This window comes from Corapipo altera, unplaced genomic scaffold, assembly GCF_003945725.1.
Source record: "Corapipo altera isolate COAL_440 unplaced genomic scaffold, ASM394572v1 55, whole genome shotgun sequence".
Taxonomy (NCBI): Eukaryota; Metazoa; Chordata; class Aves; order Passeriformes; family Pipridae; genus Corapipo; species Corapipo altera.
In genome coordinates, this window is record NW_020884882.1 from 2,481,499 (window position 1) to 2,553,587 (window position 72,089).

Here is a 72,089-nt window from a genome sequence, read left to right on the forward strand (position 1 = left end):
TGGCTTCCTAATCCACAGGTTACTAACTATGGGGAAAAAACCGTGTTTGTTACAACCTTAGCAACTGCTTAAAAGTGTCACACTTTTGTATTTATTTATTAGCAAGTGAATGTGTAAACACATTGTTACTGCCCTGAGTATCTGGAGTGCAATACCCACGCAGCTGCTCTTGAAGGACAAAACCCTCACATCTTCAGGAGAAAAGAAACCCTATGCCAAGGCGGGGGGGCTGTGCAGGGGATGACCCCAACTCCTTTTGTGCGTGGACAACATGGGGGGTTTAGTGGTGCCTCACCGATAAATGTTATTGCCCCTGGCAAGTTTTTTCAGATTCCTAGGAAGTAAAAGAGAAAGAAATAAGTTATTTCGATAGTGGATCAGGTATCAAAGGAGTAAAAATAACCAGGTACTTTTGCAACCTGCAGGCTGAGCCCTCTGCCATGAAGCCAGGTGTATGTTCCTGCCTGGGGTGAAACTCCCCCTGGTTCAAAGAGGCAGCACAACAGCACTGGGGCTCTGATCTCCACAGATGCACGAGGCCCAGCAGGTCTGGATTTCATACTTCAGAGAACCATTTTCATTTTATTTCTCCTCTCCAACCAGGCAGGTGAGGCAGTTCCTAAGGGGAAATCCCGTGCAGACCAAGGAACACTTTCCTCATCTTGTCTTTGCAGCACAGGATGAGGAACCAAATGACCTCCTAGATAAGCAATGAACAAGACAGCAAGTGTCTTCCACCAGGACTGCAAGTCCTGCAGGGACACTCCTCTCCTCTGCACACACAGAGCAATGGGGTTCTGCACCCTCAGAGGGAGGATGTGCTGGCCAGCATTCTGTTGACCAGTGAATAAAGATGAACTAGGCCTAGAAAAATACCCAACCTGGTCTCTGCTCCACTGAACAAACTTGCCTTTGAATACCTCTCACACTGAGAAGATGCCTGGGTTCAGCCTCTGCTGCTCCTTCTGTCCCAGCATACAGTGGGGCACCAGCCACCCACTCCTAATTAACTTGATGGGTAACTCAGCAGCACAAATCACCTCAAGTTACCTTGGCCACGGAACACAGCGGATCCTTCCACAATGAAACAGCATGGCAGGAATTATCCCAATCCATAATTGCTCTGAGCAGACAATAAACCAGCTTGTGCTGGTGGAAGTAGCCACTCGGAGGTAATAACCCAGTGAGTAACAATAATGGCAGCAGATACTTGATAAAAAGCAGGGAACAAAAGAGAAAGCTTTCTCCATTATACAAACAACGGATGTTTTCTGTTTGCTTCCTTGGGCTCGGGGATGCACTTGGCTGTTTGGAGAGCGACAGAGCACAGCTCACACGCAAGCACAGCAAGGAGGGTTTCGGGCTGGGGGAGGAAGGGATTGTTTTCCACCAGTGAGATCACGGGCAGGAAAATTAGTTTTCTCCTTTTAATCTTTCTTGGATTTCTACCCAGCATTTTGTTTTCTTCAAGAGAAATGTTTGCATATCAGTGGGGAAGAAAAAATGCAAACCTCTTCTGGGCTGGTTAAAAAAGGGCATTGAAATACAGACGTGCTTGTTCCCCCCATCTACGCCCTGTGAGTGCCCAAAATTGGGCAACAGGAAGGTTGAGCCATGCTTATCTGAGGAAAATCCCTAAAACCAGGGACTTGCCTGTGCCTGGTTGCATGTGCCTCCTGCTCCTGCTGTGAGCCCTCGTTGCCCAAGCTGCTCACACTGGGGGTCTGGCTGCTTGCCCTGTAACTGCTGGCCCACAGCTCTGCTCCCCTGGGCCAAGCCTGGAGCTCACACAGGGGCTATCACCCACCTGCCTCCGATGAATTGGTCTCTGAGAGCAGGACACCAGGCAGAGAAAAAAAAGAAATCCCCCCAAGCTCCTCAAGTGCCACAAAGGCACTGGTGTGGTGGGGGCAGGTGGATGGTGACACAGCCCTAAGGATGTTTATGCTCATGGCCCTGGCTCAGCACCAAGTGCCTGGCACCAGCACTCCAATGATGCCCATTTCACACTTGGCTCCCTCCTGCTTGCCCAGCGATGCCACCTGCCACCTCCTGCCACCTCTTGCCAAGTCACCCCCTGCCCCCAGGGGGGCTACCACGGACACAGGCATCAGCACCAGGACCAGCTCCCACAGAGAGGACAGGACCTGGATGAGATGGGAATCACAGCAGAGATAAATCACCAAGATGTGAAAGATGGAATAGGAAAAACCTGGTGGGGGAATTGCAGGGGGGTTAAAAGATCCAGGTGCCAGCTGGGCACAACGCAGCCCCACTGCAGCCACGCCGAGCTTTGCCCTGCCACATAAACGAGCCTGCAGCCATCTGCAGCACAGAGCGTACCGGGGGAAGGCTCTGCAGGCTGCAGGGGCTAAGCACTGCTCATTAAAGTGCCGGGGAAATGTGAATGGAGCAGATGAATGGATGAAGAAATGAATGAAGGAGGGAAGAGGAAGTGAATGAATATTGCATTGACTTGGTGCCTTTCATCCTGGGATGGCAGAGCTGTGCAGCGCAGCTGACGGGCGGGAACGGCATCGGTACTCCCTGGAGAAACCCCCGGTCAACACAAATCAGATGATTTCCTGTTGACAGAGCCCTTCAGGGGAAGGCAAACAGGGAGATGTGGCATATGGATTCATATTAGTTGAAGCACAAGGCTTTCCCCAAACAAAATCCCTCCAACTCCTCCTTAATCAATGTGACAGATCATTACTTTTTGAGTTGCTCTTGTTCTTGCTATTCCAGACACTGGGTGATTTCCATGGCAACAGTATCCCAGCCATCCCAGGCCTTATCCTAACCTCTGTCATCTGCTGTCGAATCATACCAGTGCATAACCTGGGGACAGGAGCAGCAGGGCCACAAAGGTGCCTTTTGGCACTGGGGGGAGTTAAAGACCCCTCTTTCTGCCCTATGCAGCCCAACCCTGTGAGCCCCGGGGAACCTCTTGCAGCCAAGCACAGCACAGGGCTTGCAGGCAGCTGTGGGGAAGAATGAGGAAAAGAAAAAATTATTTTCTGGATGTTTTATTGTGCTGTTCTGGAGCACAAGCAGCTGAATCCACTGGTCAGCTTGACTGCAACAGGGATCCACGGTGGTGGATGATGGGAGGGAGCTGAGAGATGCTTGGTAATGCAGAGCAGTTTAGGGACCAAAACTGGGTGCTTTGGGGAGGAAAGGGAGTCCAGCTTTACTTCTGGTTTGGAGGAGAAATTGTGCTCTCTTCTTTTTTACCTTTTGAAGGAAAATGAGTCTGCGACATGATGCTTCTCTTCAAGTGCTGCAGGTTTACAGGCAACCTGGTACAAGCACCACAAGCAGCACACACTGCTCAGAGGAGCATCCAGCCCCACTTGAATGTGGTGCCACTGATCACCCCTCAGTGCCAGTTTGATCTACTCTATGGAATTGGGGTGTCATCATCCCCCAACATCACCGAGCTGCTCCTCCAGCAGCTCACAGCTGCCATGCTGCCCAGTGTGGCCCCACGAGCCATTTTGCAAGTGTTTAGCAGAGTATCTGAGGCCGGATGCAAAGCTCAGGGACCATCCATGGGCTTTGAGCAGCTTTTTGAGCTGACCTCAAGAGCACAGAGCCCGCTGTGCCCGGGATCTGGGCACACAGACACTGCTGTGCTGAATGAGCCGGCGCTGCAAGCCTTGCTCACACAGTAACTGCCTCTGCTGCTGGCTTGAGCGGGGAGAAAATCATTTGTTTTTTTCCTCTTGCACTTACCCTGCTCCCTCCAGGAAGCAGCTTCCCCTCTGAAAGGCCAGGGAGGATTGAAAGCAACTAAGTGCCACTGCAGGAACTGGAGCCCCTGCCACTGTGAATGGGCTATGGCAGAGCAGGCAGGGACAGTTCGTCATCACACCTCACCTGAGCTGGCAGGTAAAGCACCTTTGTCTGTCCCCTCTTCACTCATATCATCCTTGTGATTCAAAGTTTCACTCCAGTACAACAGGATGTTTTCCTGCCAAGGGTTTGCTGCCCTGTCTCTGCCATCAGCCTACATTCCACACAGGCTGTGTTGAATTTCATGGTAACTCTGCAGAGTTATTGCCCTATAACAAACACAATTGCTGCACTAGATTCAGCACATCACTTACCTCATCCAAATACTAACAAGCACCAAAAGCAGAGCAGTGGGCCCCATCTTCCCACGGGGGTCTGGCCACTGGGTTTGGCAGTTGCAGGACTGGATCCCGACAAGAAGATCCATTTGCAGACTGGGCCAGCAGCTTCCTTGAGTGAGGCCAGCTGCTCAGAAACTCACTGCTGGTGTTTTTACAGTGAATTAAAGCATTTATTTAGCCTCCCTTCGCAGCAGGACAAAAAAAGATGACCTGTCCTGCCATAATATGAGCTAAATTGCTTTACCTGACTGTCAATGGCCTGGACTTGGGGGCCAACAGCTCTTGGTTGAATTCTGGACCAGCTCCTTGGCCCTACACAGTGAAGCAGCTGGTTGGGTTTCAGGCAGCATCTGTGCTCATGCCATGGTGTCCTCCCCAAGTACTTCAACACAAATTGCTCCTTGGAGGACCCCAACCAGAGCCGGGACAGCTTTGGTGCTTGTGAGTCCAAGAAGGAACAGAGCTTTAGGAGCGGAAGGAACATATTTCTACAATCCTTCAGGAACCACTAACGAAGAACCTAAATATATTCAGATAACTTAATCAAAAACAGAGGTATAAAATACATAACATGGTAAAAGCTGGATTGAACAAGCTATCAATATCCCCTTTATAATTAAAATAGAGGAAAGAACTGTAACTCCTGGGGTTTATAGGGAGTATAGCCCTTACAGTATAACCCAGGCCAGGGGTTAACTCCTTTGCCAGCTCTGCAAAAGGATGGGTGACCCTGGTGCCATCCAACCTGGAGAGCTTTCCAGAACTGGACCAGCTGCAGGAAGAGCTGAGTGATGCTCTAGGGCTGTGTAGGCAGGACCAGAGCAGAGCTGCTCCTTTTCAGCTTAACATCCCCCGAGTGCTCAGGCAGAGCCAGCCGAGGCTGTGCAGAGCTGGAGCGCTGCTCCCTCCACCCACACAGACACCGTTTGGGAGAGAGGAAGAGGGGGGAAAAAAAATCAGAAGACAAATTGACACTTACCTCTGTGTTGTCGCCTGCCACTCCCACCATTCCCCTTCAGCCTAATCATTCTCTTCCTCTTCAATCAAGGCCAATTTGCAAGAGGATCAGCTCCCAGTGCCTCAGTGCAAAAGCCTTTAATTACTGTCATTTGGGAGGCTGTGCCAGGCTCCCCTCCAGGGCCTTTTCATACTTTTCTTTGGAAGACACTGCTCCAGGACTTGACGCCCCCAGGATGCCATTTGTCAGGCTTTATTTTAAACAAGCACTCACTGCCTATTAGCAGGCTGGGGAGAAAGTTCCTGACAGTCCATCTGCACTGCTGCTGCACGGACATGGCAATCACATCTGGGCAGTGGGCTGATTCTGTCTGCTCCCTGGGGTACCAGCCTGGCACGGTACCAGTCTCCTGCATGCTGGTCACTACACACAAGCCCTGAGAACTGCATTGCTCTGTCTCTTCACTCTCTCTCCTCTTGTTTCTTGACTGGGCATGTGGACGAGACTATAAACAGGGTCAGAAATGGGCAAGGAAAATTCAGAGAGAGCAGGTTGTTAAACGAAGTGGCCCCAAAGCATCCTCTCCCACACAAGTCCCCGAGCCTGTGTCCCCAGGAGCACACTCCCAATTGGAATGCATGCTCCCTACGTACAGCATGGGTTTTGGTATCAGCCAGGGGTTTGTAATTTATCCAGCACAGGAAAACATGAATGCATAAACCAATTTGGCAGACCCAGCAAGCAGGGCTGGGAAACCATCTTGTTGCTGCCTCCTGCCCCTCCACGCTGCAGGCAGGACACAGGGCTGGACAGCCTGTTGGGATGACACAGTGTGAGCTGCCTTAAACATAATCACAGCCTGAACTGAGACGTGGGACTCTGCCAACCCAGTGACCTTGCAGCTTGGGCTCAGCATACACTGAGATATGAAAAAAAGGATGCCAGAAAGTCTCCAGATGTCTGAGACCAGCACCTGTGGGATGCACTCTATGAATTGCACCCACCAGAGCCATCCTTCTTATATTTTATCTTTGAAGCGTCACCTGTGGCAGTGAAAAGCTGCAGAGGAGGATTTCTGTGGAGCCTCTGCCAGTGGGTGGCACTGCAAAACCAGCAGTGTGTAAGAAGCAGCAGTGCAAGGGCCTGGGGGTGGAACAGCAGCACAGACACTGCACAGACACGAGTGCTGTGCATCTTCAGCTGGATGGGGTATGAGCATCGTGGGGATACCACATCATGGGGATAGTGCAGCCTGGCTGGTGGGAGGAGGGAAGCTGCTGGAGTGGGAGAGGGAGGAGGCATCACCAAGAGGTTTGAGGTGCTGCAGTGATGTGGGCTCAGAATGGCGAGCAGGAGTGCAAATCCATCCACATGGGACAGAGCCAATTCAGGTACACATGGATAACCTTCTCAAAGGTAGGAGTAGTTCATCAGCTTCCTCTGCTGTCCTACCGTGTTCTCTCTGCAGCTAAAAAATCATGTGACATGTCACCCTAAAATGTAAGGTCTCACCTCTGGGGAAGTAGAAAGGCTCCTGCCCTGCACTCTGCAACCACAGTGGTGTGGGAGGTGTAAAAGCTTTTTGACCACCTTGGCTGTAGGCATAAGACCCCTGGAAGCACCATGGCCACCTTAGATGTGCACCAGCCAGCACCACTAGGGAACCAGGAGTCTGGAGGGAAAGTGGGCTGCACTACAGTTACATCACCTCCTGCCTGGGTGGGAATTAAGGATCCTGAAGCAGCTGGGTAAACCTGGTGAGCGGTAAAACAGTCTCCGAACTGAAGGCTGGCCTGGTTTTGAGGGTCCAAGTTCAGGTCTAGAGTCCTGCTCTGGTTCCAAAGTGGCTGTGCCCCTGTGCCACACACCCCTCCTGGCACAGATTTTATCTCCTGTTGCACCACATCCAGTGTTTCGGTGTTGCCTTGACCACTTAATTCCCAGGAGGTCTCCAATCAGATTTCATGTCCCCATCCAGCCAAAAATGCTCTGACCTTTCACTAACAGACAACAAATGAAGGAGCATCTTCTTCCCCCATGATGTCCCAACGGCAGCTGGGAGCCACAAAGCTTTAGAGGAATGGGCTTGTGTAGCCCCAGTCTGACTCCAGGACCATGAGGCTTCGTGCTGAGAGTGGGACACCTTTGAAGAGGAAGCCAGAGGGATGGGCAGGGAGCCGTGAGAGAACTACCTCTCTTGGGTTGTGCAAAGGGAATTTGGCTCTGAAGGGCTGTACTCTTTGCCTGGTGGGGGGCAGCACCATCTGACAGCCTCTGCCTCCATAGGAACAGGCACTGTTTCCCTCCACGGCATCCACAGAGCCTTCCCTGCTAATGGGTATTTTCTCTGGAGGGAGCAAATCCTTCATCCATCAGATTGTGGACTAGCAGGAGGCATGAGTGCAACCTCAAAAGGAGGATGCTCTTGTTATCAGTGGGGCTTCCTCCAGCATCTTCCTTCTGCAGGGAACATGCTGACTGGCATGGCGGGGGTGGCTGCAAAATCCCATCTCCTGCTGCCCACATTCATGCTTACAGAAATGCCTTGGTACAGCCCACCCCAGACTGGGGAAGAGCTTCAATCCGGCCCTTCTGCTGCAAATGGATCTGATTTGCTCCTAGTGCTGAGCGCTCTGTAATTACAGTACATCCCACTTAATCGGGATGTGCTTAATTGGGAAATCCACTTACCAGGATGTCACCTAGGGAACCGATTTAAGCTTGATAACACTTAAGAGCAATGCCTGCTGCTTTATAGGGAAGGTAATTCTCCTACAGGGAGATGCCTTCAGGTGGCTGAATCATACTCCTTCTTCCAGCAGCATCCAATGCTCCTGGCTGCTTGCTCCTGCAACAGATTTCAGCCTTCCCCTTAAGTAGGTTACAGGCAGGAAATACACCAACTGCTACTGCCAGCTCACTGCTGTCCTCTGCTCCAGCTGAACAGGCTGCCACTGCCACGTGGGCCAGCACTCGGCTGTCCCCTTGGCTGGACCCACACACCAGCACACCTGACCCCCTTCCCCATTTGAGGATGGCTTTCCTTCCACAGATGGGACCATTTCTGAAGTGCACGACATACTCAGGCTTGGCCAAGCTGTTCTTTGCAGCAGAAAAGGGGCCAGGATGACCTGAATCAGGGCAGAGCAAGACATTTGGAGATAACCAGCACCCCTTATTATTAACCCCCACCCTTGTCTTCCTCCCTCCAGCAGCCAAAACCAGCAAATGCCCAAGTGACAAGAGAAAGGGGACCTGGGATCAGTCCTTAGACTGAATGTTGAGTCAAATATGTGGAGAGGTCAGTTTTCTATCTGGTTTTCTGTGGGCTGAGGGTTTCTGTGACCATCCTGAGTATCTGGGCATGAAAATATGCATCTTATATATCTTATATATGCATCACAAATAACTGCTGAACCTCTTGATCCATCTAGGCAGAAAAGCAGCTTTTCCAAAAATAACAGATTCCCACAGATTTTGTAGTAGTAAGAGCCAGAGGAGAGAAAACTTATGAATATCCTGCTCTCCACCAGCTCTCAGAGACAGAAGAGCACTTTGCCACCCAAACCCCCCATGAGACAGATTTTCCTGTTAGAGGGAGGCCAGTTACTCCAGGACCATTACTCCTCCAACCTTTTGGCATCACCTTGCACCCCTTCTAAAGGTGAGCCCTTGGATGGAGGCTGCCTTTGCTACCAAAACATCTGCTCTGTATGGCAACAACACAACTTTTCAAGATGCTGTGCTGATCTTTTTGTTCTCACCAACCACGAGGAGCTGGGGTGAGTCAAGGCAAACTCCTTGGATGCGTAATAGTGATTGCCTTTCAGATGCTTGAAAATGCAATAGCTTGACATCAAATGAGGGATTTTTATGGCTGCACATGTTTTGTACTTCTCTGAACAAGCCAACTTCCAGATTAGCTACATTGGCTTTTTAAAGTGCTATAAAATATGCAAAGGCACTTGTAATGTATAGTGATTTCTGTAAAAAACAGGAGGTAAGTGCTGAAATGCCTCCTGATTTATAGTTTTGCTTCTGCTAACCCATGCTGGGAGAAGGGGTAAATGCAATCCTCTATTCCCTTTTTGGCTTCTTCAAGCCCAGAGGCAGATGGAAGACAAAATGCCGGGTACTACAGAGCTTGTGCCTTTCAGCCACTCTGGTAACTGCAGAAGAGAAAACCTTCTCAATTCCTGGGTATCACAGCCAAAGCCACACACAGCAAACACCTTTCCAAGGTGCAGCACAACGTGAATGGCAAAGCTTGACCTTTGCAGCAGCACCTGGCTGGGGCAAGGCAAGCCAGGCAGCAGCTCCCACCAAAGTGCTGGACCTAATGCTGGATGGAGGGTCCAAAAGAGCAAATCACCATGATGGATCACGTTAGCAAGGTCAGGCCTTTGCTGTCCTGACAGCAGGGTCACCTTGTCTCCACCTCTTGTTCCTGCCCCTCTGTTCCTTCACACTGCTGTGACACAGCCAGAAACCCACAAGGCTGTGCAATGGGGTTGCTCCCCCTGTCACTTGCTTGTGTTGGCTTAAGTATACATGCTGAACCATTACCAAACATCACGTCTCCCACAGATGTCTCAGGGGCTGGGCTTACTTTTTGCTAAAACTGAGCCGTACAGAGGCTTGGCAAACGAAAACATCCCCGCGACTGAGGCTCCCATTTTCTGAGTCTGGATGGGAGGAATAAAGTATCACTTCAAGCTCCATTTTAGCTTGAGGAGAACAGCATAATTTATGGGAGCCAAGCAGGTTCTTCCCCTCCCCTGCTCCAGAGCCAAGCTGTCCCCTCACCATGCCAGGGTCAAGGCAGCTCTGCCACCACCGAGGGCTCTGTGGTCAGTGCCACAGCCACTGCTGGCACTCAGTGCCACAATCACCACCAGCCAACACAAAGGCAAGTTTTACAGCCCTTATCTGGCGTGGCTCAGACAGTGCCTCTGGAGCAGAGGATGAGTCTTTATGAGCTGGAAGTTTTTAAGCGCGTGCCTTAGTGCCAGGCGTGTTCAAACCCATCCATCCCTGCAGAGCAACTGCACCTCTCTGCTGCCAGCATGAACAGGTAGACCCACCTGGGCTGCCTCTCGCATCCATTTTTACACAACCTGGAGGGTCGGCAGACCTCAAATCTTTAAATTAGCCCTGTGCATTTTTATATAAAAGCGACACTTACCTTTAGTGGAGTTTATACAACATGGATTTCGTGTGCTTTGTTACTGCAAATTAAACATAATTGTTTAACAACTGCCAGTAGTGCTCTGTGTAACCAGCAAACGCATGACTGCATCCTGAAAGCTGTTTAACATGACCAAGGTTAAAATGCAGATTGTTTTTAAGGTTTTGCGTACATTTGCTGTCAGATAAGAAGTGCCAAGTCTAGTGCTTGCAAGTGTGAGCTGGCTGGACTGGGCACCTCCATGCCACCATCAGAATGATGGAGGCTTGTTTGAAAACACCTCAGTTCCCTGGCTGTCATCATGTTGCTGAGAGATATATGAGGGGAGGAGATGTGGAAAGGGGAACATGTCATCAAATGTAAAAACCACACAGCAAAGACAGAATCAAGTCTTAAATGTTAAATGATCCTTCATTTATATTAGCAGCTCCTGCTGCTTGGTCCCTGCTCCATCCTCAGGGTGCCAGAAGCCTCTCCTCCTCTCATTTCTTTTTGGGGGTGACACTGAGCCAGCACACAGCAGAGAAGCTGGATGAGCAGTGCTGGCTCTCCTGCTGAAGTCCTGGGACATGAGCATCCACCCTTTTGTTTTTGAAAAGACTGGGGATACAAACCTGTGTTTTCCAGCTAATTGCAGAGAGCTGGAACGGCAAAACACAGCAGTATTTGCTAACTGCAAATATTTGGAGACCTCAGTCCAAACTGGATTGATGCACCGAGTGTAAACATGGGCAGGGAGAGTGCTTTGGGCACTCCAGCATCTCATGGCTAATTAAAGCTGGGAGAAATTTGTCTCAGCAAGTTGTGAGCCGTGTACTTCTCCGGTGTGACTAAGCCACTGTGCGATATCTAATTTACCAGGAGGGGTGATGTGCTGCCAGCTAACCATGTTCCTGCAGGCAAGGTGGGCTAATTGAATGCAGTTTGATGCTTCAAGGCAATCCTGCCTGCCAGCTTACCTGCACCATCCCAATCCCAATCAGCCTAGCAAACAGCAAGACAGCTCAGTGGGAATTGTAATTGTGAAGGAGTATTCAAAAAATCCTGACAAAATCCAAGGGCCTGACCAGAACGACGGGTTCTTGTGGTTTATGAGTGGCTGTTTTTCCAGTGAGGCAAATTGGGTTCTCCTCTTGCAACCAAGCAATGCTGGAACATGCTCCTACCACTCACAGGACCTCAAGGCTCTCAATCTCCTCTGAGTGCTGTCCTCAACCACAGTAAGAAAGTTGTGGTGCTGCCTTGCCTTGTATTAGTGATGCAAGTATCAAAATTAATTTCTCTATAAATAGCTTACTACCGGTGATTCTTTCCTTTGTCTCCAGTTCCAGACGGAGAGAAGGAAGTCACTCCAGCAGCAACAGCACATTTAAAAGCAAAAAGACATTTCTCAGAGAGTACAATTGAGTTACAACAGATGTTGGAATTTGGGGACTGCCCTCTGCACCCCACAGGTCCTCCCTGGGGAAAGGCAGAGGAGCTCAGAGGTCCTAGTTTCCATTTCATATCTCTATTGTTTCCCTGGGGTGAAAATGCTTTTTTCCTTACCTTTCCAGCCCAACCTGATTCACAGGCCAGGCTCATCCCAGTTGACATCTGGCCCCATTTTGCAGATGTGCCAGTTTTGGCCCATTTGCCAAGGAGTCAGTGTGGCACAAGGAGCTCTGCCCTGGGCAAGGGTAAGAAAACAGCCGCCCTCCAGGGTTTTTGGTGGTCTCCACACACTGGCAAGCCTCCAAAGGTCTCCTTCTGAGCACCTGGGAATCCTCACCTGCCCCCATTCACCTGGTACAACCTGCCCTGGGGGGAGGTGATCTTGCTGGCTGGATTAATGCTGTCGCTTCCATATTTTGTGGGGTCGGTGGCACTTCTCCTCAGCCAGCATTAGAGTCAGTCAGCCACCATCTCCACAGCAGAGAGGCTCCCAGAGGACAGGCTGAAACTGCTCATCTGGAGACAGAGATCATTTTTAGAGGGAAATCCTGTTCACTTCCCAAAGTGAGGTAGGTTTTTACTGACGCACAGCCCCAGCCAAACACACTTGTGGCACCAAGTGCATCACTAAAAGAAAAGGGCTTGCTCTGTCAAAATGGAGCTGTGGTTTCCAAAGCTAACAGGGAGAAAAGGCACTGTAAATACCTGGAGGAAGCGTGGGCATGGCTTATTAATAGACACTTGCTGTGAGACTTTAGGCTTTATGACAAGGCTTTCAGTGTCCTCCTGATGTCCTCAGATGCCCCGTTCCTGTACTGAGCTCTGGGCTCTGTAACCATGCAGCACATCCATCAGACCTGTCAAATTAGATGGGGCACAGAAGATGGGTTAATGCAGCTCATACCAATTCTTTAATTACCTGAGCATCCACCATCCATGTTCAGCTGGTCGGGAGAAGCTCCTGTCCCTGTCTCCTACAAAGGATCAGATCTGGATGGGTACAGAGTAGGGCTTGAGGAAGGCAAGCAAGGATGCTAAGTAGAGTCATTCCTCAAAAACCTGAATTTCAGGGGTTTAACATTGCCTGAGCTGCCTGAAGGAGTTAATTGTGTTATCTTTACACCCTGATTCATCCACTCATTCCCCAAAAGGCTGCACAAAGTACTTGTTCTCTGGTTTCTCTCCTGTGCTGCTGTCAAGACAGCTCCTGAGTTTTGCATCAAAAGCCACTCCCTGACATTTAAGGCTATTACAGCCTGGACCAAGTTTATGCATTCCTGCTTAGCAAAGCCTAGTCTAACATAGGGTGCCTATATCCTTTGACTTCTTTCCCAAAGAAAGCCATAACACCCCATGTAAATGCTGGAGCAGTACCCAGTCCCCACGCTGACACACTACAGGCATCTCAGCACAGTCACACAGGCTGTGTTGCCTTTTTTTCAAATACAGGCTTTTCCATCAGGCAGAGTATTGGATAGATGGACTGGTTTTGGAGAAAATTGGCTATTTGCCTAGGGAGGAAAAACAGTTCTCAAACAGCCCTCCTGCCCCAGGTGATGCTGGTGAAAGCATCCATGGGCAGTAAGGAACCTTCTCAGAGTATCTTCAAACTCCTGAGCTATTTCAGCATTTCTCTTCTCAGCTTGTGGATTGCTCAGGGCCCAAAGATGCACAGACTCATGTCATTAAATGGCTCTTTCTGTTGACATTTTTATTTTTAGGAAACATTACCGAAACATTCACCATTTCTGCTTAGAGGTAATGGAAAAAGAGGTAAGCTCCAAATTCTGGGTGATGGGGACCTCAAGCCAGGCAGCCAAGCTGGGCTGGGATATGGCCTGGATTCTCTACTGTGTTTACAGTCTGTGCCCTGAGCAGGGACATGGCTGAATTGTGGCAGTGTCCTCAGCAGTTGCTGGCCACTCAGACCCCTCCTCAGGAGGTTAAAAGCATCTGTGTGCTGAAGACAGGCTGGGATCAGCAGCAGCCAACCTAAGCAAAACCTCCCTCAAAGAGACTGCTGAGCACTCAGGGATGCTGCCTTGCCCAGGATTCTGACCCAAAGGGACATCCACGGACAGCCTTGGGTCTGCAGGGGTGGAGGACGGGAGGCAAGCTGTGTTTCTTCCTCAGGATCAGTTCTGTGGCTTCACCCTGGATCCCTCCCCACTCTCTGTCAGGCAGGTCTGCAGAGGAGAATATCCTGGAAGAGAGAGAACAGGAGTTACTCCAGACTGAATAAAGCCATTGCAAAATACATTCCTCTGACATCTGCTCACCAGTGGGATAGTGCTGGAAGGATGTGAGTCGGACTGTTTACACTCTTGCCTTTCTGTCCTTCCCAGACACAGGGCTGGGCTGGCTCCATCACACCCCGACACACTCTAGTGCTGCTGAAAGGACTGGTGGATGCATTCCTTGCCTGATTTCAGTGATGTGGCCATGGTAACCCATTGGACCTAGAACCAACTGCCCCAAGAAAGCCACAGGACTCAACCCAGCAGCCACCTATCAGAAGCCATAATGTACCTGGCAGTAAAAGAAACCCCCCTGAGCAGCAGCATCAGGGGCACAGAGGCTCAGCTAACTTCTTTCTGCCTTCTTTCTGTCCCAGATTGTGATGGAAGCATGGGATACTGGAACAAGTGCTTGCAGTGGGTGGTGACTGCAGTGCTGTCATACTCAGGCTTTGTCCTCACCTGGGGACCTTGCCTGTGCTCTCTGCCCTGCCCATTATGCCTGGCACAGGCAGCAAGGGCTACCCACCACCCCAGGACTCAACCACTCAGGAGGAGCCACCAGGTGATAGCTGACTAGAGAGGGAAAGCACATCTTTTGGAGGGGTTTTGAATTTGAGAAGCTTTGGCAAATTTTAAGTCACTCCAGTTTTGCCCCTTGCAGTAATCAGTGGAATATTTTGGAAGTATCTGTCAGAAAACCAAGTGTGCCACCAAAACACAAATGTGAGGTGGGGGGGGTGTGTGTGTGTGTGTAAATTAAAAATTGAGGTCAAAGTCATCATATTCTCTCCCTGATTTTCACGTAGATGCTATCGTAAGCCGAGACACCATCACACGCTGTACACGTGTGGGATCATGTACTAATTGATAGCTAATGTGTCCCTTTTCCTGGCCGTTACCAACATCAAAACACTCCTATTCTCTGCAAAACCCTTTTCCAAAGCACTGGCTTCGCCCTGTGGGGTTGCTGAGGAGCCCATCCTGTGCAGCCCACGGTGGGTACTCGCAGGGTGCTGATGCCAAAGCGGCGCGGCCACAATCGCCCCGTTGTGTAAAACGTGGAGCGCCGGGTGCAGGAGGGAACACTTGACCACAAAGACCTGAGCTGTGCTTAATAGGGCTCTTGTAATGTTCACCCGCTAAGAGCCTTAACTTCTTACTGCATTTTGCCAGGGTTTAGGCAAAGCAGGGCTCCCAGCAGGGCGCTGGATTGATTTCCTTTCCCATGAAAAGAGACTTATGACTCTGTATTTGTTCCTTGTCCCCAAATCCTGTTTTTTCCAGGTAGAGGAAAGAGGAATTTGATGGATTATAATTAAGAAGGTGTTGTTCTGAACAAGAAGGGTACAGGAAGGTCAGTGCAGGATGTGTCTGCGTTGCCTAAGGAAAAGATGTTTTAGTGGGAAAAGCCCCATGAGAGAAGGGCTTTAGGGTACTTCTTCCCCAAAGAGAGCAGGTGAGTATTTACAGGCACACACTGGTTGAGTTTATTTTGGCTGTAGGTGGACACTGGACTTTCTAGGTCTCCCTCATACTCTACAGTGATGCTCAGCAGTGGTAACAGTGACAGGAGGTGGATATTTGTACTGCTTGAGTTAGGAAGCCCCACTGCAGCTTAGGCATCAGGAAGGAGACCACAGAGACAAGACCATAGAGCTCAGATATATAATAAAACATAAGTAACTGCTAATATATAATATAACCCTTCCCAGGCCTCCAGCACCATTCACCCCAGAGCCCCAGAGCACTGCACAAACAGTAATTAAAACTTCCCAGCCCCCAGCTTTGCCAATGGTGCTGAATTCATTTTCCAGTGTGGGAAAATAAGCCTTTCATGATTAAGAGAGACAACGCAATTTCAACAGCAGGAGAGTTACTGATGACACATAAGCTGGGGTGTGAGCCCTGGTGCTTCCCTGGCAACAGGAGGCTTTTCAAGATGAGAACAAGTGGCTTGTCTCTTCTCCATCATGCACACTATGCATATCTATTGCTGCAGTGGGCAACACAAGACTACCAGGTACATCCATTCAGTCCCAGTAGCTACAATCTAATTCTGCTTTGCAGAATTAGAGGCTGCAGGGAAGCAAGGAGCACAGGAGGAAGATGCCTGTGATGAGCCCCTTGTCCAGTTGCTCCTCCTGAAGCATCAATCTGCCTTTATCAAGCACTGGCAGGTTCAGTGTGCCCCCCTGCTGACCATACAGCTGATTTCCTTCCCCAGAAACATGATGCCAGAAACATCCTTCAAGAAGGAAAGGGATACTGGAACAAGCAAGAGCTTGGCTTAGTTCAAAGTTTGCATGCAGACTAGAAACGCTGACCCTTTGCTTTCTGGTTTACTTTACACAGTAACAACAGTCCAACATTAAAAAGCCTGTCTCTCTCCTGGTTCTGGCCTGCTCCATGCTCTCTGGAAACCCTGGGAGAAAAATCTTACATTGTTGGATGTGGACACAGCCCTTGGGTTCAATATGAGCCTGTAGGAGCTACTTGACAACATCTGCTGCTTTGGGGTTTCGCTGGAGCCCTTGGCTAACATTCCCTTCCCATGGTTAAGGTGCTGGTCGCCAGTGCCAACCCAGGCAGAGCCTGGTTCCTTCCCCTCTTACCCACCCCTGCCTTGCAGGCAGGCCAGCCAGATCCCCCTCTGCCTCTTAATAGCTTAGGGAATGCTTAAGGACCTTCTGGGAGGAAAAAGCAATTTTAACACAAAATTACATTTCTGCTTCAAGGAAACAGGGTTATCTCCCTGCTCTGCCACCACTGCCTCACCTGGGGCTGACATCGGGCTGTCTGGAAACACAGGGCTTGATGAGACATCCCATGGCAGAGGAGAAGGGTCCAGAACACCAGACATTCAGGCTCCCCCCACCTTTGGGCTGTTTCCAGACACATGCCAGCACCACCTGTGTCTGCTTGCTCCAGGGAGTGCTCCTGTGGTCTCCCTGCAGCTGGGGAAGCGCTCATGGAGCCGGCAGTGCTGCGCAGAGCATTATTAGTTATTTGTAATGGATTTTCCATACCTGTCATTATTTCCAGCCCTGATTCTAGAGAAAGGGACAGTCACTCTGCTGGGAGGTGGGCTGGCTCAAAGGGCTTTGCTGAAGCCTGTGGTTTTGCAGTTCAGCTCTAGAGAGGGCTGGGGACTCACTCTGCTTCTCTCGTCATCCCAGCAGGCTGATCTCCATGGAGAAAGGGGATCCGGTTTGGGCTCACTGTGCTTCGTGTGTGAAAGGGATGGCCCTCTGTAAAGGAAAAAGAGAGACCTGGAAATCTGCTGCTTTCATTATGCTTTCTTTGGGGCTAACTTGGTTGTTGGAAATCGATGCAACCATGAAGAAAGTAGCCCAAGGGACTCTGCTCAGAGTGCCTAATGCCTATTAAATATATAGAGAGAGCTGGGAGAGAAGTAGCAGCACTGCAACAGGGAAATATTCCCTGTGGATGATGTGATTTCCAATTAATTTCTCATGGAGGGGGTTTCCCACTTGCCCAGCAGGCCTGGGGGAGGCCAGGAAAGTGCAGCAGAGAGCAGACTACCCCGCACAACAGTTTCACAGTCCTCACTCCACCACCCTTCTAGAACACAAAATTTATGTTTTTCACTCCAAGCCAAAATGATGCCAAGCTACAGCTATCAAAATCCTTCAGGCCAAAGCCATGTTCTTTCTCTATCCCTGCTGTGATCTGAAAGGTGATTTCCCAGCTCAGAAGAACTATCAGAGCAATTACTGTGAGGGAGCCATTGTGGGGCTCACAGTGAGCCCCCACTGCCTGGCATAGCTGTGCCAGCACAGCCCCACCACCCACTGCAGCTCATTTACAGCAGCAGAGCTGGGGCAGAGACTGGGCCGAGCTGGAAGGGCACAAGGTTTCTGCTCAGATGGCACCCTCTGTTTCTAACCTGCTAGAACTGTAACAAAGCCACAGGTAAACAGGAATGGCACTTCAGTTAAGCTGGATCAATCAGAAACGATTTCCCAGATGGCAGCAGCAGATGGAGGAGAGCCCACCCTCACCCAGTAACACGTGGCCGAGGGTCACTTCTGCAGGGAGAGAGGCATGGGGCTGAAAACAGCATTTGTCTGAACTGATGGCCGTGAAGACATTAGAAGGAAAGTTTCCTTTGGAGCAAAGGGGGTAGGTCTCTGCTTTCACTTACCATCTATCTGTGGCAGCTCTTTCCTCCTCTTGGCACCCGGTTCTCATCCCTCAGCTGACATCCCATGGCACAAAACACTAATCACATCCTCCTCCTAAGACGAGATAACAGGGAAAGAGGCTTGGCAGGACAAGGGACCTCCCAGCAGCCCCTGCAAAGCCAACCTCGTGGCCTGGGGTCCCCTCATGCAAATCCCTGTGGTTCTTGTTTGCTGAGCTGGGACAAAGCGGGCACTGGGGCTTTAGCAGATGTTGGTCAGAAAATAACTGTGAGAAAGGAATAAACCAATTAATTGCTGACCCACTGACAGCCAACACCTCTCCCCCACCACCTCCTGCACAATAAAACCTGTCTCAACAGCTCAAGCAGATTTAGGGTGGCTGCAAAGAACCTAGAGGAGAAAAAAACCCCTTTCCCACTCCAGCTAATAATATTTCCAGATAATCTGTTTGAGGCAGTACCCTCTGTGAACCAGGAAAGCCTTTAAGAGCCGTTAACACCTTTATTCAGACTTCCTCATCCTCCCCCAGACAAGCTGTGATTAATTACCCAATCCACCCCGATCCCCCTGGGAAATAGCTCTTGGTCTGGGCGTTCATCCCAGGATTTGCAGGGTCCCTCTGTGAGACCAGCTCCTGCTCTTGCCGCTGGCTCCAGATAAGCAGGAAAGGGCTGATAGGGAATAAACTGCTTCCAGCCATGCACTTACATCAGCAAGGGTGGTGGATGAGGGGAGGAGAGTTTAATGAGGGGTCTTGGCAATGTTCATGCCTTTTTTTTTTGGCTGGTGTCCACGGGCATCACCAGATGGACTGTCCCTGGAAGCCCATCTCTGGGAAGTTGCCACTGGAAGCAGAGCCTGTTTGGTTCCCACCTGGATTTTCAAAGCCCTCTTTCCAACTTCATAGCTCTCTGACTTGGCTTGCTCTGAGGATACTTGCTTTCCTACCATTTTCCAGCACTACCAGAGGTGTTGGGGATGGCAGAGAGGAAACGGAATTACTGCCTCTCAGGTTGCTGGAGTATCTGGGGTGCTGTGCCTGGGAGGTGCCCCTGTGTAGGGTATTGCCAGACCAAGGCAGCTCATAAAACTCACTCTGTACATGCACTCTCCTGCCTGTGCCGCCTTTGTCCATCAAACCCCAGGGTAACCCTCCCATCCCTAAGGCTGCACACAGCCCTTCCTGGCCACACAGAGGGAGCATCTGAGTTGCCACAAGGTCACGGCATTGCCAAGCAATCAACTGCACCCAAGAGGGGCAAATTCTCCTTGTACCAAACAGCAGTCTCCACTGCATTACAGATGACAGACACTAAGCCCATGTCTGTCCACCACAGCCCTTCATCCATGGTAACCGTAGTCCTCAGGTTGTGTAAGGATTTACATGTTAATGCCCATCCTGCCCCAATCCCCTCTGCTATGGCAGGGTGGAGGCACAGGTCTTCTGGGGGGACTATGGTAGTGTCACACACATGGTTTATGATTTCTCTCTCTATACAAAGGCCCCACAAATCCCCCTTCTTCAAGGGAGACCTGTGTCTCCCCATCACACCCACAAGACCTGCCCACATTCTTGCTGGGGGGGTGTGAGAGAGGGGTGCACTGTGGGACTGGCATGTCCACATTGTGCAGCCATGGAAAACCTATAATTGAGGAGACAACTGCCACAGCAGCCTTCCTTACAGGTTCCATGGTTTCATGACACTTGGAGGAGCTCCTTTCTGTTGAACCTTCCCCCTTTGGCACCCAGTGCTGTCCAAGAAATCACCCCTGTGCACTGCATATCATCTGCTGGCCTATTTACACCTCAGAGATATCCTGGCCCACCACCACAAAGCAGCACCTGCCATCACCGTTTTCTACCAGCCACCTCTAGAAACCTTCAGCCAGGAAATAAAATCAGACAGCACAGCAGCAGCTCAGGGGTCTCAGACAGTTTTGCAAATGAAAACTGTTGTCCTCTCCTTGTTCTCTTCTCCTCATAACCAGAACAACATGTGTAGGTTATTTTTACACAAGATTACTTTAGGTTCAGCATCTCCTGTGCTCTTTGACAAGGTGCCAAAGAAAGAATGAGGGGAAAGAGAGAATACGTCTGCCAGATGGGTGCCAGCTCCCCCAGGACGCTTCACAGCCCCAGGTGCTGGTTTGCATCACACCTACACACTCTGCATTCTAGGCTGGGCTTGGTTTCAATACCCTATTTTTAGCCACACTTTCAAGAAAAGAAAACAGAAAAATCTCAGAATCTCTGCAGTTTCTTGAAGCCTTTGAGAAAGAGAAAGCTGAGGAGTGAGCAGGCAGGTGAGAGGGCCACAGTCCTCCTCCCTGCTGAAGGCTTCAGCCAGTACAAGAGATGTCTCTGCCTGTCTTCCAGTCCACATCCAGGAACAACAGCCATCGATTAGGGTAGGCCAAGTGCTGGAGAGGTGCATTCCAGGGTGGAACATGCTCCTGTTCTGCCCACAGTGTTGTCACAGGTGTAACTCCTTCTGTGTGTTAGTCCTCCTGCATCTGTCCCGATGGCAATGTGTGGTGCAGATCCAGCAATGCCCAGCCCAGCAGATCCAGTATTATTCACATGGGTCTAGTCACTATTTGGATAGGAGATGCAAGGAAAAACCAGGTGCTGCAGGAAGTGGTTTGGGTGATTTAGTAGGTGGCATCTTCCCTCTAAGTCAGCAGCACGATGAAACTCCTCGGCAGGGAGTTCAGGGCTCTGTGCTGCCGCAGGTGTTGCTATTTTAATGACATCCCAAGCTTACCACTTGTGGTCACCCAAGGTTCCACCTCTTGTAAGGGTGGAGGTGTTGGCTCTAGTGTCCTGAGCAGGCTCCAGTCTCCAATTATGGTCTGCTGAGCCAAGAGCTGCAGGAATTTCCGCTGGATGCATTATTCTTCACTCTCTTTTCCTGCTATGACTGAGTAAAACTACTGAGTAGTTTTCCCAGGTGCCAGAAAACAGGATTTACAGAGGCATTTCAAATTAAAATGCTTCCCATTGTCTTGAAAGAGTTTTTCTTGTTTTGCCTCACTGCCTCTCTGCTTAGGGTCCACCCCAATCCTAGTGTCTGCTTCACCTGGTTTGTTTAATTACTCAGCTCTTGGCTTTGCTCTCCTCCAACTCACCCTCAGCTGTGAATGTCACAGACATTCCCAGCTTTGGTTGAATTAGTGCATCACCCCAGCTCTGCTCTCCATCACCAACTAGGAGGGTATCAACTGCACCTTGGTCCTTGACAGGAGTTGCCAGCTGCCACCAGAAAAGAAATAATCAATTATGAGACTGACATTAACGAAATATGAGACTGGGACTTAGGAAAGACTAAGGCCATAGAAAGCATTTTAAATAATTCACCATCCTGAAAGTAAAGCATATTAGTGGGAAAGACATTCGGGTCCTTTCACAGTGACTTCTATGTAACCAGAGCTGATACTGTGAGCTGACAGCAAAATGAGACTAGTGCTGGGTAGGGAATCCTGGCATTGCAAAATGTATTTGTAAATCTTAGTCTCCTCCCTCCCTCCCCCCCCCAAAAAAAAATAAATATTTGCAAACATTAAAATATTTTGTTTTGGTAGCATTGTGTACAAGAAAACAAAATCCCAAATAAAATAAAAACACAAAATGCTGAAACAAATTGCAAACCCCAGAGACATGTGCTGGCAAAACATTCAGCCAAATCACTGCCTTCTGCAGAAATGCTTCTATTTTGGCAAGCCCACAGTTTTCCGGGGGTAGACTGATCCACCAGAGACTTCTGAACTCGCGGCAAGTGGGAACGGAGGCTGAAGAGAGACACTGCGTGGGAGGCGACGTTTAATATGTCGCCATTTCGCTTTTCTCTTGAAACCACTCCAAGGGCCGCAGGGAAGGCGTTCGAGAGCAGGAGCTGTGCTTTGGCTGTCTGGGAGAGCTGCTGCCAGAGGATGGGCAGAGCGTGGGTTTACCCAGAAAACCCCTGCTCAGTCACAAAAACCCCTGGAAGGGTGAACATCATCTGGGCAATTGTTGTGAATTTATCTCAGCAATTAAATGCAGTTCTGTTCACACAGCAGATTTATCTGTATTGGTTAAGCTAAGCTTAGACCAAGAGGTTGTTGAGAACGTTGTCCTGGTGGCACCCACCTCAGCTGCTTGTGGTGCTGGGGTAGCAGCAGGAAGGGACTGTCACAGCCAGGCAAGGGGCACCGTCATTATCTTCATTATTTTTGGCAGAGGTTGCTCTTCATAGGGCAAAACTCTTTCACTGTGGCTGGGGGACAGGAGTGAATGAACAATGCACAAAAGGCATAGGTTTGCTCACTCTCACCCTACACAACTCACCTGCACATAAACTGCAGGGCTGGATTACAGTCCTGGGTCAGCCCCAGACATGTCTTCTTCGGGATGGCAGAATGTTCCCAGCTTCCTTTGGAGGCTGTGTTGGCTTCTGGGCATCTATGGACACCTTGCAACAACAATGTCATGCAAAATTCAGACTCAGTTCCTTCCCTTGCCGTTGAAAGTGCCGCAGAAATCCCGGTGGGAAATTCCTCTGAGATGTGACAACACCTGTGGGACAACACTCCTGCCCACTTCCACCAGGCAAGGAGGTTCTGCTACTTGTAGGGGTGCTGTAGCCAAGTCAAGTGAGGAAAGACCTGTGAAAGAAACACCTTTTGTGGTTTCACCTTAAAAGGTCAGCTGTGTGACCTGTCATGCAACGTGCTCAGAACCTACCACAGGTGGTTAAACAGCCCGGAGTTATTAGATCACACATCGTATAATCCTCCCTGTACCTGGCAACGTGAGTAGTTATGACTCATAAATTCCAGTGGCGTTATGACTACCAAGTGGATGCAGTACACCAAAAACTCTCTTCCACAGCTTTCGCAACAGAAAACCACAAGGAACTGACACAGGCAGCAAAGGAGGCCCTCCTTAGGCTGATACCCATGTTTGGGGGCAGCAGTGAGAAGGTGGGTCCTACCTCCTTATTTTTAAGGACACAACAGGATTCCTCACACCCTTTTCCACCAGGATGCTGTGAGATGCACAAGCCACCTGGGAGGTGGCTTGGAACAGAGCAGTGACACTTCAAGGAGGGGAGGCAGCTTAGAAGGGTGTACATAGGAAGGAGATGCTATTAGCTGATTAGGAAGAGAGAAAGGGCAGAGAGAAGTGAGGCCTGTCTCCTTTATCTTGGCTCTGGGCTAGGGTGAGTCACAACAGGAGAGTTTGATTAGAGAGAGCTTGATTTGTGAAGTGGATGCAGTTAAAACCTTGGATCCTCAGGGTCAGTTTTAGCAGCTGCGTTAAACTGAATCAACTCCTGCCTCACTGTGTGCAAGTGAGGGGATGTTTTGGCTCCTCCACTGTCTTGGAAATGCTCTTGCGGCAGCTCTCCAGGCCAAGGCAAAATCCAGCTGAGCTGCTGAGGGTGAGCAGGAGCAATGTCTGTCTCCCTGAGCATAAAAACGGGAGCGCAAAACTGGCCTGAGAAGAGGTGAACTAATCCAGGGAAGAAAAATCCTTCAAAGACTATTCAATTCAAAGGCAAAAATGATGCCTCAGGAAAATCTGAAGTAAAAACTAGTGTGAGTCGGTAGCAGTATGCAGGAGACCTCCTGAAGGAGCTCCTGTGTTGTCTTCTTCCAGAGGTATCTGCTCTGGTCACTTTGCAAGAGAAGGAACGGGGCTAACTGGACTCTGGATCTGATTCCAAGTGGTTCTTACCTTAGATGAGATGAACAGTTGCCTATGGACACAGCTGGATCTCTGGAGAACATTGCAGTCACGTGCTACTGACAAGTGAGAAACATCAGCTTTGCCCCAGGCAGCACTACTGGGTCTTCAGGAGGAAGAGCTGGAAACTCTGGTGCCAGGAGCAGCCACTGCTTCCCAAAGCTCACCTGCCACCAACTCACACACCCCCCAGACCAGATCCAACACCTACCCCAAAAGAGAAGCACCATCGAAGCTGGGGAGGTGATTGGCCTCATGACCATCCATCCTGATGTCGTCACAGTTTTGCTCTTGAGATGCACCAGTGTTGCCAAGTCCACAGGTACAAACCCCCATTAAATATTTCATTTTCATCAATTGCTTGCAGTAAGTGCCTGTTGAGGAATTCATGGGAACATTTTCTATTTGACACAGAGATACTTTCAATCATGAAAGATGGCTAAAAATAAAAGGAAATTATACTGTTCAGACATCTCTGGAGGTGGAGACAGGAGGGGGAACCGTCAAGGAGAGCCAGGGAAGAGATTTTTGTTAGAAGTGGAGAAAGGTTACTTATTTTTACAGGCAGAAAATGCTGGGAGGCAGCCTGACTTGAGGGTCTGGAATCTGTCACTCACCTTCTCTATTAATAATTTGACCTCAACTATTTAGGGTCTGAGCCAGAGTACCAGAGTTAGGAGTCATGACAGTCTCTTTCTCTGGCTGCAGGGGGTTGGATCACTCCTAAAATTCTCAGCTGTATATTTTTTTTTTTTTAATGTGTGTTTTCCTTTTTTCTTTTTTTTTTCTTTAAAGTAAGACCCCAGACTGTGACACAAAGGAGACTCATTTTTTGTGGGATGCCACTGCTGAGTGTTGCCAAACCAGGGATCCCATCTATAAGATGGCAAGAGGTGACAATACACAGCCATTACCAATTGCTCTGTCACTTGGGCTGTGCAGGGAAGAAAACCTTACTCTGCCATCCTCCTCATTGAACTGCAACCTAATTTAAGTTCCTAACTGAACATATATATAACATATTGAGTGTTTTTTATCTGCTCTGGCCTCGAGTAAAATGTACGTCTTGCACTCCATACAGGTGATCAATGAAAAGGGGAGAGCTGGAAAGTAGGACACTGAAGCTGTAAAAGATTTTGTGTTTGTTATCTCTTGTTTCTTCTCTGTAGCAAATCAAAGACACTAGAAAAATACCAAAATTAACACAAAAAAGGCACAGTTTTGTTCTGTAGATGGGAGGTGAAAAGTCTCGAGACCTTTCTTCCCCTCTGTAGCACCTGTTTTTAGACTGGTAGGGGCTATGTTCCCTGAGCCACATACACTAATTTTAAATGATCAGGGGCTTAATTAGCTTGTATTTTGAGCAGCCATTTTAAGTTAAAAATATCGTTCATGTTCAGTGTTTTAGGAGAGCTAACCCAAATGGGAAAACATCTTCAGTACAGAGCATTTTCTGCAAAATCACCACTAAACACTGAAATGGTCCAATCAGTCCCTGTACTACTTCTTCTGTCTGCAGATGTGTTGAGCCCCAGGAGCTTAAGGTGTTCTTGCACACATTTTGGCCCTGTAGATTCAGTGTGAAATGCCTTGCACTTTTGCTTGTTCTCAGTTTCCTGAGATAGCAGGTAGTTGGTGCTTTCCTTCTAAACAGCTGGACCCAACAATTTTTTAGGGGGAAAAAGCCGTTCTCTGTTAACCAGCAGGATTTACCTGCCTGCTGCCACATTTAGAATGGAGCATAGAGGAAGACAGCAGGGTGATTTCGAGCTAGGCATCTTCTCACTGCACATAAACAGCTTTTTATCAGGACTATTCCCTGCCCCAGGAGGTTTGCTTGTGAGGGCTCCCTTCCCTCATGAGCAGCCAAGTGCAGCACAATGTTGTCCTGGGAGGCAAGAGACAACAGGAACCATAATGAAGCTGGATAGCAAGGGAGAGATGTTCTGCTGGAGCTGTGATGCAGCTGGCTTGTGATAGACCCTGACCTTCAAAGAAAGAGAGGGAAGAATTCAGACCTCCTGTGAAGAGCAGATTATTTCCCATTAGTCTTTCTGGTTTTTTCCCTAAAAATTTGTCATCTCTCTGCCAAATCTGAAGAATAATATTTCAAGTGAACATGCTCCATCCATAGCCTTGCCTGGCAAGTCACAAAATGACAGGTAAAAAGTACAATTACAAAGTAATCACGGAAAAAGCCTCTGCCACAGGAAATGACCCAGCACGGCACACAATCGCCTGGGAGCTCTGCATACCCTAAGCGTGGCTTTTCTGGGTACAATAAGCTGGCAAAGCTGCAGCTGTTCGATACGTGTGTGCTCAATTTAGCTCCTTCACAACCAGCAGCAATCTGTGGGGTTGCTCTGGAAATCACTTCCTGGTCCTGCAGCCTCTGGACTATCTCTTTGCTTTGAATTGCAAACCTTGAACAGCCAGCCCTGGCTGCAAAGGGAAGGGATGGTACCAGCTTCTCAGAGAAGGCTGGGCTGGGATTTTCTTCTCAAAGGAACCCAAATCCTTTTATATCTCATTCACCCTGTGTCGGTCTTCATTAAATACTTCAGACCTTGGGAAGCACTAATGTATAATAATAATAATTAAGCTCTGGAAATCTCTCTGGAACTAAAGAGAGAGCATAAATGATCCTAGAGTTGAGAATTGTGTGTGTCACATCTAAACAAGACTCTCTCCCATAACTGATGCACCTTTTTCTACGTAGCAGAGATGGAGCACATCTCCTTACTCTCCTGATGCCAGTTTCTGGCTGTGATAGCTCTCTTAACCCCAAGAATGCAGCCCTGCCTTAACAGATGAGCTATCCAAGGGCACCAGTTCATGTGCTCAGATTGCTGCTGTGCTTTTTCTAGGCAGCACCTGGGTTGTGCTCACCCCAGGAGCACTGCTGGATTTCAGCTGGCCCTCACTGGACCAGTAATGCTGCTTCTCCAAGGCTAGAGCTAACCAGCAACATGCACTGGGGTACAGCAGACACAGACTGGCTGCCAGGAGAGGCTCTTTGCTCAAAAACCCCAAGGAGAAGGAGTCATGTCTGTGTGACACCAGTTACACTGAAGCCAGATAACTGTGACAGTGGGATTCCCATCTTCCCTTTGCTTCCCTTTTTCATTACCAAAGAAACAAGGCAATTGTAACATCACCAGATGCACTTTTACTAGCTCTGCAAAGCTCTGTGCAACCTAAGCACCTACGTGGAATTACGGATGTCTTCAGATGCAGCTCAGGATGGAGAGTATGGTGGAGCATGCCCTCCATCAAGAGTCATGCCAGCATCAGGAGACATGTGGCAAGGGAATGCTGCAAAAATTGTCTGGTACAAGCAAGTCAGGGCTTGTGCTCATATAAGCAGGAGGAAGTTTGATGAACTACCTGGAGAGGCAGCCCAGTGGTGATGGAACTCTTGCAGAGATGTACCTGTTTCCTGTGACAGACACAGGAGCTCAGCTCCAACAAAGGACCTACCACACTGAGAACAAGGCTGATGCTGACTGGTGAAGCAAAGACAGGAGTTAAAACCTTGGCCTGAGAGAGGAAAAAGGTCTTTGTTTCATGAACAGTCCTCAAAGAGTGTCCCTTGCAAGAATGCAGCCAGCAAGATGAAATTGCCATTCATGCTTTTTAGAGATGTTCAATGTACTAGGAATTCAATTAAGAAAATGTTCCACTGCAGGAAGCTCAAAAATTATCATGATTGTAGAGGAAGGAAATGTTTTTAATATATTAATTTTTTTAAATGACATCACTACAGACAATGCACTTATGCTTGCAGCATCCAGGCCAGTAAGGACACCGGTTTCTTCAGCGATGGGGAAGAGTGGCAAGAAGGTTACAGAGAAGCAGATGCTACAAAGGAGGTTTTCTGCTGGATAAAGGGCCCTGAACTGTTGTCTAAAAGAGATAACAGCACTGGATTCCTTGGTTTGACCTGTAGTCTTCACCTGTAACTCCCTCTACATCTTTCCACTTCAAGAGCCTGACCTAGATGGGGGCAATATCCGTGGCCATCGTTGGCTCAAACAGGGCTGTGAACCAAAAGAGAAAGGGGTTTCTGTGAACTTCCCTCATATCCCCAGAACAGGACAGGGATTTACTGCCTACACGTTTTTTCGTGTTATATTTGCACGGTGCCAATATCCCCAATCCAGGGAGCATGTGGGTGGGTCCCTGCTGCTGCCTTCATACCTACGAAATAAAGCAAGGATACAGTTCAAAGCAAAAGGTGTTCCCAAGCACCTCCTCAAAATAAGTCTGGATGGGGGAGGTGGGTTGGTTTTTTTTATTTGCAAGGACAAGATATCACATGGAAAACCAGGAATAGAATAAATTGCAGGGGAAGGAGAGGAGGAGGAGGAGGAAATCACTCCTTTTGCATTTCTTGTTCCCTTTCCAAACCTTGTGCATGCCACGATTTTAATTAATAACTCTGTCACCCCTCCTAGAGTTCAAACAAAGGAGTATAAGGAGGATGTATTCCAGGCACACAGGTACCTGGGGAAATGAAGTGATGGCTTTATGTTTCAAGGCCTCATTATGAGGCTCCAGCTCTTACCCAAAACTTGTTCTCTGCCAGGAATTATCTGAACCACTACCTCAGGAGATCACTTTGAAGCTGGGTTCAATATTTAAAATTAAGAAAAAAATCAAATACATTGTTTGGAGGTTAATTGAAATAAACAGATGCACACAAACACAACCACCAGTGAGAACATTTATCTGCAAGGCTGCTTTGCCACTTCTTTCTTCCACCTGACACATGCTCATATGCAACCACTACCACTCTCCTGATACCTAGATTGGGAGCATCCTGCTCCCAGACCAGCTCCAAGAGGGAGAGAGAACTATCAGTGCCCAGTTTGGATGCTCTGTACAGAGCCCCAGCACTCAGACCGTTGTGCAGGCAGTGTGTTGTTTCCTAGTGGTGGCTGCCTGCTTGGCACATTCCCCTTTGACTTCAAGGAGGACCTCAGCTGTGTTCTGCTCTATCCAGGAGTGGCAGCAAACTCTGTGGTTTGGGTTTGCTGTAGAGCACTGGGCCCATTTACCTTTCTCTCTGCAGTTTGTTACCTGGCAAACTTGTGCTGCACATCTCAACATACTTCCCACCTCCATCAGGTAAGAATATCCTCCATTTTACAGGGTGGGAAAACAGGACCTCCCAAGACCACACATCTCTGCAGCCCCCACTGACCTCTTTATTTTTTGAGCAACTCCCCTTTGGGCAAGTCAAAGAGTAACTAAAACTATCTGCAAATAACTTCTGTGGAGGTAGCAAGTACCTCGTAGGAAGTTGCTGATGTGACACATTCAGGCTGTCACTGATCATCACTTTCCTGCACAGACAGTTTGATGATACTGCTTCCCTTAATTGCATCAAAAATTCAAGTCAGGAGACCAACAGTGCCATGAAGAATTCACAGGGAAAAGACACAATATCCACCCCCCTAGGAAGGTTGTTCCAAAGAGACACACCCTGCAACCAGAGCTCAGATGGTTGGTAAATGAAATGAAAGAGAGACAAAATTCTCTGAAACTGCTGTTGCCATTTTCATGGGGTTTTAACAGCAGGTAAGATTTGATAACTCTGCACATCCAGTGACAGAGGCTGTGATTACTGTTGATTTCCTTCTGGTTTCTCACAGAGTGCCAGCTGTGCCTCCACGGTGCCCAGTGAGGACCCATCTTGTGATGGGGAGGGACATCCTCTCCCACAGCCCCACTGGCTCCTTCTCCTGCAATGCCTGAAAAAAGCACTTGAAAAATTGTGTTTGCTGACCTCACAAAAAGAAGCTTTTTGAAAATACTGAGCAATAAAGGAGATATCACCATATCTCCAATAAAGGAGATATCACCATATCCATATCCACCAGCAGCAGAGAATAAATATCTGACATCAGACTCAGCCTTTCCCCAGACACTCTCCCAGCCAAACCTGCCTTCCAGCATGTGAAGGCCATGGCCTTTTTGGTTCAGCAAATTCAGGACTTTTCCCTGGCAGCCAGACAAGACACAAACTCATGTCCCTCTGCATCAGGCTGTGGTGGGAACTGTCGCCTTTCCAGAAGCTTCAGAGATGCTTGATGAAGGCACCAGCACAGCTCAAGCCGGGGTGAGTTCCTCATCCCAGCCTACAATGTGCTTTTTGAGTGGGCAGTTTAAAAGGATCAGAAGGATGAGTCAGGGGAAGGATTTCACAACAGACCAGCACATTTGGTGGCTAAGGAGAAGTGTGCTGGTGTAGGAGAGTGGGCCAGCTGGAGGCCTGGGGAGCTGCTAATAAATAAGTCTACAAATGGATTGAAAGATTATAGTGCAGAAAACCAGGGCCACAATCCTCCAAAATCAGAGTATGAGCAGGTGCCAGAGACTTCATGGGAAGGACCTGGAGAAACCCATGCTAAAAGCCAGAGGCATGGGGAAAAAAAATGCAACTAAAGCAACCTCCAGGACAAGCATGGATGGGTCCAGGAGGGTCTCTGGTAACATGGAATAAAGAAAGAACAGGTAACTAGAGCACCATGGGCAGGACATGGCACAGTAGGCTGCCTCATGGAAAGCTGCATTGTGAGTTACCATCATCTCCATAAGAACAGATAAAATGAGCTTCAAACCAGGCACAGCTGCCACCCCAATGGAGCTCCAGAAACACCCTGGGGATGTGTGAGAGCGTGAATGCTTCTGAACCAAAAACAAAAATGAAAAGACCCAGGAAAATGCAAAGGGCGAAACTTGGCTAAGGGAGCAGACCTCAGAGGGTCTGTTTTGTGAGTCACCATACACTGCTTAGCTGCCCTCCCCGCAGAATCACAGTCCTCACTGCAGTTATGTGGACAGAGCCAGTCTGCAAGGACTCAGAATTTAAAATCATGATGAAAGTCTCTGTTTGCTTCCAAAGAGCAGAGAAACCAGAAAAAGCACAGTGCAGTCAAATGCAAAAGCATTTGCTCTTTCAACACCTACGAGCACATTTTTCTTTTTATGATCCATTTGGAAAACAGTGTCTTCTGCAAAGAACAAAAATAATCCTCCCGTCAGGCACCCCAAGGCATGGCAGTGGTCCCAGAAGCAAATCACCAGGCTCAGATCTGCGTGACGTTAGGAGGCTTAATGAGGGTGACATGTCCCGCCACGCACCGAACACACCTCGGGAGAGCGCGGTGAGGCAACAGCCCTCCTCAAAACTGGGAGCTGCAGCTTAATGCTGGCTGATCCCACTCCCTTCAACCGCCTGCAGCCACGACAGCCCACCACCCAGGCGTGGGGTGAGCACCCAAGAAACCCTCCCAAAAGGCAGTGTTTTCTTTTTTTGGCCCTGCCAGATGAGCCTCCAGTACACCTGAATCTCTGCCTCGCGGCTGTTGTTCTGAACAGCCTCCAGTATTTCCTCCAGTGCCTGGCAACTGGTAGAAAGTGAGGGCGTATTTTGGGGTGCCCTTGAAGGATTTCAAAGTCCAGAGGTCACATAAAACATGAAATAAAAGTGGTTTTATGTTCAAAATACCACCAGCAGAGGGGGGGTAGCATTACTGTCAATGCAACCAGGTGGAAGAGGGGCTTCTCATATGAATCAGGATCCCATTTGCATTAGATTAAAGCAAGAGAAAATTGCCAGCAAAGTGGGATTAAGAATATTTATGGATCCTATTGGCATGATGTATGTGTCTCCCAAGTGATGGAAACTGAGTACAAAATTGAGAAACTTCAGCAATCCGTGGGGGAAAGGAGGCAGACTGCAATGACTTTTTAATGCTTTATACATTTTTTGTGTGAATCTGGTGCTCATAGAAAGCAGTTATAATAAAAAGGTTTGAAAGAGAAGGTGAATATGGCAATGGTTTGTCTTTCTGGAAAGATCATACCATCTCAAGATCTCAAAGCAGTTTTCAAATTCAAGGTCTTAACTGCATTAGGGCAGGAGCTGTAAGTAAACTTATGCCACATACCAAACCCTTCATATGCAATGATGCCAGTGACTTATATCTGCCCCTCAGAGGCTCTGAATGTTGGAGTACTCTGCTTTTTTTCCCATAATGCAGAAACCTGGATGCACAGAATTTGAATTTCTAACCTCCAGTACTTCCTAAGCAGTCTTGAGCAGAGAGTGCACCGTGGTTCAGAATTTTGAAGAGTGAGGAAGAAACTGCATGGAAAAGGATTTGAGCACAAGCTTTAGAGGGTAGGAGGCTGAATGCTTTTTACAATAAAAAAGCCCAAACCACTGGAGAACAGGTATCTAAAATGATTTCACAGGCACAGAGAAAATAGAGAGAAAGTCTGAAATGCAAAAGGAAACCTAATAGAAAACTGGACAGGCAGAGACACAACCTCGGTGTTTGAGATCCAGCTAATTACCTACTTGATTAATTTGTATTGCTTTCTTTATTTGACAGTGGTTTACTGTGGTTCAACACCAACCTTTTCTTAATCAACTTTAAACATGTCAAAATCAGTGCCAGACTTAAAATTTAATGGATGTCTGTACACCTTTCTTCACCAATATAACTGGTGTAACCTTACCTCCATTTCTACTGGTGGAGCCACATGTGTTGGCAACCCTTTCAAAAATGAGTTAATATTTCAACATGAAGCACTTTCAAAGGAGACCTGCATACCTTCCTGTGCCAGGAGTGCTCAAAATGGTATCAGATTTGGCTTTAAAAGCCTCAATGCTGCTGGTAAGGCACAAGTACAAAGCCTCAAAGTGCCTGATGAAATCACACACCCTTTCCATTTATGGCCTGTTTCCCAACACATTGGGCTTTCAGTGTAGCTTCCACTGTCCTTAAATGGGATTCCAGAGGCCAGCATTCCCTCATCACATGCCTCAAGGATCAGAAGTAACTGCCTTTCTCTGCACTCCTGCAACTCGGATGCAGCTCCACCAAACCCTTGCTCCTCCAGACTTTTGTCTCTCGGCAGAAAATGGGCACAGGGTAGAGAACAAGCAGCCAGGAGGTGCCCATGATTCCACCCCAACACCCAACCATGTCCAGGAGGAGCTGCCATCAATTTATGTCAGTGTTCAGCCATGCTGGAGCTGCTGTGAGCAGCAAAGTCCTGCTACTGCTGCCTCCCTCTCCCACCACTACACCACACCTCTACTAAGGGGCACCACCAGCCTGGCATTTACAGCCACTGCATTTCCACATGACCATAAAATCAACAGAAGAACTACAGCCCAACCAAGGTCCCTGTTCAACCCCTACTGAACCACTGGCTGTTGGGTCAGTAGGTGGGATTTGGGTCAGGGAAAAGGGTAGAGGTGGCTGCACTTGACTGGAGCCCCAGGAACACAAAGTGGCTTTTTCCTTTATTATCCACCACATGGGGTGGGCAAGATGTTTTACTTAAACCGACTGCCTTTTCCTCACCATACTCCTCTCTAAGCTAAAGCTGGCTCCCAAGGGACAGGCCACCTTTACAGCCCCCACCCATAAAATCCTTTTAGGCATGTTCTGTCCAAACACACACTTTGAGGTATGGCATCTGCTCTTTCCTGGTTTTGCTTTGTTTTCCTGTTGCACAGACCATTCCCTGGGCTGCTCCAGTGGCAGCTCTTTGCAAACATCACCAGCACAACCAGAGGTTGCAGCTGGAACTGTATCTGCTTGGTCTGAGACCAGATCACAGGAAACTGCAGAGATCATTTCCACCTTTGTTAGTTTTTGGCTCCAGCATCTGTTTTGATAGATGCTGAAGTCTGAAACTTTTAGTAAGGAAATGGAAGAGGGGAGTGGCCACACACTGACCCTCGCTTGGCAGCAACATTAGCCCATGGTGTAGTTTCCATGCACTGATGTTGATACATTTAACTAAGAAAAAAAGAAGAAAAAAGGAAAAGGAAAAAAAAAACCCAGGAACTACCTGCATAGAAAAAGTCATCACTGAGCCATGTTCCAGTGCTGATCCATGAACATGGAGGCAGCAGCCTAATTGAGGCTGGTTGCTCACAGTGTGACTCATTTTTTGTGCATCCCCATTTCTGGATTGGGGTGGCTCCTTACCAGCACCCCCTCCAGGAACATTGGCTAAAGCCTAAATGCTGAATTTTCAGCCTGGAAACACCTCAGGAAGGGCAGCATGAGCTCCTCTGCTTGCTGCAACTCTCAGCAAAGGAAAACACAGCTCAAAGCACCAGCAGAGACCGAGCAGGGAGAAAATGGCCACAGCCCCATACGCTGCACTCCATCAACTTCTGCCAGTGCTCCCCCTTCACACCACCCCTGCCCTGCAAAAACAAATGCCCTCAGAGCTCTGTGTCCACCATCAGGCAAGGACACACACACTCCTGAATTCCCCTCACATTTATAGAAGCGCAAAGAAATTTTACAGTCCACAGAACACGATCCTGAGGTACAAAGCCATGACAAGAGGAACCCAAGGGTTAAAGCTGGGCTTTACTTTTCTGCTGGCATTGCATCAAAAAAACATTCCACCCCCAGCATTTCAAATTACTAAAGATAAAGCAGTAACAAAGATGCAAAACTGGTTTAGAAAGTGCTTGATAGTTTCCTTTTAAACTTCCACTACAGAGCAAAAAATGTTCTTGCTTTGAAATAAATGGCTCTGGACAGGCGGAGGTGGGGGACATACAATGTGTTCTTCTCCTAAATTCATGTTTGAACTGAAAAAAGGAAACAAACTTCTGAGGATTTACAGCCCAACCAGTGTTTAATACTCCTACCCATCTCAGTAGCTGGGCATATTCCTCTCTGAACTCAAGGATCTTTGTCTGCTCCTCCTCCACCACAGTTCTATTCCACCAAAAACTTAAGAAAAAAACAATTTCCTGATTCAGATAATCATATGGGTGGATTGATACCATTACAATTTATTTTGCTTTAAAATTAATCCAGAAAACACTGAAAGAGGGAAGGAAACCCAGCACCACAAAGTTAAAGATGAAAACCAAGAAAACTTAACTGGTAAGGCACATGCAGTAAATTCCATCTAAATTAACTAGAGGTGGGTAGCAAAGGCAAATTAGTTACCTCACACTGTATTTCTTTGTTGGACCCTTCTCCAGAATGAATACATGGGCTGGAGGTTTTGGTGCAGAGAGTGGATGTCAGGACTTTCAGCACCAGGACTGAACCACTGAACTGCCCTTTGCAATCTGTGGGAACTGGGAACCTGAAGCACTTTGGCTTCTACAACGTAAAGAAAAAGTACAGAAAGTGTATAGAAAACCGCAAAAAGGTTGTTCATCTTTGCACCTCACCAGCTGCTGAGCACAAACACTAAAAAAACAGCTGAAAAAATATGTCTTGGCAATGACAAAGGCAGGAAACCACCTATTTAGCATCCAGCTACTGCCCAGCCATGAGAGAGCTACAGCCTCCTGGAGCAGGTGCCCCCACAGCATTGATGGTCCTGGCAGGAAAGTTTTGGCAGGGTCTTGATCCCTATCCCCTGGCTGACAACTGTTCCACACGTGCCAAGCACAAGGAGGACCCTCTTGCTGCTTGTGGCCTGTGTGGAGATCCAACAGTGGGGATGACCACTGGTGCAGAAAATGGAGAAGAGCATCTGTCCCTCCCAGAAAACTCTGCACTGCTGTCACCTCCACAGCTTTGCCCTTCCCAGCTGCCCCCTAAGTCAGAACAACATGCTGATGAGAGGAGTGGCTGGCTGAGCCAAGCCTAGTTGTCCCTGGGGTATCAGAGACCACCAGTGGTGCAGGGGAAAAGCCTCTCGTGGTCTTTGTGGTGAGCAGAACCCCAGAGAGGAGTCATCTGCTCAAAATAGCACGTGTGCACGTCACCTGTCAGCTGGCACGGGGCACGGCAGGAACCTCCACGGGAGCAGCACCAGCCCCACTCAAATAATAGTGATGAAACAATGCAAACAAGAGCAGGGCTTAGTCACTTGTTCAAGTTTCATCCCCTTTTGTTTTTACAGATGTGCAGTTCACGGAAATGAGATGATTAGCTCATCAAAGCATCTGTCATCTGAGAGACAAACCAGCTTTTTACAAATGCATCCAAGTGACAAGACCTGTCGGATATGGGCTGCGGGGAACCTCTCTGAGTCTTATTTTTGGATCCATTATAATCAGCCTTGCCAGCTTATTATTTATCTCCAACACATCAATGGGGAGGAAAAGATAAATACATAAAAAACTTATCAGACATGGCAGTCTGAAAATGATGGGGTTTTTTTCTGTGAAGGATGTATATCCTTGCACCTGTACAGCTCTTTCTTTTAATTTGAGCTGTATAGCTTGGCCTTTACTCCTGGAAGATTTAATGACTTGCCAAATCGTTTAAATGGACTAAGTTATTTTATTTTTGTGTTCTTAAAATTGGGATACCTTAAAAGGAATGAGTTTTGGGCATCAGGTGGTCAGCAGGCTTTGCAAGTCAACAGCAAAACTACATGATCAACACTGGGCATGGGCTTTGTTGCTTTTCCAGATCAGGTGAGAAAGAGTGGTCAGACATTTAAAAACTCTCTACTTGGGCTCAGGGGATTTGAACTGAGCATCAATCTCCACCTTGGGCTTTCTATTTCTGGTGACACCCCAGGACATCCCTGCTGTCATATGCACAATGTCATATGCGGGGCTCTAGGTTCAGTTGGAGCCACACTGATGATAGGGCTGTATAAATCATGGAATGATTTGGGTTGGAAGGGACCTTAAAGATTATCTAGTCCCAACAAGAGCAAAGGAGGATTTAGTGACCTTCAGGAGCTCAGCAATGGAGCACAAATGGATTTATTTTTTTTAACAACGAAAGATGAAAGAGCTGGGACTGAAAGGGAGACTACTCATTTGTTCTTAGACCTTTGTTGTTAATCATACCACACCTACTACAGGAGCAGTGACAAGCTGTCAGCTTCACCTCCTGGTTGGCTCAGTGCCACCCAACGCTCGCCCAGCCCGTGCCACCCCTTCATCTGTGACCAGCCCTGCTGGCACGGAGAGGAGAAGGAGCTCAGGAGCACAGCACTGCAAGTCTGTACAGCTCTGGGCACAGCCGAAATTTCATGTGTGCTCAGCAGGCGGTGAGGAAGAGAACCCAGCCAAAGAGAGATGTAATAAGTGGAAACAAACGGAAATGACAGAGCCTGGGCATGAAGAGACATGTGCAGTCGGCATGGGGGGAAGAAATGGGTTATAATGTAAAATCAAGCATTATCTGTCAGTTCTAACTAGCTCATGATGGCATGACAGCTCCTTGTATGCACAGAGACACTGTTTGGCCTCAAACAGCCACAAGCATAAGACAACAGAGAGGGAAGATGTTTAGGAACTTCAAAGGACTAATCATTGGCCTTGCTGTCTGCTCTGCTAAGAACATCACAGTATAATCACGTTTGGGAAGTGCAGGCTGGCCTCCCCTTCACCCACTCACATCGTAGGGGAGATGGTCACTTCAGGCCACCACAGTTTCATCTTGGCTCAGCCTTTGATGAGATGTAACAGCAGATTCCTCCTGGGGGTGACCACGGCTCTCTACAATGCCCACAGTATCTACCATGCTTACATACTTGCTTAATGCCACAAACCCAGCCACTCTCCAGGATTCCCCACCACAGCACAGGTGGCTAAGCACTTCTCTCCTAACACTCCTATTTGTGTCAGGCACTGCTCATCAGTGTGTTTAACAAAGCTTTCCAACCTCTCCTTGCTGCACTGTGCACCTTTCATCAGTTTTGGGGTGAGCACTGAAGTCTCTTTTGTGTGACAGGGATGATGGGAAGAGGCTTTTGTATAGGCAGCTGTATAGCCTGTCTGGCCAAAATGGTTTTCCTCCTTCCATCCCTATTCTCATCCTTTTCTCCCTGCTTCTATTCATTCCCTTCCCCTCCTAAGCCTGAGAGCACATCTGAGATGTCCTGTTTTCCCTCGGCCCCACCTGCTCATAGGCAGACCAGGATCAGCAGTGTGGTGGCAAGAAGAAAGCCTCCCTTGTTTGGTGGCTCTCCCCAGCCAGCAATCCCAGTTGCCTTGTTCCTGGGAGCTCCTGAGTCACAGGGACTTTCTGTCAGGGCCTGTAGTGGGGGATGACTCAGTCCAAGCCCAGGGGTACGGAGCAGACAAAAAGCTGTGTGGAGGCTTTGGCAGGTCCCTCCTAACAACTTCACTAGACAGGATGTGGACCACTTGCACTGCAGGTGAGTGGAGGGGGAATATTGCACAGACACTGTAAGTAACATGAGCCAGTTTTTTTGGATGCTCTCATACTCTTCTAGCTACAACCAGTGCCAGCCCTGGGCCCAAACAGACAACCAAGCCTTCCCTGCAGGGTAGAGATGCTTGTAGCTTGTCAAAAGCAGCACATCCTGCCCCTTCAAAACAAAAGGAAGGAAGGAAGAGAAAGATATTCATCAGCTCCTAACAGTTCAACCCCTCTATGGGTTGAGCTATTTGTATGAATTGATTACCTGCCTCTTTCCTTTGAAGCACAGCTCAAGTCCCAGCTTGGCTGCTCCCTCATGGAACATCCCCTCCCAAGTGTATCCTCAGCTTGTTCTGGACAAGATGTCACCAAATGTCCTCTCCAGCTGGAGTGCATACCCTGAGTTCACAGCTCAACAGGTACACCAGGTAGTTGTGGCAGTAATCAGAGGAAGAAGGAGAGACCCACAGGTGGTGGTGATGCCCTGAAGATTGTGTGCTAATCACAATTAATTAATTGGCAGACAGGAGAAGTCCCATTTTCCTCTCTTTAACCATCCATAAGTGATACTAGGAGTCACCTAATAAAGCAACTGAAAGGGCTGAAAAGTCCTGGTTCTGCAACTTACTGGACTCCAAGGAAAAGCAACTCAGCAAGAGACTTTACATTTTCACCATTTTCTTTATACTTTCCATTTTTGTCCCACCCATAAAAAAAGAATGGAAATACAATGGCAACTGTTGAACATCACGATCCTTTTGTAGAAAACACTACACTGGGCCTGCAGTGACACAAAACCAAAGAATCAGATTATAGAATTTTTCATAAAGTTGGGAGAGCTGGTCTTCAAGGACACATACCAAGTCACTTAGCAGCTATCCTGCCATAATAGCTTTCAGCTTTCCAATGGAATTTTTCCTGGGTTTCCTCCAAAATACTAACAAGAGTAAAGCTTCCTGGAACAAGCTCACTCTGTAGAATTTCCCCCCCTCACCACTGGCCAGCAGATGCGTGTCTGCAGGGCTAAATGCACTGGAGGATTTATTCCTTAGCTTAGGTGGTCTGGCCAGCAGCTCCTCCTGGGGCTTCCCTTCCTGGGCCTGTGTGCAATTTCTTAAGGGAGCAGTGGTGCTCCCAGGCATGTCTGACCATACCATTTATCATCAGTGCATCCTGGCCACCCCTCCATGTCCCACAGCTCACAGTCCCTGTAAGGCTGGAGAAGTGCAATGAGCGGTACGAGAGGTAACAGCTACCAAAGTCGGTGGGAACTGGGCACCTCGTTCCTCTAAGTCTGGGCAGAAATTGCAACCCAGGCACTCCCATCCTAACCCAGCCAATTCCATAGGTAACTGTTCAACTCCTCACAGCGATCTGAGGGTTAGAAATCAACCATCTACACACAGAATTTGTGTCTGTTGTCTAGAAGACAAGCAGTACATCAAGGGGTCAGATCCCAAAAGCAAATACCTTTGCTTTTCGTGTGTCAGTCTTGGTAACTCCTCAAACAGTTATTGTATCACTAATATCTGCACGAAGCTTATTCTGAGTGGTTTGCTGGAAAATTACGACTTGACAGCAATTAGCATAAAATGAGTAGGAGCTGAAGGCAGAACAGCCCATCATAAAGGACTTTTTAGACAGAGCTCTGACGCTGGTACTTGAAAGCGTATTTTAAGAATGATTCCTAAACAGCTACAGGTCAAGCACATATTTTATATAATGGATTCAGGGACTGACAGTCTGATTCATAACTTGAGTCCAAAGAGTTCCTTGCTTTTGAAAAGACAGCCTTTCTCCTTGTCTTATAATTTCCATTTGGAAAAACAAATCCCCCTGCAATGCACACCTGGCTTTTCATTTGGGTTCTCCAGAAGGTCCTAGAGAGAGACCATCAAAGGCAGCTGTGTGTCTAAATACTTCAGGCTCTTCCTGTGTACCTCCTTTAGAAGCCAACTGAAATAAGAGGAATAATTTTACTTTACACTAGGGGGTCTGCATAAGCGTTTAGAAAAGGTGGTATTTCTTGAAGGTGTGCACGTGGATGTAGTCCTACAGTCGCATTCTTCCTGTTCTGATTTGGCTGGTGGGTTTGTTTGTTGTCTGTCACATTGGACAAATAAAGGGAAGATGTCAGAGCACCCTGGGAGTCCCCCTTTGGGCCATTCAGGGGATTCTCCTCCATGGCTCACAGTGAAGCTGGGAACCCATCCTCTCCCACAGTAGGGCTTTACAGGCACTTTGAGGCAGGGAAGGAGGCGGCTCAGCAGCACAAGAGCTTGCTCTCTTCCACGTGAAAACATTAGATAATTAATCTTGCTACCATTATATGGGTAAGGATAGGAAAACAGACACAATAGCCCAGAGAGAGCCAAGAGACCACAGGTGTCCTTCACCCCATGTGCCATTGCTGAAATCTACTGGCTAATGCTGCTCCTGTTCCACTTCAGCCTCAAAATTCTGCCAAATCTCTGGTGCCAGAAATTGCTGCCTACTTCTTCTGGGATTATGATGCATTCCTTCCTTAGACTTAGAAACCCATTTCCTTCTCAGTGGCAGAGGATTAAATTTCTTTCAGAATCAGTGGAAACAGCCTGTGCTCTTACATATAGAGTATTAGTATTAGAGCAAATTCATCTCTGATCTCATTCATCATTTGCTTCAGTCCTCTCAGCAGACAATGTATCAGTCTTTTAACAGTCAGCACAGACTTCTTACTGTCTCAGAGAAAAAGCTTTGGCATCTGGTTCAGCCACTGAACTCCAGCATGACCTGTGTCCTGAATGGACGACAGCACAGGTCCTGCAAAATCACTCATTTTCAAATGGCTGCCTATTAGGAACCTTCATCAGAAACCTGAGGCTTCTTCAGCCTGCTTACATGAGGGTTCCATGTGTTCCCCTGAATGACTTTCCTTCCCACATTTCTCATTGCCTGCGAAGTGGTGCAGAAGTGGATTAAGTAAGCTATCATCTCGGTTAGTGATAATGAGAAAATTGAAACAAGCTGCTCCATAAATGTGATCATTATCTAGTAAATTAAATGAGATATTCAAAGTGTCCACCCAGCAGTGGCCAAGGAACTTCTCTTACTCTGCATTTCTTTTATCTGGGAGAAAGAGGAAATGATCACAACCTCCCGCAAACCAGAGACTCCAATGGACACACTGTCACTAAAATCATCTGGCTTTTCCACCCTTGCTGCAATGGACACAGCACAGCAACTGTTGGCTCTTCAAAGCCTGAGACATTCAGCTCTGGATGTTGCTGGTGCTAATGGCCAGTTAACAGGGACCAGACTTTTGAGGTTTGTCCTCTGGAGAGTGGGGCTGGGGGACACCACGTGTCACCAGGGTGGGAATTGCTGCCATGCACATGTTGCCCAGCAGTCCACTGCAGATAGCCAGGGACTGCAGGGATAGCTGGGGATTTGGAATCTACTGAAGATGTTGGGGAAAAGAAACCCAGCACATTCAAACCGCAAATTAGAACAACAATTTTTTGACAGGTGGATTAAGGAAAGGAGGGTCAGTACCAGGTTGTTACTAGGATGTCGCTGAAGATGGGGGGGCAGGAGGCAGAAATCAACCTATCTGCCACCATCTGCCTTCTACCTAAATGCCTGAAACTCTGAGTTTCAGGATATAAATGTTCAATGTCCTTAAAAAAAAAAAAAAGGGCAGAAATTGGAAGTTTGCATTTGCTCTCTTGTTTTCCCATGCAAAACCCTGACAAAAAGTGAAATAGTTTTCTATTTTCATCGCGTTTTTCTCCATTGTTCTGTTGATCCCATCCATGCCAGGCCAACCTGCTCTCTACACCCCAGTTACAGGCACACCCCAGCGTGGGGTTGCTCAAACATTAGAGTTGCAGAGCAGAGGAGGGATCTCCCAACAGGAGCCATGAACCACACCATAGAATCATACAGGTTGGAAAAGACCTCCAAGATCTTCAAGTCCAACCCTTGACCAAACATCATCATACCCACTAAACCATGGTGTGAACTGCCACGTGTACTCTGCTTTTGAACACCTCCAGGGATGGTGACTCCACCACCTCCCTGGGCACCCTGTTCCAATGCTTCACCACCCTTTCAGTGAAAAAAATCTTTCTGATATTCAGCCTCAACCTCCCCTAGCACAACTTGAGGCATTTCCCCTTTTCTTATGAATACAGAAGATACACCCAGAGATGCTCCAGCCTGAAGACACTTGTCAGTGCTCCCACTGAAGTGTAGCAGCTCTGGGTGTTTTGTAGCTTACACAAGAGTCTCAAAAAACCACAAGTGACCAAACTACAAAATGTAGAACAGGCCCACAGGATCCCCAAGAAGCCAAAACTGCCTGCAGGGAAGCAGGTGCTGCTGGAGAAGGCAGTGCTGGGTACATTCCCTGAGAGTGCTTTGCCCCAGCAAATCCCCTGCTCTCCCTTTCGGACAGATTATCCTGGGGATGGAGTAAAGACGCAGGCAAGGAGCACAATGCTAATCCTGAGTCTGAATCCATCTGAACCGAAGGGAAACCTCTGTGGCAGTGTTGGAAGGCAGGAGCTGCAAGCTCCAACTGGCCATGGGAGGGCAAACTGCTCCAAGCATTGCTGCACAGTTCAACAGCAGCACTGTTAACTTTGCCTGCAGTCAGCCTCCCTTCTTGAAAGACAATCCAGGCCTGCCTTCCAAGGAGTTTTAATTGTTTGGAAATTTTGGAAGGGCTCTTTTTTTCGAACAGACAGAAGCATTGGAAAAGGCAGTGAGCGAAGCAGGATGCTCTGGGAATGCCCTGCAGCTCCTGGGCCAGCACAGGAATTCCTCTTTTCCCCAATGGCAGAAAAATTACAGCAGGCCTTCAGCATAACCCAGTCAAAGCAGGCTGCTAGGAAACTGTCAGAGACAGTTAAAAATAGGGATTGTGCTGATCCAGTGTTAACTCTTAACAGGGAAGGCAGCAATTCCTCGCTGGGTGGATAACACCACCACTGCTTTTATTTAGCAGTCTCTCCCCTATGCTGCCTTTAAATGTCCCAGCTCCTCTTGTATTTTCCTTTATAGCCTGTTTTCCTCCTAACACAGCAGAAATAAACCCAGAAGAGCCATTTCAGTGGCTGGCCTGTTTTCAGCACCCTATCTGGCTGGCCTGCAGTCCTGATGGCAACAAGTACCAATTAACAAGGAGCTGGTACTGCAGCCCATCACCACGGAGAGGGGCAGTGTCAGCACACGACCTGAAGATTGCTCTGTCTCTCTGATTTTGCCCACCAGCATCCTCATCTGTCTGCACACACATCTCCACTTCTTATTTCACAGCCTTTCAGCATGAAAAATCAGCAAATCCTTGCAAATGTATTTGCCTCCTTTTATTTATTGCTGAATTTTAAGATGAAGATCAATTGAGTTTCATGTGCATGGGCCAATTCCCGAAGGCTTTATTTCCTTTTAGCACTGGCCCACAATATACAGCAATATTCTAGCTGGAAAGTGGTGAGGATCACTAACATCAAGGAAAGCCAAACTTAAAAGCAGAATGCCAGGACAGCCAACGAGTCACTCAGTACCCATCTGCAGACAGTGCCTCTGACAAGCAATTCTTATGGCTGTATAATGCAAGGATGGAGAAAAGCCTCTCTCATCCTGAAAAATGAGAAATGTCCCCAGTACACATCCTTCTGCTAAGGAGAAGACAGGTCATGATCAATAAGCAGTGAAATATTTGAAGTTTAGTTAAAAAACTGGGAAGCAGGTGGACTTGTATCTGGTCTCTCAAGCCAGCTGTCACTGCCACCTGAAAACCCTTGGAGAAAACAATAGGAGTTGTTTTCATTTTTCTGCTCCTTGAAGTATCATGGGCAAAGCTCATTCAAACACCATTGCTCAAATGGATCATCATGGAAATATTGAGACTTGAAGTGAAAAAGCACAGACCGCAGCCAGGTTTTGACAAGAAGGTTTCCAAGAACAGAGATAAACAAAGCCAACCTGTGACAGCCTGACCTGCTCTCACACCCAGAACAAAACCCGAGTCACAAAAACTTTGAAAACTGCCAAAAATAAGATCCATATTTACCAACCCTTCTGCTTGGTTGGTAAAAATCCATCCCGTCCAGACACTAGGAAAGACCAAATAGTCTGGGCTGCAATTTCTCTCAGTGACCATGTGGATGAGGAGGTGCAAACCTGGGACCGTTTCTTGCAGACCTGGCAACCTTCCCAGTGCCATAAGCAGTTTTGCTCGACTAAGCACCCCTGAGGGTCCAGCAAGGCTCCAGTAAGCACCAGCTCTGCTTTGTGAGTGGAGCCCTTGCCAGAGCTGGGAAGAGAGGCACTCGTGCAGAGAGGCAGCCCGGTGAGAAGGGAAGCTCGTTGGCATTTGGTGCAGGAGGGCAAAGAGAAATCGAGCACCAGCCACATGGCAGCTGCCCTGTGCTTGAGCTGCACAGCTCAAATCCATCCTTAAATCCTGACAGCGAGGAGCTCAGGGCCCTGCTAATCCCACACTCTCACATCTGCACAGCTCCATTACGCAGCAGGAGGCAGCTGCTGGGACTGCTGTGCCTTCAGGACTGACACCTCCCCGTGGGGGGTTCGGTCCTTGCTGTGCCCGAGGGCTAAAGCCACCCAGCAGCAACACTTCTTGTGAGATGGAGCCTCAGAGGCCACGTAAAGCATCATCCCCAGCCCAGGTGATGAGGGATGAGCTTTCTGGGACTGAGGTCCCAGCCTGCACACCAAACCACCAAATCACTGACTGGCTGTGAGCACGGCAGAGTGTGGGCATTGCACACAACCTGGGCATTGCACACAGCCTGGGCATTGCACACAACCTGGGCATTGCACACAAACAGATCCCTTGCAAACGGTGGTTTCCAGGCTCAGCCCTGGCTGCTGCCAGAGCTGGCCAGGTAAGAAGGAGCATCATCCTCACAGTCACCAAGACAGCCAGGTTTCAGCAGCAAGCCCTGGTAGAGCTGTTACCCTTCACAAGTAATGGTTCACCACAGTTCCTGCAACACGACAGACCAAGCCAGGCAGGATCTTTCCATTCTACTGCTGCTCTAGCTGGAACAGGCAGTTGGGTTGACAGCACCTGATCCTAGACCACAGTTGAAGAGGATACTTCCAGATCACTGCACAAGTAATAATGGTATTAATGGAATTACAGGAAATCCTTGCTTTTCTAACTCCAATTCCAGGCTGAAAAGCAGTGTTACTAGCAGGAACACATAAGCTCAGCCGCTTTGATGAAAGAACAACTGTCTAATCTCTGCCTGGACTCTGTCCTGGGTTTTAATGCCTGATTAACTACCCCCTGCCAGGATTATTTTGCATCTTTGCATATTTTGGAGCTCTTAGTTTTCATTTATTGCTACAGACAAGGAACTGTTTAAACCAACTCTCATTTGCACTGGCAATTTAAAGCACTGTGTCTGAGTTTATGGCCGAGTGGTAGCTGGAGAAAATTCAAGGGGCTTTCAGGGCAATCTGCCATTTCTCAGGGATCAAGCCCAGGACAGCACACTCTCAGCTCGAGGGAGGGTGTCTCTGTACGTCTTAGCCCTCTGGGAGACACCTAAATGTCACCTCCAGGAAATCAGCAAATTACCACCAGTTTCAGAAGAAGCAGTTGGAAGACTGACTTCCTATCCTGAGAATGGTCAGGCCTTTCGTAAGAAATAATAAAATAGGTTTAAGGTTTTAAGTTTTTCATTTTACAGCACAACTCAAGAGTGCTGTGGAAAACACAAAACTTCCCATGACAATTGTTTATGCATCAAATTCTAATTTAAGAAAAAAACCCAAAACTGGAAAAACTTCCTGACCAGCTGTAACTACCTGCCTCTTAAAGCATTTACTCTGAGCAGCTGGATCTCACTATTTACAGGCACTTGTCCAACCTCTACCTCACCCCTAAGATCTATCATCTTCTTCTACCCTTATGAGCCCTCACATTTCATTTGACAGCTCTCAGGACTACCCGAGATCTCTGTTTTCCTAAACACCAGCTCAGTCTGGTGAAGCATAAACTGCACCAAGGTTTGCTACTCTCCTGCTGGCCATGGCCCTGATTGTACTGATGCTGATCCAAAGCTGCTGTTCTTCAAGAGCAGCCCATGCTGTGCTTCTCCATCAACATAACCACAATCCATAACCCTGGGGAAGAGCAGCAGCTACTCTGGGCCGAGTAAGGATCTTAGTTGGAGGACAGGGAAAAAATCCACAGCCCCTTTGGCATCTGACAGCCAGATTGTACAAGATCTGGAGTCAAGAGGGTTTGCTGTGAGCAGTACCTAAAGCCTTAGATGGCCATTGCTTCCACAGCCTTGTCCAGTTCCCCTGTCTTCTACAAATTGTCAAGTACCACCCTTAAGGATATAATTTTTGTTGCAGCCAAGGCACTTCAGCACAGAACAACAGGATGTGCAGACAGGCAGGGTAGGATGGGACAGGAGGAAGGAGAATGGGGTTCAGTCACTGCCTCAATATCAAAGAAGCAAAGAGAATATTTTCACAACTGTGCCCTTGAAAGAGTAAAAAAATGTTTCCCTGTTAAATCAGGTAATTGGGTCACACCACCGAGCTGGTGAAATGCAAGGTCCTGAGAGATAACCATGCTTTGGGGTGGCGGGGTGGAAACCTTCATGCAACAGCTCAATGAGTAACATCACTATGAAACAAAGAGCATATCAGGTGATTCATGTACAGCTCTGCAGGTCCCCACCACGCTGTAGCCACCAGAAAAGGCTCACTCATGTGTTAAGGCAATTCTGCCCACAGGCTGTCCCAAGCCTTCGGCAATTTTTCTTTCCTTCCTTTACTTTTGCACGCGTCTAATTATTGAGGATGTTCATAGAGAAGAGGGATTTCTGGTCTCTGGAAGCCCATCTGCTGCCACTGTTTATTTCTTGCAGTTGCCACAGTCATGTTGTAATGAATTCCAGTGTCACAACCGCACTGATGGCTCTTCCCATGGGGAACAACACAGAGAAACCACCGTGGTTGAGAAAGCAGGCCTGCAGTACCCAAAGGACCTCAAAGACATGAGAAAGAGCAGAAGGTGGCCCCATGCTTCATGAGGCTCCCACCAGTGAAGAAAAATCTGGGAAATGTGATTTGCTACAGCAACACATTCCAACAGGCTGAAAATCTGGGGATCCACTCTGCAAAGCACTGCTGGACAGTGCACACTTCCAGTCCACTGGAGCCAGCTTCCCCCTGGGGTCACTGGTTAGGCCAAGAAGTTGTGCTGGCTTAGTGCTGACCTAACCAGTCCTGGCTGGCCAGATAAGGCCACAGAAGCTGGCTGAAGGGGTAAATCTGGCAATGGGCTTTCAAAAGCTCAAGAGCTTTGAGGTGGATCTTGCCCTTGGTGCAAGCGCAGCACCAGAACCCCAGTGAGTACCTCCTTCTCCTTAGCAATGAACTCCTGGAATAAAGAACTACTGTAAAGAGGTTAAAACTACCTCAAAAAAAAAAAAAAAGAGATTAAAACAAATTCTCCTCCCACTCTTGCCTGGAAGACAAGTCCTTCCTTTTAGGCTTGGTTTCACTGAGGCTTCTACACTGCTGCAAACTCAATACTGCCAATACTGCCTTCTCCAGGTGCCTCTTTCTTTCCATCAGCACAGTGACTTGGGTCTGCACCCATGTTCTGCTCCTCTGAGGAGCCTCCAGCTGGTTTCTCAGGCAGTCAGGTCCCTCTTCAGGCTGATCCTGCCTCCCTTCCCCATTAGGCTCACAGCTCCATAGCCAACTCCAATGTTTCTCCTGGAGAGCAGGCTCCAGGGCTCTCTGGGAGGGAAGTCCTTTCTCCCTTTCAGAGCCAGACCTAGAGCACAGGTCTGTCCTGGCAGAGCACATCCTCCCAGGACAGAATCACAACTGGACACAAAACACACTATACGTACCATCAGATAGTTGGAGAAGCCAAATTTCCCAGAGGTATTAATTGGAGCACTGGTGCACATGCTGTGGAGTAGTTTGTGGGGCAGACTCAAGAGACCAGAGAAAGCAATATTGCCCAGGTCTGTGCACAAAACCTTCAAATGAACCAGCTCACATCTGTCTTCCACCTGTTCTGCATTCCCCTTTCCTGCCTGCTGCATGCCTTGAATGTGTGTAGATTTTGCAAGGTTACCAGCAAGTAAAACAGAACTTTACTCCCCAGCTCAACACTTGGCTACACCAGCTCCAAGGAGGAGCTGAGGTTTGTCCTCAGCTCAAATCTATCTGCCTACTCTGTCCCACCTGCACCTTGCCACAGGAAGACCTTTGTGGCAGATGACCTCTCCCTTTTCTCCCTTTTCAGGTGCCCCCAGAGGTATTGTAGCCAGCCCAGAAGTACAGGCAGACTGGGAGCATTCAAAACCCCATGGAAAAAACAGAGGCTATACCATCTTTCCCTGAGGATCTACGCAGGAGAGATAACACTTTAAATTTCAGTTTTGCCTTCTATAAGCATGGTGAATGAATAGGATTTACTGAAAAAGACCAAGGAAGAGATACAGTTAAGGTGTCCTTACAGCACACATGTACTGCTCAACAAGGGCTGTCTTTGGAAGGGCCCACATGATGGAAGAAGCACAGTAGGCTGTCCTAAGTGAAGTGCAGCTTTGGGGATGATTTGCTGTCCAAAATACCAGTTGAAGACATGATGCTACACAGGAGAAAGAACATGATCAGGGCTCCTCGTGATCCCGACTGGCAGGATGAGCATGTGCAGCGTGGGAGAGCGAACAGACAGTGGGAGAGTGAAATGGAGAAAACAAAGCAAATGTATGAGAGGCAGATGAGTATCATCCGTTTAACCACCAAAACACCGTCAGCTCTGATGGGCTTTGGGTCATTTAAGAGGTGGCAAAACAAAACAACAAATGAGTTTGCTTTCTTTCTCTGCTCTCTTTCTAGGCAGAACTGGTAAATTCAACCCAGCTCCTGTTGGAATACAACAGTGCGGGTGCCTGGCTTCCTTCTCACTTGCAAGCTTCCTTAGTTCAGGATTATACAGTTCATTTCTCCAGTTTTCCAGAACAAAGACAGCACTGTTTTGTTACTGTACAGCTACTTAGTCACTGCTGAACCAAGCCAGAAAACCTGGTATGTCAGAAAAAGCATGAATAAAGGATTTGATTAGGGCAAAGGGAAGAGAGAAAGGGGAATAGGTATGAGATTTGTGTTTTTGCTGCACTCAGTTATTAGAAGCAGTGGGGACACTGGTATTGCATTTGAAAAGGGCACAATGTGATCAAATAATCAAAAATTAATAATCAAATTCTTGGCTGATACATAAATTCAGGGACTTTGGTGGTAGCAGGGAGTATCGTACTTGCTTAATGCAGCTCCTAAGCTGGACTGTTTCCTAATTTTTTTACCTAATTTCTAATAAAATACCATTCACAAAGCTAATACCCACCACAAAAAAACGGTCCTGTTCAGCCGCTTAGGACTCACTGCCTGTGGATCTCAGCAGGGCTCCGAGGCAGAAAACACAGGATTTTTGGCCTTTTATTTCTGCAGCTGCATCGCTACTCACTTCAAGTAGAGAGCTTTCCAAATCGGAGCTGACCCATTTCTGCCTGTGGCATTGAGGGCACCTCTTCCACTAATCTCGTGTGTCAGCGTGGTGCGGTTGGTAATACTTGTCTCTGGGACAGCAGGTTAGGGATTTACTGAGTCCCACACATCATGTCCTTTAATTCAGTGTCAACCAAGGATAAGCCAAGGACCTAGGGCAAAGCGTGATCCATTACAATTTCATGCTGGGTGGGTGCTGTATTGTTAGAAACACAGCTCCAGCTTCCAGATGAGAAGCCAAGCCTGCACTGCCAGCCGGCTATATGTGCTCCAGATTTGGGGAGAACAGTATATTCACATTTCCTCCCTTCTGTCGCCCAACTTAATGTGGCTGAAACTAATGGGGATGCAAAAAAAAATTAATAAAGTATGTACGTGGCTGTAAAATCAGGAACAACACAGTTGCAAAAGAGAAAGCAGACAGAAAGAAAAGCATTTCTCTCAATAATGCCAAAAGGTTCTTGTCACAGGGCCGTGGAGGGCTGGGCATGCAGAGGAGAGTGGTGATGGGCAGTGACATTTACACTGTGGAGATGGCCCCTCCCATCCCCTGCCCCCAGCGCTGCCTCCCTCCCTGCTCAGGGGACACCTCTGCCATGGACATCTTTCCAGTTGGCTCCCGCTGGAAATGGCAGCGCTCTGGCTGACCTTTCACAGGGCAGCGACTGCTGAGCACACGTGTGGCACTGCCCACCCCGCCCCACACGGCCCCCTCCGAAACCACTCCCCGAGCTGTGCATCACACGGACGCTTTTGGGGAGGGGCAGCCCTTTGCTGCAGCTTTGGACCTGATCCCTTCACATCCTGCAGAATTCTGGGTGCAGAAAGGAAAGGGGGAGCAGATCTGCCAGCATTCTAAAGAACTCCAGAGCCATTTCTACAACAGCAACATCCTCCAGCTTCTGTGAAAGCAGCCTGGAAGGGTATCTGGTGTTAATAAACCCACATCTTTTCACAGTAAAACACAGCCAGCCTCCGGGGCTCACATTAAGACTATAAAGCTTGTTTGTATACTGGAAGTCCACAAAGAATTATCCCATCTGACTTCCCGTACATCCCAGCCCATTCATTTTCACTCAGTTACCCTGTATTAAGCTTAATTACCCCAACATTAAGATTAATGACTTGTGTTGATTACAGCCTATCTCAAAAGAGGGACTATTAGAGCATTTGGGACAAATTATTAGAGCCTCTGCTCTGGGTGATTTGTCCCCAGAGCTCACTGTCCCCACTGCCAAAAAGACAAGCCCTGCTGAACTTTCTTTGCTTCTTTTTACCAACCAGGGATACTCACCTTGATTTAGCTCCTGAGATTAAGGAGCCCTTCCTGTATCTGGTATTTTCTCTCTGTGAAATACTCGGGCACAGAAGTCAAATCTCTTCTCACTTCTCTCTGCCTCGCTAAGCAGGTCTCTCACCCTCAGTGTGTATTTTCTCTAGATCTTCATCTCTGTTTGTGGCTTCCCCAGGCTTTCAGACAACCTGTTAAAAACCTAGGAGCAGCACTGTGTCTGTGGCTCACCAAGACCTTGGGATGCTGCAGGCACCAGCATCAGCATGGGGAACTTGCTGCTCTGGACACTTTAACCAGCAGCAGCAACTTTGCCAAATGAATCCACCTCCCACTAAGGTGGGTTAAAATAAAATTGAGGCTGATAAAAAGGAAAAAATAAACCCCAAACCAGTTAGATTTTCCTTTGTTCCTGTTACTTAGGGACTTGGGAAGCCCTTCCATAGAGCAACTTAAACATTTCACATTAGCTGTAGCCACTCTGGGCTGGCATTAGCCAGGAAATGTCTTAACATAGCTCAGAAACTGCCTCCAACATCACTCCTGAACCAGATTTTCTACTTTGCAGCCTGGCAGACAAGTGCAGATACTGAATTCCTGTGTTTTTTAGGGAAATTGTTTTATCTTCTGATACATTACTAACCATCACGCTGACAGTTTTACATAACTTTTAACCCCCCTCCCCCCCTTTTTTTTTTCTGGTGGTGATTAATGGGTACAATTTGGTGTTGATCTCCTCTTGTGGCAGCCAGGCAGCCCTGGGAAGGACTGTGGACTGTCACATTGTCACATACTAGGCTGCTGCAGTGGAAATCACTCCCTCCCCTCCTTGCTTCTGGAAAGAGAAGATGATCTAGGTTTCCATGGGGTTTTTTTGGCCTTCAGTCCAAGAACAACTAAATCTTTGCTAAGTGAAAAAGGCTTCACCTAGGAGATGTGATCTTACTCGCTAGAGACTGCCAGCACAGACCATTTGTCCTGGTGAGCTGAGTGGGGCTAATCGAGCACAGGTCAGAAAGAAAGAGGCATTTTGAGCATTGCGTTATCCCTTCTCTCCCCTGCTGCCTTGTGCCAAGACTAAAGAGTCAGTTTAGATGGGATGAAGAGCAATAAGCATCACTGGTCCCTTTTTTCTGCCACGATCCTTCCTTTTCCCTGAGCTCTGCCCTGGTACCTGCAGCCACACCTGTCACAGCACAGTTGAACCAATTCCCTACAGATCAGGTGAGTATATTTAGGAAATACAAAGTAATTTGCTTCATTCCCCATCAGCACTGACTATATGAGGGCAAAAGCAGCTCTGGGTTTGGGGCATTAGTGTGTACTCCCAAGCAGACACCATGTGTCTTCCCACCTGTACCAAATTCCTAAGGATTCTTTGCTCAGATTTCAGCCCTTTTTTGTTAATATTGCTGTTCCCAGGACTTTATTCCCTTCCCTGAAAGACTGAGGCAAGGCAACTTTCTTCTTTTTACTCTAGTTTTTTGTTGCTGCCACCTGCTTCCCTTTCAGACCAAGCTGAGCACAAGTCACCCAAGGCCACTGCAATGGCAAAAGAAACACATTTCAATCTGGTGAGCTCACAAACACCTTGAAAGCATCTAGAAAGGAAGATGGAGTGTCTTCCTCCAGGCTTTCTTATAGTTGTGGTGCTTCAGCCTGCCCAGCAAAGCCTCCTCAAGGTCACCCCAGCCATGAGCTAACTGCAACCAGGTTTAATAGAGTCCCTAATAAAGGACTGTGAGAGCAAACTAACCTCAAACCTCATTAAAGTCCTTGTTTAACCATTAAGTTTGTTTAACTCTACCTGAAGGACAAGATTACCTGGACCAGACAATCTCCTTCTCTTATCACTCAATACTATTGAGTTTTAATGTCAAAATAATATGACAAAGATACTGTGCTCCCTTAAAGACACAGTTCTCAGCATATAAGCAGGCCAGTGCTTACTGGTGGGTATCACCACTGCTCTTCTGGGCTATTTATACCAAAGGTTGCTGGAAAAAAATTGAATGTGAGGAAGCAACCTCCCTGATCCCATTTCTATCCACCCAAAATAGTGCTATGCATATAAAATTCAGGGAGAAAAAGCAGCATCTCTGGATGCTTGTTCAAATGCAGGCTGCACAGAACTGTGGCCCAAAAGGTTCATGACCTGGGAGCAGAGTGGCTACAATCTCATTCCTGCTCTCCTGCATGTCCTGACTCTCATTTTCACTCTGTCTGGCATGAGCACCTGTAAGGCTCCACAAATTAACATCTGTGAAATGTTTTGAGATCTCGAGATAGGAGTGGCTATAAAATCCCCCAGAACTATTGATGTCTTGTATTATTTATTAATGCTGCTGTTGTCCAGCACTTAGTCCAGAGCTCTTGGAATATTTTGAACAGCAATGAAAACCACTGTGCCTGGGCACGGGCTCGAGTTCTGCAGCAAGGTGACCCCCGTGGGCTGAAGAAGGCCATTTTCACAAGCAGTTTTGAGCAGGACAAATCCAGCAGGGAAAAACAAAGCAGAGGGCAAACACCTGAGATGCCAAGTCAGGCGCTGGCTGCCCAGGTCTCCTGGAGAAACATGGAGGCTCTTGGATATGGCTGATGGACAGGGCAGGGTGTCACTCACAGGTGGGGGGCATTGCTCCATAACTGTGTCACAAAATACAGCATTAAGAGTGCAAATCTTGCCCGTGCAGCCCTGCATCCAGCCTCGGCTCAGCAGGGAGAGGTTTGTCCCAGCTGGGAGAGGTCGGTGGGTCAGGAGGGCAGAGCAGCACCCACGACCCCTCTGGCCACAGGCTGGACCTTCCCCAACGGGGGACCCTGCAGCCAACCAGGCCTGGTTTTCTCTGCATTGTGCCTGTAATCGAAGCACAAAAGCCGTTCGTTTAAGTGGGTTTAAATGGTTAAAGGCACTTGTTCCTCTGAAAAGAGAATGAAATTGCTATTGACACCTCTATAAAAGGGTGGCTTTTCAGGCACACCAGGAAAGCAGCGGACTAGGAGTCTTTGTCACTTTGTTGCCTGCAATTAGATCTGCAGCCTCCTCCTTTGCTCTTGTAATAGGAATAGTACCGGTATCTTCAAAGGATGGGAAACTTAATGGCCTCATTGGCGGTTTGATGAATAATTCATGCTCCTGCATTAATCGAGAAGTTAACTAAGGCCTGGAGAGAGACAGTCTTTAATGCAGAAAAGCATCTTTGGGCAGTCACACTGGATGCTGGGTCAGGGAGACACACGATGATTACACACACACTGCATCACTCAGAGAGAACAGATGAACAGACACTCAGACTCTCCCTTTGCTCAGTGCCACACACTGGGAGACTTTTTAAATTAAAGACCAGCAGGTATGTCAGACTTCCTTCACTCACCCACCTGTACGGCTCAGGATGGGAACCCCGGTGTGTGTGACCCCCCTGGGGCATCCTGGCACATCTCAGAGCAGAGGCTGAGCCTCTGCAGAGGCTGGCTCCACTGCAGGAGGTCTCACTGAGCAGCACCAGGTCGTCCTTTGCCTCAGAGAGTCTCAGCTCACTCTTTGGCACGACCAGCAAGGCCATCATGCCCCACGGGGAGCCACATCAGTGCCATATCCAGGGCGGGCAGCCACCTGCATCCCTGCTGCATGAAAGGGGGGTTGGCAATTTTAACCACCACTTCGTGTGTTTTGCTGGGGATCCTCTTTAAAAGCAAAGCCGTTTGCTGGCTGGGTTTTCTGCAGTGCCTCCTACAACAGCCCGTCACTGCTGTGCTGGAATACAAATAAATAACGTTGCACATGACTCACTGGTTGTACTTGTGAAACGTGAGGAAAGAAGGTAACAGCCGAACCTGTTTAAACACATTGGCCTGACTGATATTTTTAAGAAAACAATAGCAACACTGTGCCCATTGGAGCATTCTTAGAGAAATGCTAAACGTGCCATTGAAAATATCATCTGTTCAGATTCTGTTCAGATTTAATCATCCTCCATTCACCCTTTCCAAAAAAATGAAATGAAACCAAAAAAAAAAAAAAAAAAAGAAATCTTTCTGGCTGAAACATTTGGTTCTTGCTCAAGAGTCTGGTCTGAATTTTATAAAGGTTTCCTGGAAGCAGAGATCAAGAGGCTGGTTTGGGGCTCAGAAAAAGCCCTCTGGCAGGATGAAGAAGAGAAAACTGCCAGAGACTGAGACTGATACTTTGTCATTCACTTATTGGGAACACTGCACAGGACTGTTCTTGCTAATTAAAACCAGTGGTGACCAAAGCTCATTTGCAGAGATTGGGCTTTGGCCAAACATTTGTGTGTGGATGAGGAAATGAGATCATAAAAGTCACGACCGGCCTCCAAGCTCGGGGTGTGTAATTGCCTCTCACACCTTGCTTTCCAGCCCCTCCAAATACCACCTTTTCCAATAAAAGTGGGAGTGGGGCTACTTGTCTCTATTTTGAGCTGTTAGGCCACAGAAAGGGACCAAGAAAACCCCTGCAGCCCTTCTCTGCTGACCCCAGATCCAAAAGGGATGGCTGAAACGCTTCATGTGTGACATCCATCTCAGAGATGGGCTCCCCATGACCACCTCCACTGCCACAGGTGAACAACAGGCAGAGGCACCAACTATGTTTTCCCCAAGAACTGAACTTGTCACACTCCTTTATCGATGAGGTAGGTAGGACTGGTGGGCTGATGTGAGCAACGCCACAGAACTGCTGCCTACTTAAATATATATATACACAGGAGAAAAAAATACACACTGCCTTCAGCAGATACCGTGATTTAAGTCACAATACGCCTACTGGCACGTCCACCTCCGCAAATGTACCGTCACAAGTGTCCCATCACAACGATACCACCGGGTTAGAGCAGTGAAATCGTGTAGCATCTCTCCTACCCCACAGTAAGCAATGCATCCACAGGCTGGGGCTGCCCCAAATACCAAGGGTTCTTTACACCAGTGTAGTTTTGCTGGGAAGTTCCTGAGCCATGACCTAAGATGCCATGACTTTTCCTCCAGGACTAGCACAGTGTCTGTCTGGCACCCTTGGCCGTACCCAAATCTCTGCTGATAAAAGGTGTCCAACAGAAAGAACAGGAATGTCAAGCCAGTGATTAAGACAACTCATCTCCTCTAATGGTATGTCTTCTCATTTGTTTTCTTCTCAAAGGACAGAATCAAAGCCTGAATTAACTAATTCCCTCCAGTCATACACCAACTAATTGCACTGGCTGTGTATCCCCAGCTCACCCCATCCATCTAAGAGCCACGTACTCCTAATGTGCCTTAAAAGTTGACTTGTACACAGGAGAGGTCCCATCTCATTTCCCAAGGAAAGCAGCAGCCTTTGGAGTAGCAGTATTTACCACAGCTGCCTCACAGCCTGATCTCACGGCTTTTTCCCTCAGAACACACAATGTTAAAGCAGAAAACTGAGCAGCAAACATCCCATCTGGATGCTTGGGATTGCACAAGGTCACATTGTTTTCAAAGATACAACACATCCCCAAAATGGCAACCAGCAACAAGCATCACACAACAGAGCCATGGGAAGATGGGGAAAGTTTTGAAATTCTTAGTTATTTCACATTGTCAAGATGTTTGGTGTGTTACAGGTAACTTTCTGAGGGGACATAGGAGCATAACCCAAGGGTTCAGCCAAGGCTGAACCCATGCAGGACCTTCCTGGATTCCTATGACAGCACACCTGAGCCCCCCTCTTCAGGGCTCTCAGAGGTGGACAGAGGGGACAGTTTTGTGTCCCCTGTCTTCTGTGCACCCTCGATAGCAACATCCCTTCCAGGGCTGCACACCCTGCACCCAATGGGACAAACACCCACAGGTATCCAGGGCAAGTAGGGGATTTACTTGCCTGCTGCCTTGATGGGAGAAAGTGATAGAGAGAGGGGGGGGGATGCAGGAATTATCCTACATCTGAGGTTCCACCTAGAAATGGCCACTTCTGCCAAAAAAACCTGCCCTGCAAAAAGCACCAGTACTACACTGTTCCAGGAGATTGTGCAGGAGAGGCCTTGCTGAAGGATCCAGGGAAAAATCAAGTTTCAGAGTATGAACAGTGGGAATGCTGCAGCAGAGGCCAATCACATTGGGAAAATCATGGAGCCAAGCAGGGAGGCAAATTAATCCCACTGTGAAAGTGGTGTTTGGAGGAATGGGGATGAAAAGGATGGCACTGAGATCCCCCAGGGAAGGGAAGGAAGGGCAAGATGGGCAGGAGGGGTGGGAGAGCCCAGGCAAAGATCAGCCCACCAAGGAATGGCTCCTGGGGCCTCACCTTTGGCATTGGGACTATCTGCCCAAAAGAAAAAGGAAAAGGTCTTCAGGATAGACACTTCTAGCCTGGTACCTGCCCTGCCCTACTTGCACCAGAGTCAGAGAGCAGTGCCCTGCTCCTCCTCCTCCAAGACACAGTGATGAAGAGAAAGGACCCCTGGCAAGAGGCATTGGGAGACACAATTAGGAAAAAGCAGGAAGGCACAGACAAAACAGTCCTTGTGCTTTATCTCCCAACTTCAGACTGCCCTGCCAGAAGAAACACTGTTATCTCCTCCTCCTCTTCCGCTGCCTCTCATAGTTCTTGTGATACAGGGGAAAAGTCACCAGCACTGCTGAAACTCCCCAATGTGGTCACTTCTCCCAAGAAGTCTCATAAAACATCCTCTGGCCCTCCACATAGTTCTATCACCATCCTGGGTCCCCACACATACCCTCCATGTGCCCCTTTCTTTGGCTCCATGACTCTCTGTGCTGTCATGCCAGACCCACAACGCTGCTGGTGTCCAGCCCATGCTTTACTGGTTTATTTTCATCTGCCCACCTCTTGGGCTGACTGAGCACTGTTTTTTTGTTGCTGTTGTTCCTGGATTTTATGAAGTATAAACAAGCCCTCCCCAGGTGTTCCTTGCAAACTCAGACAGGACTGAGACTCTCAGACCCCTTGTTCCTGCTGATGAGAAATGCAACCAGTGGGAGCAGGCAGTGCTCCTCCAGCTTCACCTCTTCTCCCTCCCCATGAGCTCCCTCCTTGCCTTGACCAGGCACACCACAGAGGTGAGGAAGGCTGCCTGGTTAGCACCCAGGGACCCCAGTGCATACATAAGCCTAACACAGCAGTTTCCTCCATCCTTCAAATTGCTGTCCCTCACCTCGTCACAGCCTTAATCCCAGCCTGACCTGGAGGAGACCCCTGAGATGAAGTGGGGCTGCAGGAAGCACTGCTGCTTTGCAGGGGGTGTGAAAAGAGATCATTGTCCAACACCTCTGAAAGGCTGAGAGTTTTACAGAGTTTTTTCTTTAACTAGAGATTAGATAACTGAAGTTGTTTTGTCCGAATGCCTCCCAGCACACGGGAATGAGCAATGATGACATGATGGAAACAAACCACTTGTATAGACTGTTCATATGTTTAGTGCCTGCAAAGGAGACAAGAACATGGAATTCTGCTTTCTGCTGACTTGCTGAATAACCAGGGGCCATACTGTGAAAGCAGACATTTTATGAAATGAAGACAGCTTTTCCATGTGTTTTACAATATGACTGACCCTGGGGGCCTTCTACATCCTCTGTTTTACCCGTGCCTCCTGTAATATGCTTAGGAGTTTCAGGTACTTCTTCAAATGGCTGCCTTTTGCTGCCATGGCCACTGTGTGCATCCTGGCCTGACAGGCATTTTGCCACGTGACTGTGGCAGAAAATGAAGTCATCTATGGGGAAGGCCCTGGACACCCATCTGCTCATGACATGCAGCAGCTGATGGGAAAAACTGATGCAGAAGCCCATGGCACTGGCTGAGGCTCTCTCAGAACCATGGTGGAGCAGCTGAGGCTTGAATAAAACCCTGTGCAAGTTTCACTACCTTTCTTTTTTTAAGATTTAGGCTTTCTTGATACCACTCAAAGCCCACTGGCAGGCAGTGGAGCTGGGACAGCCCTGATGACACATGGCCCCTGGCAAACAGCTACGTAGAGTCCATCCCCTGTGCTAACCCCAGGATACTAGGCATCAGTGTAGGCCTAAGGTATGAAATCTGAGAGGTCTCACCAAGAACAGCAGGGTGGGTAACCCAGCTCACTGCAGAGTCAAGCCAAGGATTAAGAAATTCTCATTACTGCAATTTGCAGTCACATTTTTCAGAGCGTGACTCATTCAGGGTCACACAGTAAATACAGGAAAGACCCAGAAATAGGTTGAGGTGCCCTGACCCTCAGGGCCAGGTGCTAACTACTCAACCATGCCTGTCAGATTGGGCAAGGAAAGTGCAGAGCTCTGGAGTTATGACAAGGTTTCACAACTTTCCTGCTCAGAGCTTGGAAAAAGAAAGTGACATTAAAGATGATTTAAAAGAAAAAAAGAAGAGAACCCCTCCCAGCACTAGTGACAAGATTACCTGCTGACAAACAGAAAGGTACTAAGAAATAGTCTATGTAGTTGGCTCTAAAAAGTTATGAGACACAAAAAGTAGAGGGGAATCATAATTGAAAGAATACCCTCTCTCACACTAATGTAATTCTTGACATTTGAGCAAGTTATTCTAAAGATGACTAAAATAATATTTACATTCTTACAAAATCACTGGATTTTGAAGACAACTCCGTTAGATCATCTCCAGGGAACAGAAGAATGATGGGCTAATTAGCTGTGTTTGCCAAAAGTTGCTTTGCTTCTTTTTGTTATTATTTGCTACACACTTCTCGCCTGGACTGGGACCTCTCTGCGCAAGATGCTCCGCACACGGACCGAGCAACAGCTCTGGCCTCCAGATGTTTACTCCTGGCTAGTGTTTGCACTGTGGTGGTTCTCTGAGGCCACAGCCAAGCACAGTAAAATCCCACTGCGAAGGTGAGCTCACCCTCAGTCCCTGCCAGCTCCGCTCTGCTCCAGAGCTCTCTGTTCACTGGTCTTACCCAGCAAACACAGGCTGTGCTTTACCCAACACCCGAGTTGATTAGAGAAAAAACACAGAGCTGACCCAAAACTGCAGTGCAAATCAGACCTTGGTTCCAGACTCAGACAAGCCTTCCCATTATTCCCTGTTTTCGTGCACTGGCTGGTTTCCTGCTTCTGCTCAGAGATGAAGATTTTCACATGTGAAGGCCAGTTTAGTGGGATGGGATTTGTGGTGAAATGGATGGCTCTGTACACACTGGTGAAAGTACACCCGTGGGCTGGAGAGGGTCACATATGCTCCCTCCAAACTCCCTGCACCCAATGGTGCTCCACGACCTGAGAAATTAGCAGCTCTGCCTCAAAACAGGTGCTTGAACGATGCCACTGATTTCACTACCCCTAATGTCTTTATCTCAATCCACCAGTTTTCTCCCTTTTACCCTTTTGATTCTCTCCCCCATCCCACCATGGGGGAGCAAGCAGATGTGTGGGGCTTAGTTTTTGGCTGGGGTTAAACCACAACAGAAGGGAAGGAGGAAAGGGAGGGAAGTGAGAAAGTGGGGGAAGTACGGGGCAGGATCGGGGAGGGACAAATAAAGAGGTCCTGTATTCTAGAGGAGTCTCACAGTTCTCCAAATAAACGGAGGGCATTCCCATCCATCTGTAACTGATCATTTCACCTTCATACACAAATCTCAGTTCAGGTTTAAATCTTCCCAAAGCCAGTTGCTTGCAAACCTGCAGCACTTACCATATGATTTATTCCAGATAATCTGCCCTTGGAATATGCTATATGCCTCCTTTGGCACTATGGAAATCCATAAATGACATGGATAAAGGAGCAGTGAGCTCTATATGATTGCTCAAAGACAACACAGGGAGAAACGATCAAGTATAATCTTATTTTTAATACAGCCTGGTTCTCAAATCCACTGGGGAGGAGCTGCCAGATATTTTTCTGGTAAAGAAATATCACTAGCCTGAAGCCAAGCATTGATTTAAGGCTGTATCTTTGTGGAGAGGTTATAAAGCTAAAGATGTGATTCTGGAGGAGAAAAGGAATGGGTGACATAGATTAGTTCAAAGTACTAATTACAAATTACAAATGAACCAATACTTGCACTAATGCCAGTAATAGAACTTCAAAGATACACAAAGAGTGTCACTAAGAAAAGTGCTGGGGTAGCTTCTGACTCTTCACAATCCAAGATGATCATTAATAAGCATTCAGGTATTTGTGAAAATGTTTCACAAGACCTCCTTAATTTTACCCAAACACTTAGTTCTCCAAAGATCTTTCCTGGAAGCCTGTTACTTATTAATGTCTTTCTCTTGGACCTTCAACTCTAAGCTTTAAGTCTTTGATTCATGGACCAGAAACAATGGCATGTGATCTCATCAGCCACCCATCCTCCCAACTGCAGAACCCAACCCCTTGGTGCAAATCCTCTCAGCTGCTGAGAAAATGTTTACCAGGAACACACTTGCAAACCAGAACCACACTGGGAACAAATGAGCATGTCTCACTGTAAGAGCTTTGAGGGGAAAAGGAGATTTTATATCATGGAATAGAAAGCACGATTTTTTTAATGTAGCTTTAAGGCCTTTTACGAATATCTATCACAGAGGTATGAGCTGCAAGTAGATTATTGGGGGACACCCAGCTCACAGAAGTCAGTGTACTCTCTTCAACTTCCATGGAGCTAGATGGTTTTAGACCAACTGGATATCAAGTACAGGCTTTTCAAATAAATCTTGTGAGACCTCTCTGCTCTCAAGCATGCTGAGTTTTAGTGATGCTTTTCACAAGAGGAAGAATATTGTAGTGAGTAATAAACTGAACTGATGCTCTCCCATAAAATGTGCACACCAAAAGGTCCAGAGAAGTACATCACGTTCACTAGCTCAGCTGCAATCACTAATAAAGGTAGAATTGGACTCAGACACAAAAAGAGAAATTTGAAAACTGGGGATGATCCAATATACTCTTCAAGTGTGTTTCCACCATCAAGACATAATCTCTTCTCCGTCACTAGGTGGATGCACTTTCTGCTGGAAGAGGACAGGCCAGGGAGCAGTCGAGTGTCAAGAGCTGATCTGAACGCTCAGGATATTAAGGGACAAAACAGCAGCTCCTAAACCAGAAAAATCTGAGTTGGATTTTGCTAAAACCTTGAGAGCATAAAAATTCCCAGTATTCACTGGGATGGTCTGGCACATTTGTCTCCAGGTTCTGTCCTTATCAGATGATGCATTTTTGAACCTTAATCCACAGAGACTCCCTGAGTCCAGCCATGCTCAAGAACGGGTTCACTCAGGCCAAGAGGAAGGGTCTGTCTCTCACACACATCCCAGACACTTCCCACCTTTCCGCTGTCCACACCACACTGCAGAAAGCTTTCCCAGGGAATTGTGTGCCCAAGGAAAGGAAAGCCAAGCAAACAAAAAACCCCTTTGATCGTTTTATTAGGGTACAACCTACAGTACTTCCTTATGCCAAAACTGGGACAGGAAACACAGACGTGACTCCTGTGAGTCCTCTCCCTACGTTATCCTTTGAAATGACGGGAACTTGGTGCCGTAGTTCTCCAGAGATGCACGCGGATTGCTACGCTCTCCTCTGCAAGATGTAAACAAACTGGCAGCCAAGAAGATCCTCTCTCTGAGTTGTTTATGTGCTTTTCCTTTGACCTGGTCGCCTCTTTCCTGCACAACTGCTTGCTGTGGGAATGTGTTCCCAAGTGCTCGTCTCCCGACTTCCTTTATGCTTGACTCTCCTGCCTGAAAAACTTTGCTCTACTCTGGTGCTGCTGTGAGGGCACACACTGAGGCTGTGCCTCTCCCCAGTCCCTGGTTTTGGTAAACCCCACCAAACCCACTGGGAATCAGTACTGGTAAGGGAAAGTCAAAGCCTGTGCAGTTTCAGTTACAAATGAAGGAAAAAGCTTTGAAAGTTTACAAAAAGCTAAAGAAGAGCCCAAAGTTTGCTTATTGCTTATGACAGGTAAGCACAGAGGAATAAGGGGTTATATCTAGCTGTCTGTTCCCAAGCTGGGTCTGAAGCAGGTCTGCGCTGATCAGCCCTTCTGAGCCTGATGGGTACATACTGAGACCAGCCAGGTCAGGAGGACAGTTCCAGCCCAATCCACTGTACAAAGCACTCCTCTGTCTTAATTTCTCATACTCCCACCACTCCCAGCCTGGAGATGGCATGACTACGAACATAAGGGACGTCAGTGGGTCAAGTGTCTAATTACCTTGGTGACGCCAAAGCAGATGGACAAAGGAAAAGAGACTCCATGGATGCAGAGATGCTGCACATGCAATGTGGAAAAATTGCCTTCCCAGTGGGAAATGCAAGGTTTAGTCTCTAACTGCCTGTGTAGAGAGGGACATGGCTTCATGGATCAGCACCCAGGGCAATGTGGAGACAGCCCTGGTGACAAACAGAAAGTGGCACTTGTGTCTGTGATGACAGACCAAATGCAGTATGGAGGGGGCTTGTGGTTCTGCTGCTCATGGTGCTTCCTCTCCTGCCCATCTTGCTCTCATCCTCTGGGCCCTCAGTGCCACCAGAAACAGCAAGTTGTCATAAGGGATGCCCCTTTTGCACCTCACAAGCTCTGAGCAGTGGGAGCCTCTGTGGCAGCTAGCCCTGTCCTCCGGCTCTCAGCCTGGCTGACCATGTGGGTCTTTGCACATCCAGACCCCGGGTTTCAGATCCCCTAATAGTCAGGCAAGTCTGTACCAAGGGGTTGGAAACTTCCTGCTCCAAGAGGCTGTTTGATCCCACCATCTCTGTGATAACAGGAGAAGGGTCCAGGCTGCCCCACGAACAACCCCCTCCAAGGCACGCGCAGGGACAAAGCTGATGGACTCTTTTATTTCACAAGTAATTAACTGGGCAGCCTCCCTCGAGCTGCTTCTGCTGCTTCCTGGGCACATCCCTGAAATTAACCTCAGAGCTAATGAAGCCAATTATCAATGGCAGACATGGTCTCCCTCTAATTATTTTCCCTGGAAAGGTCACCCAAAGTGGCACATTGTGAAACCCAGCTAATTGCATTGTCTGCTCACAGCACGGGGCCGGCTCCTGCAGGGCTCTGCCAGGCTCGGGGGGAGCCTCATGTGCCATCACCCAACAATTGGAGCTTCCAGCTGGGGAAAAAAGCGGCTGTGAGAGAAGAACCCACTGCCAAAGCCTCCTTGCCACCAACATCGCTCACAGATACAGGCTCTGCCTGCTGCCTGATCCCCCCCTCTCAGATGTGGCCAGCCAGCCCAGCAGTCAAGGCAGAAGATTAGATGACCGTGCCAAGCTATCCGGGTATCAGAAGGAAGCGTCTGGATGCTTCTCTTTGGAAACTGTTTTGTTTTCATATGGTTTTTTTATTTTCTTGTTTGGAAAAGAAAGGGAGGGAGAATTTTTGTTGGAAAAATCCAAGCCCGTGGCCTAGCTCTGGGACGTGGCGAGGGATGTGGCTGGTAGTATGAGCTATAGAAGAGCCCAGTGAGGATGTTACCCCATTTCTAAATTAACAATGGAGGGAGGAGAGGGCAGAAATCCTGATATATTTGAAAATTCTCTAGATAAAACACAGTCAGCCCAAACCAAAGAACGGCACAGAGCAGGACAAGAACAGCACATCTCACACTGTTTTCTTTGGGCAAAACATTTCTGATAGCAACCAACAACCAGTGATGCTCCTGAAGAGTCCATGAAGCTCCAGATTCTCCACTCTGTGAATTTTACAACTGCCCTGCCCTGTTGTATCTCCATGATGACCAAAGCATCCCTGAGGAGCTGTCACACACCAAGCCTTTGCTCTCACCAGTCCACAGAGCAACTCAGGGAAGGGGAAAGGGCATCCCCATCGTATGTTTTCATACACTAAGAGTGCAACATTCTGTGCCCTGTCCTCATCATCTGCATCCAAGAGCAAATACAGCTCAGTGCAAGACCCTGATGTCTCTCATCCTGTGGATCAGAGCTCACCATACCCTACCTTTCCCTACGAGGGAGTGTTTAGGAACAGAGCTAAAATTTTGGAGCAGCACTTCTCAAATCCTGTCTTTGACATTTGGGATTAAAGAGGACAAAGTATTTATGCCTACAAGTGGATGCTATTTGGGAATTTGAGTGGGAAGCAATGCTGTGACTGCTTCTTACGTAATCAAGCTGACTCTGGAGGTTTTCTACCCCAACTCCCAAAGTACAGTGGGATCTTGCTATTTCTGATGGGCTTCCCTGAGCCCATCAGCACCACCATAATCAGGTTTCTGTGAGACTCTGGCTTGTTTTTAAATGCAAACAAAACTTACTTGAAGAGTAATGTAATGTCCACCACGCCAGCAGGAAAATCCAGGGTGGAGATCCAGCTGTTAGCCTGGATGTTGCAGCTCACTTTTATAGGAGATTGCTTTGGAGAGAGGTAGTTAACAAAATCAAAGGTAGTTAACAAAAAATAAATGATCCATCAAAAGCAAGCTCCAGATGCTGCATTTCTGGCATCAGCAGCAAGAGGATCCAAGCAGCTGGATGTAAGACCAGCTGTGAGGACTCTTCCCCTCTCCTTTCCCCACTGTGGCTCGGGGCACAATGTGCCTGTGCCCCGATGTGACACAGCCCCTAATCACATTCACATGTCAGGTCACACCAGGCGGGAGATGATGTGTGTGACCACATTAAAGAGGGGAATTTTTTCCTTTGAGATTTCTTTGTTGACTTTAATAAAAGCTCCCTCTGGGCTTTCATGCTTCAAAGGAGAAGGGGAGAGGGACCATCTTCACACATCCTAATTAACAACATTTAATAATTGTTCTTGCATACTGCTTTGGTTCTGCATCTTTTGCACAGCTCAAAGGAAGCAAGATATTTCTGAAAGAGCTTAGAGAACTCAGTGTCCTCCAGCCTCAATAAATCTCAGAAAGTCATGGTACAGAGGTGGATATGCCAAAAGACTCACATGTAATCCTATGTGGAATGGCACTGGCAGAGGCAGACGTGGGGACATGAGTAATCAGATACCATCTTCTCCAGAGTTTCTTTCTTAGGTTGGAGGATGAATTTACTTTTGTGACCTCTCTTCTGTCCTACAAGGGGACAGAATGAAGCAGCTGCTCAGAAGTTTCTGTTTGGGAGGTTAGCACCACAATGAGTATTTGAGCTACAGCCATGAACACAAGAGGTCCCAATGCCACTCACAAAATATTTAGGCAGAAAAGGTTTGCAGTCCATTTAAATTTTTAAGGGCAGCTCAGGCGCTATTTCTGTCTGGCCTGTAAAGGAGGTGAATGAAAGAGTCCTCAGGCTGATACTGTGAGTAGAAACAGGAGGACTGGCAAAGTTTTCTGAAGCCTGAATATTGATAGTTTGGGGAAGTCACAGAGAACCTGCCAGGAGTATACCAGGCTTAGGCTCATGCCTGTTATGGCCTTGGGTAAACTAACGCTACGTTTGTTAACCAACATGAAATGCAGGACTCTATAGGAACCACATGTTTTCCATCCATCCCATGTGCTCCATCAGCTTGATGGAGTTAGATGATGCAGACAGACAGTCTGAGATCTGGGTTAAATAAGTTGAACTGCTTTATTTTTCTCTTGGCATTGCAGTGGGCGCAAGAAATTCTCACAGGGTGGAACATCTGGAGCGCATTATTCACTAAGAGTGAAAGATGCTGTTGTGTTTGTGTTGTGTTTGTGGAGGAACCAAGCACGCTTCTTGCAAGCATCTGACACAAACCAGAGTGACAATTAACGGCATGGCAGCTTTCTTTAAAGGATATTAGTTCTGCCTCATGTTAAATAAAATCTTTGTCAGCTCAGCTGACAGCGCAGGTTTACAAAAAGGCACTTCTCTAACCCAGGAAGGGACACGAAAAAAGTGGCACCCTGGCATTTGTACAGGCAACAGTGGTAATTCCTACTTACAGTAGCAAGATGTAACTCCTCTCAGATTAAGAACACGGTAGGAAGCGACGCTATGACTTCTATATACATAGATAGATGATATTTTTCACCCAACATCTTACTCATAAAACTAATGCAAAAATACAGCGTAAGTCAACCAGAAATCCATGGATTTGAGTCAAAATCAGATGAGCCAAAGCAGCAAACAAAAGGCTTTTCTATTCTTTAGTGGCTGGTGGCTCAGACTCTTGCACAGAATGTGGAAGCCCTGGACTGGGTCCCATCTTTCCTTGAAGGACCTTTATTTCAGCTCTTCTGGCTCTTGTATCTTAGTCCATTTTTTCAGCTACTTTTTTCTCTAGCTAAGACACCACCACATCCTCCAACAACCAGTGGTCTGTATTATGTGTGTGAGCCGTTTCTTTCCCGTAAAAACTCACCTAGGAAAGCTAGGTGAAAAGGTGGACACAGAACTGGAAAGATAATCAAGATGATTTCTCTGGAGGACAGATGGCAACAACATGAGTCATGAGAGGCTGCACCTAGAAAGTGCTGCAAGGGAATGGGGGAACTTGAGGGATGACCCAAGGGAAGCATAAAACAGGGATGAGACCAAAACAGGACCTGAGGTGTGACAGTCAGGTGATGCTCCTCCTCGTGAGGGTGTCACCACACAACTGATCACACCAGGTCACTTGGAAGAAGAGAAGACAGGGAACCTGAATGGCAAGGTCAGTGGAGGAAAAGGACTTGGGAACACAAAGCAAAGATCCTTCTTGTGCTCTTGATTGATGATGCCAGCGTGTCTTGCACCTCCTGAATCAGAACCTTTCCAAACTACAGGTTTCTGTTACAGCATATATGTGTAGGTGTATCTCAGTATACATTTGCCACATCATGCCCATGTCAAAACCACCACGTCAGCAATACATTTGAACTCTTCAGGACACTACCTTTGTTTTCCTTCTCTGAGCATGAAAAATTCAAGTAATTTGCTCTTACCCACTCTTCCAGAAATTAGAAAATAGCTTCTAATAAGACCCAGAACAATCTTATGTCAAAAAGCCTACTCATTTTACCATGCTAACAGAAGAGCTACTTCACATTCAGATGGAATGAACAAATAAATATGAGTTTTCAGACCGTAATGGTAGTAGAGTGCTTCCACTCTCTGTGTACATCAATTATTCCCTCTCTATTTAAATCCATGACTAATTACCCTTGGAAACAAAATAGCTAACATCCAGTCAAGTACAAGCATCCCTTTTAATGTAATCAAGAACTCATCTAGCTTGAAAATTATGGCAATTATCAATGAAGTGGAGGGTTGTGTGGACCTAAGCCCTGTGGCAGAAAATGCAGTGCCTCAAGGGAAGGCGACTTCCAGAGATGATGAAGGGGAATGTCCAGATTATGAACAAAATGCACAACTTGTGACACAACTTTGGAGGGACACTCATGAGTGCCCAGGAACATGCAGAGTTTAAGGTTTGTCCCGGCCTCAAAAGTGCACAGTTCAATTTTCAGTTTAAATATTTGGCATGAAAATAGGTTTTTTGTGGAAACCAGATTTATCCTCAAGAAGGTGAACTGGGTATAAAACTCCAAACCACCATCATTAAAAATGCTTTGGGATTACTTTTTCCTGCACTGATATATTCTGAATCTATTCCTCCTGCAGCTCAACACGACCTGGCTCATCACAAGGTCTTTAGGCTGACGCCAGAGTTCAAACTGATTTGTATGTGGAGTTTTGTACACCCATATACATGGAGAAAAGCACATTGAAGAGACCACACACACACTGTCCCAGCTTTCTCAAAAGTTTCCCCCATCTACAACCATCACAGCTGCCACACCACCTCACAACACTTTTTTGCCTGCTCTTGAACTCGACTGACAAGCCATGTTCATCAATGCACAGCTGCAGGCAATATTTTGAGATATTTGGCCATGGTTTCTCATACAAAAGCACAATTATACTTTTTGCCTTGTTACCATCTCATAGTCTCATTCCAATTTTGGACTCCCTCGTTTCACTGGCTAGGAACAGGTTGGCTTTCAGAGAGAAGAGTTTGGACAAAAGAGGAGGGTTAGAAAGGTTTTCACTGTCCAACTCCACACCTGCTGCCCCCTCCAGAGACCAACCATCAAAAAAATCACAAGAATCATAATCCCAGAATGGTTTGGGTTGGAAGGTACCTTCAAGATTATCTCGTTCCAAGTCCCTGTTCTGGGCAGGGAACATTCCACTAGACCAGGTTATTTAAAGCCATTCTTCCTTTTCCTGTCACTACAGGCCCTTGTAAAAAGTCACAATTATGTTCATAAGGTGGCATTGGGGGTAATTTCTTCTCTTTTAACACTCATATGTATGGAAATACACTACATATGTTTAATAAGAAACATACAGCTAAAGCAAAAATTATATGTGGAAAAGAAGGTCCTTTATCTCATCAAGTCCCTGCAAGAGCTGAGGAGCATTAGTGGTTTCTACTACTGACATTTTGCATTAGTCCTTTTGGAGGAGGTTCAATGTAATGTGAATCAGATATGTTGCTAAAATAATAAACAATATATGCCCATGGGTAGTTTTAATGCCTCCTTACACTGTGCATCTCAACACAAGACTTTTGAGACAGAAAAAGACACCAAGCAGTATATGTATTTGTGTGTTTATATAGATATATGCATAAAAATATGTATTCTCATCTCCAAAGATCAAGTCACATCACTGGTAGATTCTTATATTTAACAAGCAACTGCACAAAGCCAAAAAAGAAGAGGCATTTGATTAAGACAACCAATTAGGGTTTGGCATGGGAAACCCTAGAAGCTGTTGGCTATCAAAACATTTCTCCTGAAAGAAAAATCTATGTTGCCTGTCAGAGACAGTGGCAGCTCTGCAGGCTCACATGCTGCTCTGCAACAGTGGGAGGCAGCAGGATGAAGAAGATGAGGAAGACTACTGCCTTGCCTTCAGCAGTTCTCTTCCGAGCTTTCTCATTCTTGAGTAGCCTTTGGCTAGTCAATGGGAGACACAGAGAGGAATGGTGGTGCTATTACAGTATTTGGCTTTTGACAATGTGGCAAATTATGACCCGAGATTCCAGATTCTAAAAAATTCTCATTTTTTAGATAAAAATTTCAGTTTATAATCAGAACTAATTTTCCATAAGTCTACATATGCCATGGATTATTCATACTTGAAGGGGAATGATAGGGCTGCTTTCTGACCAAATACCCCCTTAGAATTGGATATTGCCTTGTTTTGCAAATCTTCCTACAAACAGCACATATTCAGGGCAAAAGCTTTGATACCTGAATATCTACAAAAATTCAAAGCTTGATCCCAAGAGCAGTACTGTAACTACAGAGCCATACTGCACCTCACCTCCTACCTTTCCAGTTAAAAAGTTATTTAGCAGGACACAGAAGAACTTTTGCTCTTTATAAATAAAATAACTAAGAGATGTGAATTAATAAAGTAGGATTCTGAGTTTGCACTCAAGCCCTTAAATAAGTGAAGGATAGGAAGACATAGGAAACCTTTGGCCTTCTCAGTAAGATGCAGTAAGTTTTCCTTGCCAGTCTGTACATGTTTCAACAGCCTTCTGCCACAGTTTTGCCCTTCTGAAACTTCATGTTTAAACAAATCCAGGGTGCCACAGGGAAAACTAAAGCTGATGTAAAAGCAGCAAAGCCTGTTCATCTCCAAAAATCACTCCTGAGATGGTCTGTGAGCAGATGCAAAGATATCTTTGGAAACACTAAGTAGGGAGGTGAGGATGCAGGAAAGTAGCTGAGAAGGTGGTTTTATGTTCCTTCCTTCATGCACACACATGGAATTCCTCTGTGCAAGTCCTAACCAGGCAGACAGAGAACTCAGGCAGAAATGGATGCTCCCAATCCCTCCTGAGCTTGCCAGGCTGTGTCAGGCAGGGTGCTTTGTGGGTATATCACAGTCCAACAGATCAGAGGGAAATCATCTACTCCAAGTCTGTGCACCCCAATAAGGCTGGACTGGGTGCCAAGATTCCCCCTGAAGCTGGAGCAGCCCTTGGGCTCAGTAGCTTTCCTGTATAATGTCACTGTGTCATCATCCATCCACACTCTCCAGCTGGGCTGCAATGCACCCAGATTTGCTCTGTGGGAACTCCCAGGGTATTGAGCACTGCTGGCTCTCCACCTTGGTAAATTAAAACTCAAAGGAAAAATGAGCTTGACTTTTGTTTTCCAAATAGACCTTTGAGTTATATCTCTGTGCTCTGATCACAGAAGTGAGGTTCAATTTTGTCTCATGTCTCGCCTCCCTCCTGCAGATGATGAGAATGCCCCTGGGATGTTCCAAGGGAGGCAGCTGCTCTTGCCTCAAGCCTGGGCAGACACAGGTGGTGAACAAATGTACAGGTGAGAAAAAAGAAGCAAAGAGACAAGGAAAGACCAATGGGGAGAGAAAAAAGGAGCAGAAATCAGCAGCAAGGCAGACAATGGGGGGATAAAAACCCCCATGGATTGAGGAAGAAAGAAAAGGAACCAGACAAATAGAGAGTTGTGGCAGCTGTGCGATGACAGGCACTGGGATGAGCGGACAGATACAAGACTCAGCAGCAGTTGTGAACTAAACTTCACAAAGGCTGATTTCTTTCCTGCACTCCCACTTTACAGGACTTGAACTCAGGAAGAGAGAAAACCACAGACTCTGTGTCTGCTCAGCCTGACCGGGACATCGTTTAAGAACCAGCCAAAACCCAAAAGCACTGTGATGTGTGACTGGGGGCCATGAAGAGCTCAGGCATGAGAGCAAATCCCAAGGGAGTCACCCACTTCCCAGCACTGGCTGCCTCAGAGAGAGGCTCCCTGGCCTCTGGGATATTGGTCATGGGCACTGAAGAGCTCGTGCAGAATTAGCCCCTGAAATAGGTGTTAGCTCTGTTAACTGGACAAGCTTTCTCTTATGGTGGAAGACCCAAGTGGCATTTATTACACACCATTCAGGTTTGTAGGAGATCCTTCCTGGGGCAAATTAAATACCTTTTCTTCTTCTTCTTCTCCCTGACTTTTTTATTAAAAAAAAAAAAGGGAAAAAAGCACCGAAGTATGCTCTGCTGTTACATGCAAAAGCCAAAGGAAGGATACGAGTATTGCCTCAGGACCCAGATGTGAATTTTAAGCCATTTCACTGCAGCAGAAAAACTGATAAGAGAAAAGTGGCTCACAGCCAGCAGGACTTATACCTGCACAAACAACACCCAATGGATTTCCAGTCCATCACCATAACTGCTCCAAGCAGTGTATGCCTATTCATAGGGAACAGGGAACACAGACCTGAAATGCTGGATTTGCTTTTCTTCTTCATTAGTGCTGATTTTAACTTTCTCTTGCAAGTAAATGGGCAAGTTCCACTACTGGCAGCTGAAGACATTGTTTGTTGCCAAGAA

General features: G+C 47.5%; 1 long non-coding RNA gene across 2 annotated transcripts; it reads right to left on the bottom strand.

Moving 5' to 3' along the window:
• Positions 1-13,417: 13,417 nt before the first annotated feature.
• Positions 13,418-49,574, bottom strand: LOC113945713. 2 transcript variants are annotated; one of them, XR_003527178.1, is made up of 4 exons: positions 49,396-49,574; positions 22,453-22,769; positions 16,986-17,207; positions 13,418-13,922 (listed from the first exon to the last, which is right to left on the bottom strand). It is a non-coding gene; the product is annotated as an uncharacterized LOC113945713 (long non-coding RNA). The 2 variants fall into 2 exon arrangements; XR_003527177.1 differs by lacking the exon at positions 49,396-49,574 and adding an exon at positions 23,845-24,223.
• Between the last annotated feature and the right edge of the window lie 22,515 nt (positions 49,575-72,089).